This window comes from Astatotilapia calliptera, chromosome 16 (assembly GCF_900246225.1).
Source record: "Astatotilapia calliptera chromosome 16, fAstCal1.2, whole genome shotgun sequence".
NCBI lineage: Eukaryota > Metazoa > Chordata > Actinopteri > Cichliformes > Cichlidae > Astatotilapia > Astatotilapia calliptera.
Genome location: NC_039317.1, coordinates 25,115,372 through 25,187,460, shown reverse-complemented (window position 1 = coordinate 25,187,460; position 72,089 = coordinate 25,115,372). Strand labels below are relative to the sequence as shown.

Sequence of the window (72,089 nt, the reverse complement as noted above, 5' to 3'; positions counted from 1 at the left end):
CTTTAAAATAGTAACTTAGTTACATTACTAGTTACTTCTCTCAAAAGTAACTCAGTTACTTCAAGTTACTCGTTACTTTCAAAGTAACTAGTTACCAGGGAAAGTAACTTTGGTTTTACTCAGAATTCTCTTGTTAATGTGTTGCTTCCATAACTTTGCCAGTCTTCTAGCTTGCTTACTTGCCACAAGTGCACTGTGCCACCTACCAATAGAAAGGAAAAGATAATGTGCATATTTCCACGAGAGAAATCCCACGCCTGGACTGTCATTGACTGCTGCCATGATTCTAGCCTACGTCACAGCGTCATGTGCGCCTTTTACATCCAACACAAAAACTGCAGTCGTGGTGCTTTCGATTGTACTCAGAACTCGGAAATTCTGCCTTCTGAATAGGAAGATGTAGGCAACACCAGACTGCAGATGAGCTGCATACATGGCTGGACTGGGACAGAAAATTGGCCCGAGCATTTTAACTAGAGACTGGCCCACCATTATAGGAAAAATCATAAAGCCTTTGAATGAAAATAAACACTGTTGTGACAGTGATGTACACTGTTTTGATGGTATATATGCATCAATCTATCAATTGTTTGTTGTAAGATTCAGATAATTATTTTTTAAAAGCTAGACATTTTAAATGAGAATAAGAAAGAAAAGTATTTCTTTGTGCCCCCCTCTCCCTGTTAATGCCCTACCTGGCCCCCTGGCAAAACTTTGCTAGATCCGCACCTGCACAGTTACCAGCTGTCAGCTACCTAAAAAAGGATCCTGGGGTTATTTGTCTCTCAGAAACAGTTCATAACTTCCCTTCAACTCATTCATGTCACCTAAAAGGTAAACCTGTTTCTCCATCACCTGTTCAGCTCTGATGATTCAGTAAGGACATCTCCTGGTTTCATCTTCATGTTTCCCTCTCACCAGATAACCAAACCGATATAATGACCAGCAGCTTTTTTGCAGCTGTGGCTCCAGCAAACATCAGCTGATACTAGAAATTAATATTAAATAAATTCTAACAACAGCTGATCAAGCTTAAACGTGCTGCTGTTGTTTAGCGCAACATCCGCTGGTTTCCTCTTTCGGCGCAAAGTGGGCGATAAACAAACAAGAGAGCCGATCAGCTGATCATTGATCAGTTTTCATGATTGAAGTAGAAATGGGAGAGGGAGGGGGGAGAATGAAAAAAGAAGAGGCAGCTGTGCAGCAAAGACACAGAATAACTCCAGCTTTGTGCCTTTTTCATTGTAGCTGAATTACGGGACAAACTGTTCCTTTTCACCTCAATAAGAAACACGTAATATTTTCTCTGAATACCAGACGGGACGGTTGGCAACTCTAATAACTTATGAACAAAATAAAGTTCAGCATCATTAACTTCATAGCACCCACCCAGCTGTATAGAAACTCTGTCATGCTAGCTAGCACGCAGTACGGAAAAAGTCAGAATAACGAAAATAAACTCCACCTAAACTTGGTTCATATCTGACCCAGAGAGACTGCAGGTCATAACTTCTTACCTGAAGTTCAGTTCACACTTGGACCGGCAGCCGCCTCGGGTCTCTTTTCCTTCTGCGTCCCTTTTCCTTCATCCACCTGCTGGCCTCCACCACTTTGTAATGTTACTGAATCTGTGGAAGCTCCGCGATAGCCACCACACGAAGTAACGAGTAACGACCCTATCTAAATCCCAGTAACGACTAACGCGTTCCTGATTTTGGCATAATAACTAGTTACCGTGCTCGTTACCACAATAATAACGTAGTTACTGTAACGCGTTACTTAATAACGCGTTAGTCCCAACACTGGTCATTATGCAAATTTACTGTTTATAAGATTTGGGGAAACCTGCAGTCAACTGAGACTGAAGAAGTCACTTGGATGAGTGACGAAATGTTTCTCCCACAAAACGTTACGTCCAGATGAACAGAATCAACTTTTGGAGATATGGGGCAATTACTTTTTCCACGTAGGGCCAGGAAGGTTTTGAAAGCTTTATTATCAATATTAAATTAAGGAAAAAATTTGTCATTTCAAAACGTTGGGTTACTTAATGTAATCCCTGGTTCTTTGATAACAGAGTAAGGTGTTTCACTATGGGAATCGTCTCGGCGTGACCAACTACGGAAGCTCCAATGACACCACGTCTGTCTATGACAGACCTGTCGAGCCGTGCTCAGGGCTCCGCCCCCTCATACTAACACAGCCGACCAGCTCCTCCTAACTCATTCCAAGCAGATTTCTTTCCGTGCCTAAGCAAGGAGGGATGTGTTGGTGAAACACCTCACTCTGTTATCAAAGAACCAGGGATTACGTTAAGTAACCCAACGTTCTTTTCCTAACTTCGCTCGGTGTTTCACTATGGGAGATATGGCCCACTCCCGGATTGCGCCAGCTCCCGAAGCTACATTCCAGTGCTACTCCAGGATCTCAGGTCGAACCTGAGGCACCCAAATTCAGCACCGTCTGAGCCAGGGATGACTGTCATGGTCCTGAGTCTGAGGACTCAGTGTTTTGTGTTTCCTTATGCTTTTGTTCATTCCGAGTGTGTATTCTGTTGTGATTTTGCCATTTGTTAGGTTTCTGTTCTTTGCCTGCCTGCTCCCACTTCTCTGTGTTCCCTCTGTCTGTCCATGGTGTTATTGTGTCTGCTCATGAGTCTGCCTGTCAAGTTCAGTGTCCTGTCTGGTTCTCTGTGTCTGTTAGTTTCCTGTTTTATTCTGAAAGTTCATGTCTCATGTCAGTGTGTTCAGTTTTACCTCTCCCCTGTCTCGTTAGCCTTATTGCTCCCAGCTGTGTCTCCCTCCTGTGGCCCATTCCCTGATTACTCCCCGTGTATTTAAGCCCTGTGTTTTCCTGTGCTCTCTGTCGCGTCGTCTGTTTAGTTCCATGTCAGTCTGCATTATTCTGTTACCTGGTATTCATTCTGCATCTCTCTGCCATCTCTCTTTGTGCATTTCGCTCCTCCTCCCGTGAGTGTCTGGTTTAAGTTTTGTTCTTTAGTTTTCCCAGTTTAGGTTTGTTTACTCCCCGCTCTGCTCTTCCTGTTTTGTCACCTTCTCACCGCTGTAAATAAACACTCACTCGCACCCCAGCCGGTACCTGCATTTTGGATCCTTTTTTTCAATACACCACACGACTGCTGTGCAGCCGTAACAATGACTGTGCAACATCCAGCCGATAAAACCGGACAAACGTGTGCGGCGTAGCCCAGCTTGCTGCCGCACAAATATCCTGGACTGATACTCCTCTGAACAACGCCCAGGATGTGGCCACACCCCTAGTGGAGTGTGCTCGGAGTCCCGGGGGGGGCCTGCAAGCCCTTACAGCTATAAGCCAGAGCTAAGGCCTCTACAATCCAATGAGCTAGCCTCTGGCGTGATACGGGCCTGCCCTTGTTCTGTCAACATAAGTCCCCAAGGCCCGGACAGGGCACAAAGTGTTCAGCCTCTGCTCCCTCTCTGAAGAGAATGGAGGGGGTGAAAAGCTAGGAGCTCTACTGTAGAGCACCTGTATGACGTTTCCAACACTTTAGGGACAAAGGCTGGGTTAGGCCTCAGGAGTGCTTTAGTGAGTCCCGGGGCCAACTGTAGACCAGAGGGGTGAATAGACAGAGCCTGTAATTCACTAACTCGCTTGGCTGTGGTTAGAGCCAACAGCAGAGTGGTTTTAAGAGAGAGAAACTTCAACCCCACTGCCCCAATAGGCTCAAAGGGGTGGTGGGAGAGGGCGTCTAAAACGACTGACAGATCCCATAAAGGGACCAGTGGTCCACCTTTCACGGGCCAGGCCCAGAGAGCAACCTGGTCTGGATGGGGATGGTATATCTCCCCCCTGCGCCTGAGACAGAAGGTCCCTGCGGATGGGGAGTGGCCATGGCTCGTTCACCAGAAGCTGCTATCCAGTGTTTGGATGGCCACCGTGGAGCTATTAAAATCAGAGACAGCCCCTAATCCCTCACTCTGATCAGTGTTGGGGAGATCAGGCTGAGGGGAGGGAAAGCATACAGCAGAGTTTTCGGCCATGGATGGGCCAGCGCATTCACACCCAGTGGCGCGTGTGTGTCTGGCAGGGAGAAAAACAGAGGGCACTGTGTGTTTTCTCGCGAGGCGAAGAGATCTACGGCAGCCCGGCCGTATCTCTGCCAAATCTGCTCCACCCCCTGTGGGTGAAGCCTCCATTCTCTGAACAGTGGATTTCCTCTGGACAGGAGGTCTGCCCCCCTGTTCAGAATTCCTGGCACGTGAGTTGCCCGAAGGGAGAGGAGCCGAGTGCTGCTCCACATAATTATTTCCCTGGCTAACCTGTGTAGCTGCCGGGAACGGGTGCCGCCCTGGCGGTTGATATAAGCAACTACAGTGGAGTTGTCTGTTTTTACTAAAACATGTTGACCCCGGAGATACGGCAGAAAATGCCGTAAGGCTAGGAGCACCGCGTGGAGCTCCAGCACATTTATGTGATTCAGAGCGAGTCTCTGTGACCAAACGCCATTCACTGCTCTGCCCATCATAGTTGCACCCCAACCTGACAGGAATGCATCTGTTGTCAGCATCACTCTGGATGATACTGCCCCGAGCGGTACCCCCGCCGCGAGAGCTGTCGGGCTCCTCCAAGGCCAGAGAGCCGCGATACACGGCTGCGTTATTTTTACACCACAACTGAGATGTCGGTGAGGGCACAGCTGCAGAGAAGCGACCCACCGCTGAAAATCTCTCATCATAAGCAGCCCCAAATGTACCACCGATATCACCGAGGCCATGAGGCCAAGGAGGCGGAGACAGAGTCGGAACTGCACGACTTTCCCCAGCTGAAAACGGGAAAGACAGTGAGTGAAGGATGCGATCCTCCGCTCTGAAAGTGCGATACGATAAGAGATGGAGTCTATTCTGAGCCCCAGATACTCTGTAAACTGTGCGGGTTCCAAGTGGCTCTTTTCCAGGTTGATTGTGAACCCAAGCTCCGTGAGGTGATTCACTACCACCTCGGAGTCTTTGATCGCCTGCTCGCGCGATCGTGAGCATATTACATTACATATTACATATTCTATGTAAGAGAATATTCTGATGCCGCTGTTCCTTAACGGAGACAGCGCTGCCTCCACACATTTGCTGAACACCCTTGGAGCTAAGGATAGCCTGAATGGGATAGTTTGAAACTCGTATGCTACGCTCTGATAAGCGAACCTGAGATATTTCCTGATAAATGGCGATGTGAAAATATGCGTCTGATAGGTCGATTGTAACAAACCAATCGCCTGTGTGAATTGAGCGGCAAAGCGTCTTGTGTGTGAGCATTCTGAACGTGTACTTTCTCAAATGCTTGTTTAACACACGCAGATCCAGAATAGGACGGAGCGACGTTCCGTCCTTTTTCGGGATGAGGAAATAGCGGGAGTAAAAGCCCTGCTGAGCTTCTTCGCTCGGAACCGCTCCAATCGCCTGTTTGTGTAACAGGGAGGATATTTCCTCCTCCAGCACATTGGCTGAATCACGACTGGCCACAGAAGCCAACACTCCACCAAATCTCGGTGGTTTTGCCGCAAACTGTAGTCTGTAACCATGGGAAATGGTTGACAAGACTCAGGGATGAACTGCGCATGCGCGCCACCGCTCCAGCCGCGCTGCGAGTGGGCCTCTGAAGACGCGGTAGCGTGACGTCACCCCTGTCTCCCGGAAGGAGTTGGGGCTCTCCCCCTCGGGAAGAGCGTGAGCTCCCCCCGCTGGGAACAAAGACAAATTGCAGTGATTTTCTTTTGTTTTTATTTCAAGGTTCAAGGTTCAAGGTTCTTTATTTGTCACATGCATAGTTATACAAGTATAACACACAGTGAAATGTAGCCTGACACGCTCCTCGACATGTGCAAAAATTGGGGGGGGGGGGGTGTAGAGGAAGAACATTATATATATATATATATATATATATATATATATATATATATACATACATATATATATATATATATATATATATATATATATATATACATACATACATACATACACATACATATAGTATATACACTGGGTGAATAATGTGCAGTAGTAGCAGCAAGCAGGTGAATTCTGTACATTAATATGAATAGACATCTGACTATTTTACAGGATAGACAATATAAACATATTTAAAATTAAAGGAATTGAAATGTACATTGTGCCTTGGTTTAGAGTGTCTGGAAGAGAGTCCTGTCTCAGTCAATTATAGATGATGTGAGAGGGCGGGTGTGTGTGTTTAGGGCACGGATGGCTTGGGGATAGAAGCTCCTCTTGAGTCTCTCTGTCCTTGCCCGGAAGATGCGGAACCTTCTACCAGATTGCAGAAGTTGGAACAGTTTGTTGCCTGGATGGGACGGGTCCTTCAGTATCTGCACTGCTCTAGTCTGGCATCTCCTGGTGTAGGTGTCCTGAAGCGGGGGGAGAGCAATCCTGCAGCAGCGTTCTGCTGTATGGATCACTCTCTGGAGAGCTTTTTGGTCCTTCACACAGCTGTTCCCAAACCACGATGTCATGTTCTGTGTGAGGATGCTCTCCACAGCGCCTGTATAGAAAATCCTGAGGATCTTTGGAGAGACCCTGAACTTCCTCAGTTGTCGTAGGTGATACAGGCGCTGCCTAGCCTTTTTGGTCTGGACCTGAATGTGGGCAGCCCATGTCAGGTCTGAGGAGATGTGGACACCAAGATACTTGAAGGACTGCACCCTCTCCACTGGAGCTCCATTGATGATGATGGGCTTGTAGTCTCTGTGCTGACCCCTTCTGAAGTCTACCACCAGCTCCTTGGTCTTGCTGACGTTCAGCTGGAGGTGGTTGTCCTGGCACCACGATGCCAGATTCTTCACTTCATCCATGTAGGCCGCCTCATCGTTGTTGGAGATGGCACCCAACACCACTGTGTCGTCAGCAAACTTCACAATGGTGTTGGAGCCATGGGTGGCCACACAGTCTGAAGTGTAGAGGGAGTAGAGCAGTGGCGAGAGGACACATCCCTGAGGTGCTCCTGTGTTGATGGTGATGCTGTTGGAGAAGCACCTGCCCACCCTCACCACCTGAGTTCTGCCAGTGAGGAAGTCCAACACCCATGCACACAGACGGCTGTTACAGTTTTTCTCGATTGCTTAAACACTATAACCAGGCCTCTAAACTAAAATTTCAAAACCGTAACGCTACTGTTCAAAAAGCTCACCCATTTCCCTGAACTATAAACACTATTCCCTGCTTTGACACATGACTCAAATTTGGTGAACTGTTACTGCAAAACTCTACACACAAATCCCTACATTTTACAGTGCTTACACCATGTAGTCATTTAGAAAGCACTAGCATGCAATAATGTTAACTTAAGTCAGCATAGCTTGAGCTCAATTAGCACACAATTAACCAGGTGGAAACACTAGGAGTCAAAATTTAGCACACACCAATCAGAACCTGCGATGGATAGATAAAAGGGCCAAAGTCAGCTCATTCAGGTTTGAAACAATGGATCCAAAGAGATGCAAAGGAAGAGGACGTGGTGGAGAAAGAGGACGTGGTGAAGGAGGAGGACGTGGTGGAGGAAGAGGACATGGTGAAAGAGGAGGACGTGGTGAAGGAGGAGGACATGGTGGAGGAAGAGGACATGGTGAAAGAGGAGGACGTGGTGGAAGAGGAGGAGGAGGTGGTCTAGGACAACAGGAAGGTGGTGAAGGAGGAGGACGTGGTGGAGGAAGAGGACATGGTGAAAGAGGAGGACATGGTGAAAGAGGAGGACGTGGTGGAAGAGGAGGAGGAGGTGGTCTAGGACAACAGGAAGGTGGTGGAGGAGGAGGGAGAGGTGGAGGAGGAGGAGGACGTGGTGAAGGAGGTGGAGGTGGAGAACGACGGCAACAAGGAAGGGGAAGAGCAAGGGCACGAAGACAGTCAGTCTCGGATGAAATTCGAGCCACTTTAGTTGACCATGTCCTTGTCCATGGGATGACTATGAGGGAGGCTGGGCAACGAGTACAACCAAATTTGAGTCTCTTCACTGTTGCCTCCATCATCAGAACCTTCAGGGAGGAAAACAGGTAGGTGTACTTGCAGTAAGACTGCTTTGTACAGTAACTTGTAAGTTACTGAACTTATGTGTCTTGAGTTTCAGTATGTTTCCATTATTTTCCTGTAAAATGAATGTGTGACAGTTACAGTAATGAGTGCTTCTATTTTTGTAGGACACAGAGACGACCACCTGGTGGAGGCAGGTTAAGGCTTTTGTCGGAGGAGCAAGAGAGGGAACTTGTAAACATGGTAATTGCAAATAATGTAATCCGCCTGCGAGAGATTCAAAGGAGAGTGATTGAGGATGATCATCTTTTTCGAGGCATAAATGCCATCAGCCTCTCCACAATTGACCGCATCCTCCGAAAGAATCAATTCCGGATGAAACAGGCATACCGAGTCCCTTTCGAACGAAACTCTGACAGAGTGAAGAACCAACGTGTGGAATATGTTCAGGTATGAGTTTTGATACTGTATAAAGTATTGTGTACCATCACAGCATGGCAGTTTATGCTGCCATTTCAGCACTCTTGAACTGTGGTTCAGGGTACCGATTGACTCTACTGTGTTATGTGTTTTGCAGAGAATCTTTGAGATTGAAGGACGGCCTGTTCCCCATGAAATAATCTTTGTGGATGAGGCAGGTTTTAACCTGACCAAAATAAGGAAAAGGGGGAGGAACATAATTGGCCATCGGGCTATTGTAAATGTCCCTGGTCAGCGTGGGGGGAATGTCACTATGTGCGCAGCCATCAGCCAACGAGGGGTACTCCACCGCCATGCCGTACTAGGACCCTATAACACTATGCTTCTCCTTGCTTTTCTTGATGGTTTAAGACAACATATGTTCCAGCTGGACTACAGGGAATCAGCACAGCCAGAGCAGCCTCACTACGTTGTTGTGTGGGATAACGTCAGCTTCCATCGCGCTGCTCTGGTTCGTGACTGGTTTACCAATAACCCAAGGTTTTCTAATATCTTTCTGCCTGCATACTCTCCCTTTCTAAACCCGATAGAGGAGTTATTTTCGGCATGGCGGTGGAAAGTGTATGACCGAGAACCTTATGTCCGTGTTCACCTCCTTCAGGCCATGGAAGAGGCCTGCCTAGACATATCAGTAGATGCATGCCAGGGGTGGATCAGGCATGCAAGAGGATTTTACCCCCGCTGCCTGGCTGGGGCCAATATAGCCTGTGATGTGGATGAGATTCTCTGGCCTGACCCAGACCAAAGACAAGATGCTGAGGTGGGATAATGTTTCTGGTGTGTGTTGTACTGTATAGTACATGAATGACAATGTGCCACTGTACATACATTGGTTGCGTCTTTTGTGTTTATCATGTGACAAGGGTTTTGAAGGGGAGAACCATAAGCAACCTAATTGTTTTGGAACTATTGTTTTGAATTAATTGTACCAGTGTGCAAAACTCTGTTGTAGTGTGTGTGTTTTTGAGGGCTTGTGTTTGATGTCTGAGGGCAAAGTTTGGTTTTTCAGCAGGAGTGAATAGTTTTGGGTGTAGAGCTTCATTTTGACCTGGAAATAGGATGTTTGGGGAATTGAGTGAGAGGTTATGGATTTGTGTTTACTGTTGTGAGGATATGAGGCGTAGTTTCAAGAAATGTGTTTTAGCAATCGAGAAAAACTGTAAGTCCCAGATCCCTCAGCTTTGTGAACAGTCTGCAGGGCACTATTGTGTTAAACGCTGAACTGTAATCAACAAACAGAATTCGCACATAGTTACCCTGTTTCTTGTCCACGTGGCTGAGAGTGGTGTGTAGGACGTGGGCGATGGCATCCTCTGTGGATCTGTTGGATCTGTAGGTGAACTGCAGCAGATCTGTGGTGTCTGGGATGGAGGAGGAGATGATGTTCTTCAGCAGCCTCTCAAACACCTTCATTACTACCGAGGTCAGTGCAACTGGCCGGTAATCGTTCAGGGATGAGGGTTTGCTGTTCTTGGGCACAGGGATGATGGTGGATCTTTTGAAGCATGTGGGGACCACAGACTTCGCCAGGGACTCGTTGAAGATGTAAGTGAACACACCTGCTAGCTGGTCAGCACAGCAGCGCAGCAGACGGCCGGTGATGCCGTCTGGCCCCGCCGCTTTCCTTGTGTTCACTCTCCTCAGTGCCGCTCGGACGTCATGCTCCGCGATGCTGGTCACCGGTTTCTCGCTGATGACGTCACTGTCCCTTATTTTGAAACTTGGGGGACATTCTGCCCTTGGCAAACTGCCTGGCTGCAGAAATGCACGTTTTATTTCTTTTGTTACCCCCAAACCACAGTGAAGTGTCTGATGACTCTGGGCAGTGCTTGGTGACACAGACAGAGTGCTTAGAAGTGTTTGGTGACACTGCGCCATTTGTCCACAAGTCTGTCCTCCCTGAACTGCAGGAGGAGACTGAGAGGGTGCTCCTGGTGAACTGGAAACTTCCGGAGACCCTGAACTTTGGAGTGATTTGGTTACTCCTTCTAAAACCTTCCTTCTCTTTGGGGAAGAAAAGAGGGGTGACACAGAATGCTGCAGGTGTGCTAGGCTGACCGCTTCTTTTCCCCCTCTCCGGGGTGTGACGGCTTGTTCTTTGCAGCAGTTGCTGCAAAGGAATGCTTGCCCCAAGGTTCTCTACCTTGGCCTGGTGGGCACCCTGCTGGCCTCCTGCTCCTCTCTGCATTCTGACCCCACTCTGTCTCCCTCTCACAGTTGCTGCTGTTGCTGCAAAGCCAGCTCTTGGCACCTGCTGGGGCTGAGAGTTAGGTTTTCTGGGTAAGCAGAGGTTGAATACTTCTCCCTCCTGCTTTCTGCGGGTGCTTGTTTCTCTCATTCTCTCCAGGGCTGGGCCAAAGAGACCCTTGGTTGGGTCATAGGCTGCATCCATGACCTCAGCCTTCTGAGCATCACCTAGGCCTGACAGGTTTAGCCACAAGGCTCTCTCACCCGAGACTGCAAGGCCCATAACGCGGCCACACCCTTGGACTGCTCCCCTGGAGGAGCGAAGAATGAGATCATTAACCATGCAGATTTCATCCTAGAGGGCTGGGTTCGGGGAACCCGAGTCAAGGCCCATGTCTTCCAGAATTTCTGCCTGATATGCTGATAGCAGTGTGACTGCATTAAGCGAGCATACTGACTGTGCAACATATTTGTACGTCCTTTGATAAATAGATGCCGTGAGGCGATCTATCTTGTTGGGCAAAGAAATGCTAGAAGAAGCTGAAATTGCCCTGCGGTTAGGGTGAAGGTGATACGCCACTGAAGGCTCCACTGCTGGGGGTTCGGTCAGCCCCAGTTCACCCATCCAGCTGAAAGTAAAGACTGGTTCCATCAGTACCATCATTTGTAATAAAATGTTTTCAGAAGTGTGTTTTGGGTGTCTTAAGGGAAATGTAAATAGAAGACAAGATTCATTATACACTGAATAAAAATATAAATGCAACACTTTTGTTTTTGCTCCCATTTCTTATGAGCTGAACTCAAAGATCTGAAACATTTTCTACATGCACAGAAGACCAATTACTCTCAAATATTGTTCACAAATCTGTCTAAATCTTTGTGAGCAATATTTGTAGTTTGCAAGGATAAGGTTCAGTTGATACTATAAATAGTATAATGTTTGGTTTTAATTAGAGATGGCACGATACCACTTTATGTCTGATACCGATATCATAAATTTGGATATCTGCCGATACCGATATGAATCCGATATAGTGTGTTTTTTAATCAATAAAACTGTTTATTAATATCTTGCTGCATTTTGTATGAGTTCATACTCACGTTTAAATAAACAACAACACTAAATCTATTCTGTTATACCTGTATGTAAAAAATACACTGCACCCAAAATATTTCATAGTTCAGCAATATCAATCTAATAAACTTAAACCTACTCCATCCTTCCTATTCTGGTATTTTACAGAGTACTTAGCAGAAATATTAAGCAACCTAACTAATAGGGTTGCAAACTCCCAGCAAAAAAAAAAAAAGGGGCCCACCCTCATGATGCTTAATCGACGTAATCAACTTTAATTTGATGCAGTGTGAAAAAAAATGCACAGAATTAAATTACTTTTCAAGAATAATTAAATAGATTCAACATCTTTGCAGACTTGCAGACTGCACAGATGGTGTCTTCCCAAAGGAAAAAGTACTAGCTCACTAGGGTATATTAGACTTAACAGTTACTATATACAGTAATGGACTTCTATATATTTTACATCAGATTAAAACTTTGGTTTAAGATTCAGATAATTATTTATTAAAAGCTAGACATTTTAAATGAGAATAAGAAAGAAAAATATGTCTTTGTGTCCCCCTTTTCCCTGTTCATGCCGTATTGGCCCCCCTGGCTAAACTTTGCTAGATCCGCCCCTGCGCAGTTACCAGCCGTCAGCTATGTAGAAAAGGATCTTGGTATAGAAAGTAATATTAAATAAATTCTAACAACAGCTTATCAAGCTTAAACGTGCTGCTGTTATTCAGCCGCTGGTTTCCTCTTTCTGGTGCAAAGTGGGCCAAAAACAAAGACAGACGGACTCGCGACAGAAAAGCCGATCAGCTGATCATTAATCAGTTTCGTGATTGAAGTAGCAGCAGGAGAGGGAGGGAGAGAGAAGAGGCAGTCGCTCCATATATCGGTTGTTAAGCTTAACGTGGGAATGCTTTACAAACATTCAGAGACGAACTTACACACTTGCTTTACTTCTCTCTGGGATAACTTCCTCGGAGATGAAATGCTGGTTTGGTAGGGCAGCTACAAATACACACAGCTGCTCTATCATGTGAGCACACTGCTCCAACGTGCTACAGTTATGAGCCGAGTTACGGTGTGTCGCAAGTTTTGTGAGGTGCTTTTTTGATATTTAATGGATCGGATTATATTTTTTATTTCCCTCCAATATCCGATCCAGTCATTTATGTCAGTATCTGACCGATACCGATACGTAATATCAGGGGCGGAGCGTGGGGGTGGCTTACTGGGCTTAAGCCCCGGTTGTTTTGTCAGAAGCCCGGGGTCTTTTGGAGTGTAATTTTTTCATAGTTAGATGCCTGGCTGACAACTGTATAAAACAAAAAGTACACACAATATTCGAAGCACATAGTGCACACTATGGGAATTTACGACTGTGCGTGAATCCCCCCTGATATTGGTATGATCCGAGCTCAGGCACTAAGCAACTGAGCGAGGGGGCGGGGCAGCTGCTGCCTGTGAGTGCGCTGTTGGAGAAACGGAGCCAGCCATACTAAGGAGAGCTAAAGTTTGACCAGGTACCAAAGCAAATCATTCGTAGCGTACAAATAATGTAAATATGACGGTGCATCACGAAAGATTGATATCAAACTGATCACTTGACCAATATTACGTTACTTGCTCTTCAAGTGAATCAACAAATGGCGAAATGAAAAGCCGAACAAATGCTATTTTTTTTAGAGAGTCTTAGCTTATGTGTGTTTATTTCATATTTTCAGTTCGTACCCTCCCCGACTAAATCGGTTTCAGTTATGTAGCCTACTGAAATATAAGAATGGACATTAGAGGCTTCTTTCAAAGAAAAAACTCAGGTAAATGTTATTTTATATATTGTGGCGGACCACCAGGTGGCTCCACTCACACACAAGTTGAAAGGAAGTGTGGGGGTGGAGATTTTGGCGCTGACTATATGTGAAGTTCTGTCAGTTAATAAAGTGGTTGGAGTGAGACACTAAGACCTCTCCTGTCGTTGTTACATACCTCCACATTGGTGACCCCTGTAGTGAACATGCTAAGGCTCGACGACGAAGCCAGCTCTGGCCTGGAAGCATCGGCGGCCGCCGGACCTTCACCTCCGCCGATGGCTGCGTTTGCTGTGGCGCTTAAATTGCCGGATTTTTGGCTTCACGATCCTCCTTCATGGTTCATGCACGTAGAAGCTCAGTTTGCTCTTCGTGGAGTTTCAGCCGACGACACTAAATACCACCATGTGGTGGCCTCACTTGACCCGCTGTCAACCCGCCGTGTGATGACTCTCCTCCGGGATCCCCCAGCCCAGGGCAAGTACGCCGCCCTCAAGGGGCTGCTGCTGCGGCGTTACTCCCTCTCTGATGCTGAGCGGGCCGAGAAACTCCTTTCCATCGCGGGCCTGGGCGACGGCACCGCCCTCGAGCTCATGGAGAGCATGCTGTCCTTGCTGGGCGCGGAGGACGGAGGATTTCTCTTCACCCACCTCTTTCTTCGACAGCTGCCGGCTCCAGTGCGCGCTGGCCTTGCCAACTCCCCGCTATTGGCCACGAAGGATTACCGCTCCCTTGCGGAAGAGGCGGATCGCATCCTCCTGGCTACCAGGACTTTCGGCGTCCAGACGGTTATTCAGGACCCACCAGCGTTTTCCCCCTCCCCCTCACCGATGCTCCACGGGCCCTCCGACTCGTCCACTGTGGCCGGAATCGCTGCACGGCGGCACCGCGGAAAGGGGCTTTGTTTTTATCACCAGCGTTTTGGAGCGAAGGCACGGCGCTGCCTCCCGCCTTGCAGTTTCCAGACCCAGGGAAACGGGCATGTCAGCGCTCTGTAGCAGCCGCGACCGCTGGCAACAAGGAAAGGCTGCTTTTCTTAGAGGACTCACGCTCGGGGAGGCGTTTCCTGGTGGACTCCGGCTCACAGAAGAGCCTTCTTCCCCCGGCTGGCTCGGACAGGCTAGCTGAGGGTTGCGGGCCATTGCTAACAGCGGCTAATGGTTCTCCCATCAAAACCTTCGGTGAAAGGTTGGTGACTGTTTGCTTTCACGACCGTGACTTTCAGTGGAACTTTGTTGTTGCTGCTAGCTCTGTGCCTATAATAGGCGCTGATTTTCTTTGTGCTCACGGACTACTGGTTGATGTGGCTAACAGACGTTTAATTGATGCTGTGTCCTTTTCCTCATTACCCTGTTTGACTCGGGGTGCTCAGCCCGTGGTGCATGCTAACTCAGTAGATTCGGGTGACGTTTTTCAGTGTTTGCTTTCTGAGTTTCCCTCACTCACTGTCCCCACTTTCTCGAGCACGGTGACGAAGCATGGGGTGGAGCATTACATAACTACAGTAGGGCCCCCGGTGTTCGCGCGCGCGCGCCGCCTCGACCCCGCCAAACTGGCTGTCGCTAGGGAAGAATTTGCCACCATGGAGCGTCTGGGCATCGTGCAGCGTTCGAACAGTGCCTGGGCTTCTCCGTTACACATGGTGCCTAAATCTGATGGTCGGTGGCGACCTTGTGGGGATTTCCGCCGTCTTAATAATGTCACGGAGAACGATCGTTATCCCATTCCCCACATCCAAGATTTTTCCGCCCATCTTGCGGGGACCTCGGTTTTTTCTAAGATCGATTTGGTACGGGGATATCACCAGGTTCCCGTGCGCGCGGAGGATGTCCCCAAAACCGCCGTAATTACACCTTTCGGCCTTTTCGAGTTTCTGCGCATGCCGTTTGGCCTGAAAGGTGCCGCCCAAACCTTCCAGCGGTTGATGGACTCGGTCTTGCGCGGGCTGCCCTTTGTTTTTGTATATCTTGATGATATACTGGTGGCCAGCAGCTCGAAGGAGCAGCACATGTTCCATCTGCGTCAGGTTTTTCAGCGTTTGGCGGAGCATGGACTGATTATTAATCCGTCTAAATGCCAGTTTGGGTTGCCCGTTCTCGATTTCCTTGGGCACCGTGTTTCCGCCGAGGGCGCGGTTCCGTTGCCTGACAAAGTCCGAGCTGTTTCGGAATTTCCGCGTCCCACGACTGTTAAGGCACTGCAGGAATTTTTGGGGATGGTGAATTTTTACAACCGTTTTCTCCCCAGAGCGGCACATCTGCTGAAGCCCCTTTATGGGGCGTTAAAGGGTAAAAAAGCTAATGACCCCGTTGACTGGTTTCCGGACAGCATCCAAGCGTTTTCTGATGCTAAGTCAGCGTTAGCTAATGCTGCCCTTCTGGCCCACCCATCCCCCTCAGCGCCGATTGCGTTGACCACTGATGCGTCGGACATAGCGGTGGGTGCGGTGCTGGAACAGCGAATCTCGGGTGTCTGGCAACCGCTCGCCTTTTTCAGCCGTACGCTACGTGACAGCGAACGCAATTACAGCGTTTTTGACAGGGAGCTACTGGCGCTCCACCTGGCGTCTCGTCATTTCCGTTTTTTTCTCGAGGGTCGTCACTTTACCGCATACGTGGACCACAAACCCTTGACGTTTGCCATGTCCAAGGTTTCCGATCCATGGAGTGCACGCCAGCAGCGCCAGTTGGCAGCCATTTCTGAGTTTACCACGGACATTCGGCACGTGGCTGGTAAATCCAATCATGTGGCTGACTGTTTGTCCCGTGCGCTGGTTTCTCCCGTCTTTCTCGGCATAGACTACTCCGCCATGGCTGCCGATCAGAGCGGTGACCCTGACATCCTCGCGCTTAAATCCACCCAGACGGGCCTCATACTGGAGGACAGACCCGTGCAGGACGGTGGTCCCCTCCTCGTCTGTGACGTTTCCACCGGCCGCCCTCGCCCTGTGGTTCCCGCTTCCTGGCGTCGTCAAGTTTTTGACTCGGTACATGCTCTCTCTCATCCAGGGGTCCGGGCCTCTGTTAAACTGGTCAGCTCTAAATTCGTTTGGCCAGGCCTTCACAAAGCTGTTAAGGAATGGGCGTCGGCGTGCATTCCCTGCCAGCGCGCGAAGGTTCATAAACACACCAAGGCGCCCCTGGAGCCGTTCTTCATACCCGGCAAACGTTTCGATCATGTGCATGTCGATCTGGTGGGTCCCTTGCCGCAGTCACAAGGTTTTACGCACCTTTTGACTGTTGTTGACCGGACCACCAGGTGGCCGGAGGCGGTCCCCCTGGCGTCCACTACCGCAGCAGTGGTGGCCAAGGCGTTTTTGTCGACCTGGGTCTCGCGTTTCGGCCCACCCGCGGACATTACGTCAGACAGAGGCCCCCAGTTCATTTCCGAGCTTTGGTCGGCCATGGCTGATGGACTGGGGGCTAAAGTCCACCGCACAACCGCATACAACCCGCAGGCTACTGGGATGTGTGAACGGTTCCACCGGTCGCTGAAGGCTGCCTTTCGCGCCTCCTTAAAGGATGGCAATTGGGTTGACCGCCTTCCGTGGGTTTTGCTTGGGCTGCGCTCTGCGGTTAAGGAGGATCTCGGCGCTTCCCCAGCTGAGCTAGTGTTTGGTCAGCCCCTCCGCGTGCCTGGAGAATTCTTGCCTGAAAATCCTCCTCCCTGCTTCGATCCATCGGTGCTCTCTCTCACCCCGCTTTTGCACTCGCTTCGGGTTCCTGGTCCGGTGCACCATTGCGTGCCTGACACCTTTGTTCCAAAGACTTTAGAGACTGCTAAGTTTGTTTTTGTCAGGCACGATGCCCACAGGACACCGCTGCGGCCGCTGTATGACGGCCCGTTCAGGGTTATTGAACCGGGCCAGAAACATTTTGTTTTGGATTTTGGGGGTCGAAGGGAAACTGTGTGTGTTGACAGACTTAAACCAGCACATGTTCTTCCGGACAGTGATGTAGTGCCGGCCCAGGCCCCTCGCCGTGGCCGACCTCCTGCGCTGGGGTTGACAGTCTCTGGTTTTCCCCCCAGGACTACCCCCGGACCACCAACGTTTGAGCCTCCTCCTGCCTTTCCTGCTCGCCTTCACCAGCCTCGTTCACAGGATGGACCTTCCTCTGCCTGTTCTCTCCCTCCCAGGTTCAGTCGTGCGGGTCGTTTGCTTAGACCCAGGGTCCTGGACTGAATGGAGACCTGACTGTGTGTTCAAGGGGGGGTATGTGTGGCGGACCACCAGGTGGCTCCACTCACACACAAGTTGAAAGGAAGTGTGGGGGTGGAGATTTTGGCGCTGACTATATGTGAAGTTCTGTCAGTTAATAAAGTGGTTGGAGTGAGACACTGAGACCTCTCCTGTCGTTGTTACATACCTCCACAATATTATGCTTTGTATGTTGTTCAGTATATTTCTATGCAAAACAAGAGGAATTTCAGTACACAGCAGGATATTCACATTTGTAACCAGATATTTACATACACTTTAGGGAGAAAACATAAAACATTTTTACTGTACAACATCAATTTAGAGTAAACTGTTTGTTTTAGATAAATATTGAAATATCTTTTGAATTAGTTAAATGTCAGAATAAAGAGAGAGGGATCTGTCTATTCTTATCACTTTCATCAAATTTAGGAGTACATGTACACTAAGTTTATTGTTAATTAATAAGAAAACTCCAGACGATTCCATTCTGAGCTGAAGAAGCTTCTGATAGGTTAGTAGAGTGAATGTGAGTAAATTGGTAGCACAGCTGTGGATGCATATAAGGCAAAACACAGAGCCTGTTTCTGTGACATGGGAACATCAAGAGATGTCAACCAAAACACCAGGAAAAGAACTATGGACCTCCATAAGTGTGGCTCAGTTTGAATACAATTTGGTGCCATTTGCAATTAAGAAATACAGATAGTTCTCTCTTTACTCTTAAAGTTAACAAATATGTTTTTTATATTTATTAATCTAAAAAAAAAAATTAGTCTGATTTGATGTTACAATTAAAAAAGTGTTTGTGTTTTGATCTGAAGAGTACATAAATATGTGGTTTCAACTGTATATTTGATGATTGTCAGCACAGAGAGGGAGGTGGAACAAGAGCAGGTGAGACACACATGTTAGTCAAATGGTTGTTTACCAAAAGTATCATGGTATCATAGGTACTTATGTATCTCGTACCTAGTGTTTCTTTTTAGGTTTGCTATTTTTCAAATACTACATTTATTAAGTTCTGCAGGCTTGTTTGCACAACAAGGCTAAATAATTATATAAACTTTTCTCAATCTAAATATTGTACTTTGGTAGAATTAAAAAAAACAAGTGTAGTGCAGGTCTATGATGATTTTTAGTGCTACTATCATCTAGTTCTGATTCTGGTTCTGTCTTGGTTAAGCCCTCAGTAGTCCTGATATTGAACTGTTGTAGTCCTGTTTTAATTCAGGATCAGTTCTGGGTCTGGTTGAATTGGGGTTTAGTCCTCGTGTCTTGATACAGCCCCGACTTTGTTCTGCCTCGCTGCTTAATTAAAAAACTAGTTTAAGGTGTCCTGCACATGTGATATATATTTTTCCCTATATGAAGTCATTCTTTTTTGAACAAAACTCAAAACAGAGCCAATTAATCTTTCAGTCATTTCTACCCCCCCCCCCCCCCCCCCCAAAGAAAAAATAAAAAAAATCCCACATTCATACTACCCTTTAGGGCTAAGCCCCGGGTGTTTCAAATGTCTGCCTCCGCCTCTACGTAATATCGGATCGGTCCATCTCTAGTTTTAATACCCCCACAATGTATGCTTAGCTGCTTTATATTGATTTTTATCTCTGTGTTTAATACTATTTAGCCTTTTTATTTTAATTCAAAAGCTAAAGCAAGTCTGTACACTCCTCGAATAAAGTGTGTCATTCTGTTTTAATAAAGACAACTCACTGGGTTAAAAATCAATACATACAATACAAGTTTTTTAACTTGACAGAGCTTCAGCAGCATCACAAGTGTGGCTGGGGTCATTAAGCCTGAATGGATTGTGTTTCTCACCTCTGTTGCTGAGGTAAGGAACATGTACTGATCTGTGGCCTGTACAGTTGTAAGGGCCTGTTGTGGGGGCAACCCTGAACAGTGAACCCCAGGTGTGAAGTGAACCATCAAGCTCAAAAAGAGACTGAAAGAAAAAAACAACACTATTATTTTAGTAAATAAATTAGTGGCTGAGATTTTCAGTAATTACCCGACAATGCAATTCTGGACCAAAGGTAGGTATGTATAACTATAGGTGAAAGAAAACATCTCAGTCAACCAGAAAAAGAAGCTGGACTTCAAAGTAAGATGTAACTAAATAAAACTCATTATTTTATTAGAAAAGAAAAAAGTGTAAATAAATGAATGTACAGGAAATATGTTTAGTTTATATGTTCAAACCCAAAGGGAGGTCTGATGCTTATATTTCAATTAATGAAGACAACCTAGAAATAATATGCATATGTCACAGTGTCTATTAATTAACAATGTAGTTCACATTTCTCTTGAATTAAATATGTACAAATATAAACAGACACACTCATGACTTTAATATAAAAGCTGAACTTTTACCACATATAAAATTCAAAACTCTGTTTCTAATTTGTGTCAGTTTGAATCCATACATGAGGGGATTAATAATTGGTGGAATGAAGAGAATCTCCATTGCCATGAAATTCTCAAAACTTTGTGGTATTTCCTTTGAGCCAAATCGCATGTATAACATATCAAAAAGAAAAGACACAACAACGACTGCTAAAGAGAATAAATGTGGTACACATGTCTGCATGAATTTGTTCCAGTTTTCTTTGGATGACTGACACGTTTTGATCAAATGTACATAAGACCAGAAAACAAAAACGGCATGACCAAAATAAAAGGTGTAATTAAAAGCAGGAATAATAATTGTAGCTACAGAGGCAGAGCAAGCTAGATTAGAAATTAACCAGTTTATACAGTAAATTCTTGGTATGTGTGAGCCACATAACCTCGATGTTGCTGTTGTTATTGTACTCATTAATATCAGGTAAAAGGGAGTAATCCAAGCAAAAAATACAAAGATACAAACTCTTTGTGTAGTCATCAGAGAGTGGTACACAAGAGGTCGACATATAGCCACGTATCTGTCATATGCCATGAGAGCTAGAAGAGAGAAGTCCGTACAAATTGAAGAGTGCACCATTAAACCCTGTAAAAGGCATCCTGCATAAGAGATGACATGAGTGGTGGACAGAAGATCGTAGAGAAACTTGGGATAAAATGCAGCTGTCCCATAGAGTCCATTGAAGCACAGATTGCAGAGGAAGATGTACATGGGTTCATGAAGGCTTTTATCCACAATGACTGTCACAATTATCGTCAAATTTACCAGCCAAATCACACAGTAACACAGTAAAGTAAAAATAAAGATAGTGATCTTGTAGTTTGCTATACCACTTAAACCTGAGAGAGTAAAAACAGTAACCACTGACACATTATCCATAATAAAATAGTTTACCTTTTTAAGGTGTCATTTCACACTTCCAACAAGAGAATATTACATTTGTAGAAATTAGTGTCACAGTAAAAAGAAGACTGTCTGTCGACTGTCTCCCTCAAAGAGTATGTCACCAGAGGTTTATATACGCTTTGGGTTAACGGCATTACGCAGTTAGCTTGAAGTGGTGCATCAAGCTAGGGATGCTTTCATTTCTTGGTTTTTTTTCTTGTTTTTTTTTTTTCATTTACTTTTGAAAATACAATTTCTGCACTTTTTTTCACACATACAACAGAAATTGTTTTGCCATATGTGTTTCATTTTATAATATGAATGAATGGATGAGAATTTTTTTGAGGGGGCGTTTTTGCATCTTTTGCGGATTTGCACGTGCAACGACTAGCGTTCAGCATTGGGTTACGCCGCCAAACCCCGTTAGTATGTACTGTGGTTACATTTCTTTACAGAAAACAAATGTAGCCTAAACAGCAACAAGTTATCTTTAAGGTTCTTATGTTTGGCTCTCACAATTTCTAAAAGGAAGTCAGCCGGTACATCAGCCCCCTCATCAGTAACATCAAGTCACTGTTGTCACGTCTGCTTTATTTATAGCTTAGAGCACATCTGAACAACAGAATTTGCCCCAAAGTGCTATCGAGACAGGCACATTTAGATGCCAGCTCTCCATAACATACAGTTTCAAAATACACGAAAAGCTGAAAGGTGTGTTTTGTGATTTAGTGATCACAGAGATTTAGTCATCATTGAAATTTGTTCAGAACTTGCATGTTGACGATAATTCTCATAAATCATTAAACACTCCTTTTCACTATATAAGCTTATTTATAGGTTAAAAGGATTGGTATCTCTATTGGTATTGCCAATGCCCTCCCTGTATTTACTTGATATTGGATCAATATCAAAATTTGCAGTATAGAACACCACTGGTCACATGTTGGTGCAGAACACACCACCAAGAATCAAACCACGACTCAAATATTACACCTGTTGTTGCATCCCTTCACTGGCTCCCAGTGAAATTCAGAATCCACTTTAAACCCTGTTAGTAACATATAAAGCTTTCACAGCAAATTCAAAAGTGTTAAATGTTTTGGTGTTAATAGTCTTCTTGCAAAAGTAGAGTTAATTTTACTCTAAGTAGAGTCACATTCTTTCAATGTAACTCTGAGGTGTAAAATGATAGTAGTTAAAATCGAGTGTTAAAAATGAGTGTTTCTCTGTCAAATCTGGAGGTGTTACAATGGAAACATTAACTCCTGACCTCTTAACTCTGAACTCCTACAGGGGCTATGACACCAACAGAGTAAATTCACAGACTCCGCCCCCAGCACCATAGCCTCCAATCGAAGCTGAAGTGAAGCTGTTTCAGAACATTTTGCTCTACATATTTGAGTTGTTTGCCATGCTTGGTAAGTCACTTTTTCAAAGATTGTTTCAATTATTTCTATTAGCTTTTACTTCTGTTGCTCTTTGGAGTTGAGACAAAGCTGTGTGAAAGGTATTAGCCATGTTGCTCGGTGATAGCATAATATTCTGTTTTAGCTAGCTGAAAGGTATTGTTTGCGGGCAAATACCACAGCCTTGAAAAAAAGCTTGCATGTGAATTTTCAGTCAAACTTTTGGTCAAATACACCTAAAACAATGTCTAGAATGTGAAACTTTGGTATAATGGTGCTACTTGAAGCCTGAAAACGATCGCCCATAAAAAAAAAAAATAAAAAAATAAAAAATAAAAAAAAAACCACACACGAGCAAACAGCAGTAGCTGACGTCCTGACTGGGTTCTACGTTAGCATAGATCCCTCCAGAGTTTTGTGCACACGGTTTAGGTAAAAATTAAAAAGATTGAGGTTTTACATTTAGTTCAGTATTACCTGTTGCCTGTGTCTTTGTCTTTTGGGAAAATACTTTACACAAGTAATGGCTCAAAGAGGATTTTTTTTTTTTTTTTTTTTTTTTTTTTTTTTTTTTTAAACTGTGCTGCAATTGTTTACTGGATTATTTGTGCCATTAATTAATGTTAAAACTAATTTTTATTCAATCTCCGCACAGGATATGCTTGTGAAGATGGAATATGGGGGAGAGCAGAAGTGCGTTGAAGTTCCACAAAGGGATGAATGAAGGACATGCATATTGTATTGAAGAACTAAGTGATGAGAATGCTGTTATTTGCATTTACCAGCTCACCTATGTCAGACCTTTTGATAAAAAAAAATTCTAATGAAAGTGAGAACATGTGTACACAGCAAATCCAGCATGTCCAAATTAACACTGTCGGATTTGATTTCAACACTATTAAAGTGTCTATATGGGTCCACACCAGAGAGTGTTAATTTAACTCTTTTTGGAGGGTTGGTACGTTAACTCTGATTTAGTGTTAAACACCAAATCTGTCTGGAGTTGATAATTTAACACTTGGTGTTAAGAGAGTTTATATATTAACTCTCAAGAGTATTTTAGTTTAACTACGTAAGAGTTATCTTCTAATTAATTCTAAAAAGCGGGAATTTTACTGTTCTGAACTTCTAGAAATTTCTTTTGGAAATAAACATTTACTAAAAAGACGCAATGGTTTTTGAAAAACATTTATTCTGAACTGTGCACCACAATTTCAAAACATTTTCTGAAAGATGTAACAGTGTACATGTTCTCACTTTCATTAGAATTGTGTTTATCAAAAGGTCTGACATAGGTGAGCTGGTAAATGCAAATAACAGCAGTCTCAACACTTATTTCTTCAATACAACATGCATGTCCTTCATTCATCACTTTGTGGAACTTCAACGCACTTCTGCTCTCCCCCATATTCCATCTTCACAAGCATATCCTGTGCGGAGATTGAATAAAAATTAGTTGACACTAATGGCACAAATAATCCAGTAAACAATTGCAGCACAGTTTAAAAAAAAAAAAAAAAAAAAAAGGAATCCTTTTTGAGCCATTACTAGTGTAAAGTATTTTCCCAAAAGACAAGGACGCAGGCGACAGGTAATACTGAACTAAATGTAAAACCTCAATCTTTTTAATTTTTACCTAAACCGTGTGCACAAAACTCTGGAGGGATCTATGCTAACGTAGAATCCAGTCAGGACGTCAGCTACTGCCGTTTGCTCGTGTGTTGTTTTTTTTTTTTTTTTAATGGGCGATCGTTTTCAGGCTTCAAGTAGCACCATTATACCAACATTTCACATTCTAGACATTGTTTTAGGTGTATTTGACCAAAAGTTTGACTGAAAATTCACATGCAAGCTTTTTTTCAAGGCTGTGGTATTTGCCCGCAAACAATACCTTTCAGCTAGCTAAAACAGAATATTATGCTATCACCGAGCAACATGGCTAATACCTTTCACACAGCTTTGTCTCAACTCCAAAGAGCAACAGAAGTAAAAGCTAATAGAAATAATTGAAACAATCTTTGAAAAAATGACTTACCAAGCATGGCAAACAACTCAAATATGTAGAGCAAAATGTTCTGAAACAGCTTCACTTCAGCTTCGATTGGAGGCTATGGTGCTGGGGGCGGAGTCTGTGAATTTACTCTGTTGGTGTCATAGCCCCTGTAGGAGTTCAGAGTTAAGAGGTCAGGAGTTAATGTTTCCATTGTAACACCTCCAGATTTGACAGAGAAACACTCATTTTTAACACTCGATTTTAACTACTATCATTTTACACCTCAGAGTTACATTGAAAGAATGTGACTCTACTTGGAGTAAAATTAACTCTACTTTTGCAAGAAGACTATTAACACCAAAACATTTAACACTTGAATTTGCTGTATACTGTTACATCTTTCAGAAAATGTTTTGAAATTGTGGTGCACAGTTCAGAATAAATGTTTTTCAAAAACCAGTCTTTTTAGTAAATGTTTATTTCCAAAAGAAATTTCTAGAAGTTCAGAACAGTAAAATTCCTGCTTTTTAGAATTAATTAGAAGATAACTCTTACGTAGTTAAACTAAAATACTCTTGAGAGTTAATATATAAACTCTTAACACCAAGTGTTAAATTATCAACTCCAGACAGATTTGGTGTTTAACACTAAATCAGAGTTAACGTACCAACTCTCCAAAAAGAGTTAAATTACCACTCTCTGGTGTGGACTCATATAGACACTTTAATAGTGTTGAAATCAAATCCGACAGTGTTAATTTGGACATGCTGGATTTGCTGTGTGCATGAACAGGCCCATACTTATAAGCTCATCTATATAAGACCTTATCACTGCAGCAGGGCTCTCCGATCCACTAACCAGAGTCTCCTAACTGTCCCACACTCTAATTTTAAACCCCGAGCTGACCGTGCTTTTTAATCTTTGGCATTTAAAAAAAAAAAAAAAAAAAAAAAAACCCTGGAACAGCATTCCTTAGCTTTATTTGGGAATGTCTGACCGCATGGTTGATTATGTGTCTTTATATCTGTATGCTAAAACATGTCAAGGTTCTTTATTTGTCACATGCATAGTTATACAAGTATAACACACAGTGAAATGTAGCCTGACACGCTCCTCGACATGTGCAAAGAAATTGTCAGATTAAGGCTGTGTGCAGGTAGGAGTGGAAGTAGAAGGACCCAAAGTGCAGACACTCGGAGGCGGAAAGTAACTCAAACTCAGCTTTTTATTGCTGGATGGCAAAAAGTGGCAAAACATTCCAAAAATCCAAATAAACTTACATGACCAGGCAGATGGACCACACAGCATAAATGAGAGTAGCTCACGACACAGACACAAAGAAACACAGGGCTTAAATACATAGAGGGAGCAATCAGGGAATGGGTAACAGGAGGGAAACACAGGTGGGGCAAATCAGGCCTAACGAGACAAGGGGAAGCAAAACCAGACACATTAACATCAGACATGGACTTTCAAAGTAAAACCGGAAACACATAACACAGACTCACAGGCAGGCACTATAACAAAGGGAACAGAGACGTGGGACCAGGGCAGACACAGACACTGACTGGACATGGGGATACAGCAGACAGGGGAGACAGCAACTATGGAACACAGACAGAAAACCAGAACACTAAAACTCTAACCAAACCCCACCCAGAGAATCTTAACTAAGAATAATCCTAAAACCCGTAAAACAAAGCTAGAATATAATGAAATAACAAAATCAAAGAACCAAAAACACAAAACACTGGGTCAACGACCCAGGGACCCTAACACATGTATCTGTGGCTTTTATTCAAAATGTGAAGCACTTTGTAATTCTGTTTTGAAAATTGCTGTATAAGTAAATTCACTATTATTAATAGTTACTTACTTAACCTCTGGTTTTATTGTTGCATGTTTATATAGAATGAGTATCTAGTTGGATACCCAATTTCTAACATTTTATGGCCAAGTATAATAAGCTCAGTTTCATATCAATTTAGAATCACTAAAATATGGTATGTGGCATTCATTGATAGATAGAGCTAGTTATAATTTTCATAGCACTGATAATGTATGATATGCTTAAGAGAAACGTGGAATATAAAAAGAATTTGTCCTACCACAGAACCATGTGGAACTCTATCATTACCCTTAGAGTGTGAATAGGACTCCACATTTTCATGAACAAATTCCAGTCTGGTAGATAGATATGATTTAAGGCACTGCAGCCTAGTACTTGTAATACCTATGGTACTCTCAAATTGCTGTGATAAAATATTATGGTCAACATTATCAAACACTGCACTGACATCTAAAAAAACGAGCACAGAGATGATTCCGCTGTCAGAGGCCATAAGAACATAATTTTCAATCTTTACTAATGCTGTTTTTTGTACTGTGATGTTCTGAAGCAACCCGTTCTCACTCCCAAAGCGTAACATTTTACGCTAGGTGACAAATCGTCACCATATTACGTTTTCGGCTACCCACCACGTTCCTAAATGACGACCTCGGAAAAAGAGGAAATATGAGAACCGTCTGGACTGAACCTACACATGTTCGCTCTTTTTCTTCAAATCGCTTAGAAACACGCTATTTAACATCATTAAAGTCCTGGTTAAGGTCAGGAATAAGGTTATGGTCAGGGCTAGGGATAAGGTTAGGTTTAGGGCTGGAATACAGGGCTGGAACGTCTACTACCGCGGGAGCGTCATTGCACTGGATTCCAGCAATAACCCGCCGCGTACCATAAGAACGCCGAAGGTCTCCTTTCGCGTTCCTCAGGAACGCCGCGGGACGTGACAAAACGTCGACATGTTACGCCTCGGGAGTGAGAACGCTCTGTCTGAAGCTTGATTGAAACTCTTCACAAACCAGTACTCTGCAGATGATCAGTTAGCTTTCATCATCATTTACTACTACTAAACTACTATTTCAAGAATTTTTCCACTAAAAGAAAGGTTGAAGGTTAAAATTAGCTATTACCTATAATTAGCTAAGACAGGTGGGTCAAGTTTAACTACTGCTAACCTGTGGTAAGCAGCCCACTAACAGAGACAGACTGATCATATTTCAGGTTGTTTCATATATAAAGAAAAAGGTGTAGGCATCATAAACACAAGATTTGCCACAAAAAAAAGTCTTTCTGTTTCAAAATATAATGGGGTCATAAATCATTTATGTATGTAGAATCATAGTCTTCCAAATGATCATCATTCATACTAGAACAACCTTAAAATATGTTTTCTAATTTCTGGTAATTTAAGGCCATACACAAGAGGATTTAAAGCTGGGGGAATCACAACAAACACCAGTGATAAAATGACAGCTATAAATGGATTAGTCACTTCAAGATTATTCCGGCTCAAGGCAACATCACAAAATCCAGCAATAGAATAAATCACAAATGAAATTGTGTGTGGCAGACAGCTCTCTAATACCTTACCCTTAAATTCTGCTGAGCTTCTCCAGCAAATAGACACAATTCGTAAATAGGTGTAGAGGATATAAAAGAGGGGAAGGAAAATTGTGGCTACAGTCAAAAGCATACCTACAACATTGTTGACAGCAGTGTTAACACAAGACAATTTGACTACATTCCAGTTAGCACAGAACACTTTGTGGATCTCATTACCACATAAAGGAAGTGTGGCAGACAAACAAAGACATGCTGCAAGAGAAAATGCAGGAAAAATCCAAGCCAGTGCTGTCAACTTCACAACAGTTTCAAGAGTCATCTTTGTGTGATAGTGTAAAGGAAGGCAAACAGCTATGTATCTGTCATAAGCCATAATACTGAGAACAGTCAGTTCACAGGATGCATATGAGTAAATTACATAGATCTGAGTGAAACAAGCAGGACGTGAGATCAAATGAGTGTCAGACAGAAGGTCCATGAGAAATCTGGGGAAGAAACCTGAAGACCCATACAAAGCATTAACAGATAAACATGCAATGAAAATATACATGGGCTCATGTAATGTTGTTTGTTGGGATATTACCACTATCATGAGAAGATTAGTAAAGATGGTAAAGATGAAGAGCAGAAGACAAAAAATAAAGGCTATAAAGCGGTAATGTCCAATGTTTGCAAACATGGTGAAGCGAAAGTAAAATGACAGAGTGCTGTTTTCCATTTCACTTCATAGAGTCAGTGACACGGAAATCATTTCTTAGTTTGGTATGGTCTGAGAAACAATGGTCTTAATGACAGCATCTGTGGAAAAGGAACATGGAAACAGCTGTGTTATAAAATACGGTCAATACATTAATCATAACTGGTATCTCCATACCTACCAGACTATGGTTCATTCACTACTTCAGTCACTACACTACTTTTAGCTTTGTTTTGCTCATAAAATAGGTTGTTGGTCACATTTGTAGACACCACACAACAACATTAGGTGATAGGAGGAGTTTTGTAATGTTGTTGACTCCATACATCATCGTTGACTCCATAAATCAATATCATCTGGAGATTTCTGACACAAAAACATAGCAACCCTGTTAATGCTGATGGTGCTGAGCTAAAAAACAAAACAATTATAGTTATATGGCATTGTTCTCTTGAGTATGCTAAAATTTAGCATACATTTCTGTAGAGAAAGTGTAATTTGAATCTTCTTGGATTCCACAATTGTGTTGAAGTCGCTTCCTGAAGTCTCTGTTGACAGCCAGAGAGGTGTTACTGTGAAGTCTAGGCCCTCACATAACTAAATGTGAAAAAGTCACAAAATCTGTTTTTGTTCACAAACTGTCACATAAATTGTGACCTTGTTCATGACAGTCAGCAGATTTGTAAGTTATGTATTTTAATAGGGAGTATATTTGTGCCTGAAACATGTATGTCGTCCAGACAAAATGAGGAAACATCAACATGGCAACCAAGAAAACAGAACTTAAAAAAAACTGTTGCACTTTAACCTAAATTGTGATTATTTTCTATGTACTGTACCAGTAGCAGCCCAGCATAGTACAATACTGAAATTTTCACCACAGTACTGCAAACTAACATTTCCTAACACAAAGTCAGCAAAGATGCACAGAAAAGAAGATCAGACACCAGCGAGGGAGGATAAGAAAGACAGACGCAACAACATTGTCATCCCCTATGTAGCCGGTGTATCAGAGAAACTCAGAAGAGTTTTCTCCAAACACGACATCCCAGTACATTTCAGACACAGCAACACACTCAGACAAAAACTTGTTCACCCGAAAGACAAAACTCCAAAACACAGTCTTAACAATGTGGTGTATGCTGTACAGTGCAGCGAGGAATGCCCAGACCTCTACATTGGAGAGACCAAACAGCCACTTCACAAGCGCATGGCACAACATAGAAGAGCCACCACCACAGGACAAGACTCAGCAGTTCATCTGCATCTTAAGGATAAAGGACACTCTTTCGAGGATGCCAATGTTCACATTTTGGACAGAGAGGACAGATGGTTTGAAAGAGGAGTGAAAGAAGCCGTCTATGTCCACTGTGAGCGACCATCTTTGAACAGAGGCGGGGGTTTACGGCACCAACTCTCTGCCATCTACAGTGGGGCAAAAAAGTATTTAGTCAGCCACCGATTGTGCAAGTTCCCCCACTTAAAATGATGACAGAAGTCAGTAATTTGCACCAGAGGTACACTTCAACTGTGAGAGACAGAATGTGAAAAAAAATCCATGAATTCACATGGTAGGATTTGTAAAGAATTTATTCGTAAATTAGGGTGGAAAATAAGTATTTGGTCACCTCAAACAAGGAAAATCTCTGGCTCTCACAGACCTGTAACGTCTTCTGTAAGAAGCTTTTCTGTCCCCCACTCGTTACCTGTATGAATGGCACCTGTTTGAACTCATCATCTGCATAAAATCTAGGACTGAGTAGCTCCCTCTGCAGCTGGATCCTTAGCTTCCTGTCTGACAGACGCCAAGTGGTCAGACTGGGCAGCATCACCTCATCCCCCATCACACTGAACACTGGTGCTCCACAGGGGTGTGTACTGAGCCCTCTCCTATATTCACTCTACACCTACGACTGCACAGCCACTAACAACTCCAACATCATTGTGAAGTTTGCGGACGACACTACACTGGTGGGTCTTATCACCAATGGTGATGAGATGGCTTACAGGGAGGAGGTCAGCGCCCTGACCCACTGGTGTCAAGACAACCATCTCACCCTCAACGTCGCAAAGACAAAGGAGTTGATAGTGGACTTCCGGAGGTGCAGAGAAGTACACACCCCCATCACCATCAACGGCGCTGCTGTGGAGAGAGTGAGCAGCTTTCCGGTTCCTTGGTGTACATCTGGCTGAGGATCTTACGTGGTCAGTACACACAAACAAAACAGTGAAGAAGGCGCAGCAGCGCCTCTTCTTTCTCAGGAGACTGAAAAGATTCGGCATGAGCCCCCGCATCCTCAGGACCTTCTATCACTGTGCCATTGAGAGCATCCTCACTGGATGCATCACCACCTGGTATGGCAACAGCACCACCTACAACTGCAAAGCTCTCCAGCGAGTAGTGCGGTGCTCTGAAAGGATAATTGGAGGTGAGCTTCCTTCCCTCCAAGACATCTACAGGAAGCGGTGCCTGAGGAAAGCGGGGAGGATCATCAAGGACTCCAGTCACCCCAGCCATAAACTGTTCAGACTACTTCCATCAGGAAGGAGGTTCAGCAGCATCCGGTCCCGTACCAGCAGACTGAGAGACAGCTTCTTCCACCAGGCCATCAGACTGCTGAACACGTCATAGACACCTCACCTTCACTACTGGAACTTTAACATTATGCACTCCATACTGTACAGTAATGCCACTGTTTTGCACATGTCTCAACTCTGTATATTTTTATATATTTTATTTATTGTTTACTCTATTTAATTTGTAAAATATGTGTACACACACACACACACACACACACACACACGTAGAAAAATATTTAGTATACACATCCAGAAATGCATATACTATTATATATTGTACATATATTTATTAGTTTCAGATGTAGCCATTCTTGTATTTTGCTTGTTTACATTATTGTATTTTGCACAACTCTGTTGCTTGTGAAGCTCGCACACAAGAATTTCACTCACATGTGCTGTACCAATGTACCTGCACATGTGACGTGACAATAAAAGTGATTTGATTTGATTTGATTTAAAAGACACCTGTCCACAGCCTCAAACAGTCAGACTCCAAACGCCGCCATGGCCAAGACCAAAGAGCTTTCGAAGGACACCAGGAAAAGTATTGTAGACCTGCACCAGACTGGGAAGAGTGAATCTACAATAGGCAAGCAGCTTGGTGTGAAAAAATCAACTGTGGGAGCAATCATCAGAAAATGGAAGACATACAAGACCACTGATAATCTCCCTCGATCTGGGGCTCCACGCAAGATCTCATCCCGTGGGGTCAAAATGATCATGAGAACGGTGAGCAAAGATCCCAGAACCACACGGGGGGACCTGGTGAATGACCTGCAGAGAGCTGGGACCAAAGTAACAAAGGTCACCATCAGTAACACACTACAACGGCAGGGAATCAAATCCCGCAGTGCCAGACGTGTTCCGCTGCTGAAGCCAGTGCATGTCCAGGCCCGTCTGAAGTTTGCCAGAGAGCACATGGATGATACAGCAGAGGATTGGGAGAATGTCATGTGGTCAGATGAAACCAAAGTAGAACTTTTTGGTATAAACTCAACTCATCATGTTTGGAGGAAGAAGAATACTGAGTTGCATCCCAAGAACACCATACCTACTGTGAAGCATGGGGGTGGAAACATCATGCTATGGGGCTGTTTTTCTGCCAAGGGGACAGGACGACTGATCCGTGTTAAGGACAGAATGAATGGGGCCATGTATCGTGAGATTTTGAGCCAAAACCTCCTTCCATCAGTGAGAACTTTGAAGATGAAACGAGGCTGGGTCTTCCAACATGACAATGATCCAAAACACACCGCCCGGGCAACAAAGGAGTGGCTCCGTAAGAAGCATTTGAAAGTCCTGGAGTGGCCTAGCCAGTCTCCAGACCTCAACCCCATAGAAAATCTGTGGCGGGAGTTGAAAGTCCGTGTTGCTCGGCGACAGCCCCAAAACATCACTGCTCTCGAGAAGATCTGCATGGAGGAATGGGCCAAAATACCAGCTACTGTGTGTGCAAACCTGGTAAAGACCTATAGTAAACGTTTGACCTCTGTTATTGCCAACAAAGGTTATGTTACAAAGTATTGAGTTGTATTTTTGTTATTGACCAAATACTTATTTTCCACCCTGATTTACGAATAAATTCTTTACAAATCCTACCATGTGGATTCATGGATTTTTTTTTCACATTCTGTCTCTCACAGTTGAAGTGTACCTCTGGTGCAAATTACTGACCTCTGTCATCATTTTAAGTGGGGGAACTTGCACAATCGGTGGCTGACTAAATACTTTTTTGCCCCACTGTATAATCCAGTTTTGAGTTCCCTCCCCAGACGCCTTAACGCCCACTAACATCCTGGGCCATCTGACCTCAGGAAATCACATGATAAGTTGGGGTCAGGTTTCACAATGAGCTCACCCGAAATTCTGGCTGATTGGGACCCACACCCGTTTTCACACCTTGGCTCATGTGATTAGAGCAGGGGTAGGCAACTCCAGGCCTCGAGTGCCGGTGTCCTGGAGGTTTTAGATGTGTCCATGATCCATCACAGCTGATTTAAAGGGCTAAATGACTCCTCAGCATTTCTTGAAGTTCTCCAGAGGCCTGGTAAGGAACTAATCATTTGATTCAGGTGTGTTAACCCATTGTGCGATCTAAAACCTGCAGGACACCGGCACTTGAGGCCTGGAGTTGCCTACCCCTGGATTAGAGGATAGGGGTCCTTTTGAATAGAATAGAATAGAATAGAATAGAATATCTCTTTGGGGGGAAACTCCCACTGGGTTTAAATCTGGGACTCTCCCCCATTTGACCTTAGAACTGAAGAAGCTTCTCAGATGAGAGGTAAGACGTCATCTAGCAACTTAAAGAAGTCCAGACGCTTTTCTTTGCAAGCTCCTTAGACTACGATGACCTGGATGACTGAGAACCTTCACAGACATACAATGCATAAACTCAAGCTGTATTCCACAGATGTAAGACATACATTCTAGGTTAACTAGTGACTTTAAATTTGCTCTAGGTGCAAATTTGGATGTGTCTGTGTGTTTTCTGTATTTGAACAGAAAAGACTACTGCTCCCACCCAGACCCTGAGCTAGATAAGCAGAAAGAGCTGAATGGACGGACAAATTATGTGTGAAAATCTGTGACACGTATGACTCAAACTTGGGTCTCTGGTGTGAGCAGTAAAATATCAATTTCATTCCATGAAACAACTTCCACAAGTTTTGCTTTTTAAAATTCAATTCACTTCTATTTATGCAGCGTCAAATAACAACAGTCACCTCAAGGCACTTTATATTGTAAGGTAGACCCTACAATGATACAATAGAGATAACCCCAACAATTATATGACCCCCTATGAGCAAGCGCTTTGGCAACAGTGGAAAGGAAAAATTCCCCTTTAACATGAAGGAACCAGGCTCAGGGAGGGACAACCATCTACTGCAACCAGTTGGGGTGAGGGTAGGAAAATACTGATATGTGCACGTGGACGTGAATCCATAGTTATATGACTGGACAGATTAAGAATTGTTTTCAGGAACATGAAGAAATCGTTAAATTTACATCCAAAAAGACAAATCAACAGATGAAAAGGCCATGACTACTTCACAAACTGATGTGAGAGTGCATTGCACCATGGTAACACAGGCTCATTTTAAATGACCAAATAATTACTACCAAGTTCAAATAATATATTTTCCTTAGCACAGTCAAACCTTATGTTTAAAGACTACTGACGGGCTATTAAATTCTTCATTTAAAATACATGATTAATTATTTAAAACAAATTGGTTTGGTTTGGGGAAAGTCAGGGTTCAAATACAATAGTTGTCACTTTTTTCAAAAACTGTGGATAACATATATGGCACTGACATGAAATAGAAAATACCTTATTGAAAAGTTTAAGGTTTCAGTTGATGCTGTGGTATAGTGGCTAAAGGGCTTGTTTGTGTGGCTCTCCAGAGTGGTGTTGCTCTCTTAATTGCTCTCTAAGGGGAATGAAGTTAATGACCTGTTGACCTCTCATAACATAATTGCTGTTATTCCTTGGGAAGAGCAGCACTAGAATCCTCTGAAGAGCTCATTAATAAAGTTAAACTCTTATCCAACATTGGTCTCAACAGGTAAAAAGTTACTGTTTGTGTTTTGACAGCTATCCCATGAGGCCAACAGACCTTGACCACTGGATCATAATTAGCTGGCTCTAACCATTTTCCCTGAGGCCTACTGTTTTCCAGCAAGGGACCCAATGGAGGTCATGCTGGAAATTTGTAATTATGGCACTTGTATTTCATCATTGTGACTGTAAGTTCCTAAACTTTAATTTCACAAAGATGTCACATACACACAAGCACACACATCTTTGACACATTTACTATGTACTTTCATTTCACAGAAGAACAATAGTTTGCGGTCAGGTGATTTACTTTCAGAATAAAAATATTACTTGTTAAATTATTTGACCTAAATAAATTATCTCATAATTACCAGTTAAAATATAAAACTTGGGTTAAATGCCCGCACATTCAAGGTGTGTACACTGTGTGTACAGACTGTAAGCAATCACTTCCAGTACATAGGGTTAAAGCTGAAAACTGGTTCAAAAAGCACTCCACTGAAAAATGAAAATGAAACAGGTGCAGATTGAAATGAATACTACAAGTCTGACCCCTTATCACTGATTTCTGTTACCTGCTGAAAATAAAGCTCAGGCTGGACTGAGGTCAGCATACATTCATTTTTTTACATCATGCTGCCGTTGTGTTAGCATGTGTTAGGATGCCTGGGTCGTTGACCCAGGGTTATGAGTTTATATATTATTTATCATTTCTATGCTTTGGTTTCTTTGTTAGAGTTATTTCTTATGGTTTGACTCTGTGTAATCCTTAGTTGCTGTCTCCCCTGTCCGCTATATCCCCGTGTCCAGTCAGTGTCTGTGTCTGCCCTGGTCCCACGTCTCTGGTCCCTCTGTTGTAGTGCCTGCATGTGAGTCTGTGTCTTTTGTTCAGTCTGTGTTATGTGTTTCCTGTTTTACTTTGAAGGTCTCTGTCTTATCTCAGTGTGTTCATTTTACGCTCCCTTGTCTCGTCAGTTGTGATTTCCCCCAGCTGTGCTCTCCTTCTGTGTCTCATTCCCCTCGTTACTTCCCAGTGTATTTAAACCCTGTGTTTCTCTGAGTCAGTGTTATGTCGTCCCTCATGCTGTGTGGATCTCCCTGTGAGTTTTGTTTATGAGTTTCCAGTTTAATTTAGTTTGCTTTTTATGACTTTCCCCTGCCAGAAAATAAAGCTGAGGTTTTTTTGTGTTTAAACCTCATGCCTGAGTGCCTGCATTTTGGGTCCAACTCCTGCCTGCCACACAGCGACTCATGACAGCATGTTGTCTTTGCAGATACTTAGTAAAGTGCAAATTGACCAAAATAACTACTGACTACATAAAAATCAATCCACATACGACTCTTAGGCCTATCTCTAGTGACCCCGAGGGACTTTGACAAAAAAAAAAACAACTAGAAGAATGTGAATACTCTTCTTCTACTGGAACAAGAAGGCATAAGAGATGAGAACAGGCTGCTGTTGAAATGCTACTACGCAAGTAACCCCAGTGCAAAGGGTTACATGAAGAGGATGTAGAACCTATGAAATCTTCAATACCCAAAGGAGCACTACAGACAATCCCTAAGCTGACCATCACTGAACCCAACCAGCTGATCTACAGCATGAGAAGACTAGATCAAGGTGGCACAGAGGGAAGTTAGCCAATTATCAGAGTTGCAGAAAGCTGTGATGAAAAAGGTGCCTAAGAAGTACAGAAAGCTGCCCATACCTAAGGTTTTGGAAACTGCAAAGCAAAAACTCACAGCCAGCCTTGGCCAGTATATATGTATGTGTGTGTGTGTATATATATGTGTGTGTGTGTGTGTGTGTGTGTGTGTGTGTGTGTGTGTGTGTATACACACACACACACACACACACACACACACACACACACACACACACACACACACACACACACACACACACACACACACAGGGGCAAAAAAGTATTTAGTCAGCCACCTAAAATGATGACAGAGGTCAGTAATTTGCACCAGAGGTACACTTCAACTGTGAGAGACAGAATGTGAAAAAAAATCCATGAATTCACATGGTAGGATTTATAAAGAATTTATTCGTAAATTAGGGTGGAAAATAAGTATTTGGTCACCTCAAACAAGGAAAATTTCTGGCTCTCACAGACCTGTAACGTCTTCTGTAAGAAGCTTTTCTGTCCCCCACTCGTTACCTGTATGAATGGCACCTGTTTGAACTCATCATCTGTATAAAAGACACCTGTCCACAGCCTCAAACAGTCAGACTCCAAACTCACCAAAGAGCTTTCGAAGGACACCAGGAAAAGTATTGTAGACCTGCACCAGACTGGGAAGAGTGAATCTACAATAGGCAAGCAGCTTGGTGTGAAAAAATCAACTGTGGGAGCAATCATCAGAAAATGGAAGACATACAAGACCACTGATAATCTCCCTCGATCTGGGGCTCCACGCAAGATCTCATCCCGTGGGGTCAAAATGATCATGAGAACGGTGAGCAAAGATCCCAGAACCACACGGGGGGGACCTGGTGAATGACCTGCAGAGAGCTGGGACCAAAGTAACAAAGGTCACCATCAGTAACACACTACAACGGCAGGGAATCAAATCCCGCAGTGCCAGACGTGTTCCGCTGCTGAAGCCAGTGCATGTCCAGGCCCGTCTGAAGTTTGCCAGAGAGCACATGGATGATACAGCAGAGGATTGGGAGAATGTCATGTGGTCAGATGAAACCAAAGTAGAACTTTTTGGTATAAACTCAACTCGTCGTGTTTGGAGGAAGAAGAATACTGAGTTGCATCCCAAGAACACCATACCTACTGTGAAGCATGGGGGTGGAAACATCATGCTATGGGGCTGTTTTTCTGCCAAGGGGACAGGACGACTGATCCGTGTTAAGGACAGAATGAATGGGGCCATGTATCGTGAGATTTTGAGCCAAAACCTCCTTCCATCAGTGAGAACTTTGAAGATGAAACGAGGCTGGGTCTTCCAACATGACAATGATCCAAAACACACCGCCCAGGCAACAAAGGAGTGGCTCCGTAAGAAGCATTTGAAAGTCCTGGAGTGGCCTAGCCAGTCTCCAGACCTCAACCCCATAGAAAATCTGTGGCGGGAGTTGAAAGTCCGTGTTGCTCGGCGACAGCCCCAAAACATCACTGCTCTCGAGAAGATCTGCATGGAGGAATGGGCCAAAATACCAGCTACTGTGTGTGCAAACCTGGTAAAGACCTATAGTAAACGTTTGACCTCTGTTATTGCCAACAAAGGTTATGTTACAAAGTATTGAGTTGTATTTTTGTTATTGACCAAATACTTATTTTCCACCCTGATTTACGAATAAATTCTTTACAAATCCTACCATGTGGATTCATGGATTTTTTTTTTTTTTTCACATTCTGTCTCTCACAGTTGAAGTGTACCTCTGGTGCAAATTACTGACCTCTGTCATCATTTTAGGTGGGGGAACTTGCACAATCGGTGGCTGACTAAATACTTTTTTGCCCCACTGTACGTGCTGTTCGGCGTCCTGCATTTGAGTCCTGTCACATTTTGAAGCGGCCTCGGCCGTGACAGGGGCTGCATTTCAGTCAGTGGTGATGGGGCTCTTGCCCATTCCCTCTTGGAATTAGGAATCTAGAAAAGTATCAGAGGATTTTGATCCCAAATACACGGTCAATGTAGTAAAAGCATACATGGATAGAAAAACAAACAAACAATGAAATCAGTCATGGACTGGGCCTAATAATTATTGAAGTGTTGTGGGATCATCTTCACAGAAAACAGAACAAAAGGCAGCTAACATCCAAAGAAGAGCTTTGAATGTCTATCAAGAAGCCTGGAGAAGTATTCCTGCTACTACTTTGAATACTTTAAAAAATACTTAGCTCGAGACTGTGTTGAAGAATAAATGTGATCATAAAACAGAGCTCGTTAGAATTTTCTGAACAAAATCTAAAGAAATGAGGGGGTTACTCTAGACTAGTACTGCAACTGGTCCTTAATCATTTGTCATAGGAACACTTTTCAAACAACAATGCGACAACTTTGTTTAAAAATTAATGTATCTAATTTATCAAACTGTTGTTTGGTTTCCTTGTGCAATAAGGTTACAGTAATAATAAAATGACACAAAAAATTTTTCTAAAAGAGACTTTTTTCTCAATAAATGTTCATTTTCTTTCTTAGAGAAAATCGTTAAGTTGGGCCCTGCAAAAATATTGTGGACTAAAAACATGATGAGCTTGTTTTTTATTTCATCATGGTAGAAAAGATAGATATAGAAATATAGAATTCCTAAAATATATTAAATTCAAACATTTGAACTGTCAGCAAATCACACGGCAGCAATGTAGAAGGAGGAGTCTTCTCCAACATCCTGCCTTAAATTTTGTAGCTTTCTAAAGCAAGTGCACTTACAGTAAAGGTGCCAATATTATAGTTAATGATGTTTTTACATATCAAGATAGCAAAATGAATACGTCTAGTATAGTTGTGTTTTCTCTGACTGGTTTCAGTGCAACTGTGAACTACAGAGTCACACTTTTCTCTCTCACTTTGCTGTGTTATTTTCTCATTTTGATGGTAAACATATCTCTTATTTTAACTATAATATCAGATCAAAACCTACATGAACCCATGTATATATTTTTGTGTTCCTTGTGTATTAATGGACTTTATGGGACTGCTGGGTTTTTTCCCAGATTTGCCTTTGATCTGTTGTCTGACACACATCTAATCTCATATGTTGGATGCCTTTTGCAAGTGTTTGTTATATATTCAAATGCAAAGGTTGACTACTCTACTTTAGTCCTAATGGCTTATGACAGATATTTGGCCATATGTAGACCACTGGAGTATCACTCTGTAATGTCTGTACGAAGGACTGTGGTGTTAGTCACTCTGTCCTGGCTTGTTCCTCTCTGCTTTGAGACTCTCGTCATAAGCTTAACGTCAACACTTAAATTATGTGGCTCCAACATAAACAAGCTTTACTGTGAGAACTGGTCAATTGTCAAACTTGCTTGTGGTTCAACAAAAGTGAATGACATTGTCGGGCTGATTTTCATCACCTTTTATTGTTGTCATGTTGTCTGCATTGCATGTTCATATGTGCAGCTTGTTAATGTAGCTTTAAAATCTCGAGCAGGTAGGAAAAAGTTCACACAGACTTGTGCGCCACATTTATTTTGTCTGCTGAATGTCACGACTGCTTTGCTTTTTGATCTCATGTTCTCGAGGTATGGATCAGCATCTCTGCCACAGCATTTAAAGAACTTCATGGCCATTGAATTCCTCATCATCCCTCCTATTTTAAATCCAGTTTGTTACGGTTGGGTCCTGACTAAAATTCGAAGGCGAATGATATTTTTGTGTAGGCTAGCATATCAAAGATTCAGTGTAAAAAGCCAATAGTATTAAAAGATTGACACTGATATTCAGATAAAAAAGGAAAGTATGATACATGTTACTAGTATGATAACATTTAACGATGGATGAATGATTGATTTGATTAATGGCCACATAATGTCTCATGTTTCCATTTCATTATAATTAGAGTTCTAAAAGTTCAGTATGGAGTTATGTGATGTAAAAGTATCAAATGTAAATTTATGTAAAGCCATGTCTTATTTTTAGCTATGATTTGAGCATTGTGATGAGAGACAGATGCTTAATTTCTTGGATTCTGGTGAATTCTTAAGCACTACTTTATTATGTGTCAATGTAAAGTACAATATGCACATAATTATTCTTATTTTTATCTAAAAGTAAAGCAATTATTCTCAACTTTTCTCATTTAATATAATTCCTGCAGAGTCAGAACACATACACACATTCTGTTTGGACACGAAAGGTGTGACAAGTTGATTCCGTTTGATATCGGGGGGAGGATAACCTGCCTAAATGTGCATGTGTCATCTATTCATGAATTCATTTATTAAATGCTGGACATTAGCTCACATGTGCATCAGCAACATTTGTTCAAAAGATATCTGTCTGTGTACAAAGAATCAAGCACATCTCAGCTACCGTACTTTCTCAGCTACAGTCACACTGTAAAAAACTGTGGCTGGAGACAGTGACACAACCAAAACAATGTACAAATAGTTTGTAATGTCTCCACTTTTTAAGTGGTCGGCTTGAACAGTCGTAACAATAGGGACCAGGTCCGAAACCAATACCGGTCAGTTTCCGTCTTTAAAGCACTTTGATGAATAAAGGCGGTGATAAAATGAGGATTAAACAGCAAAAACAGAGAGTCTGCTATTGGTTTCACATTTAACATATCAAGATGGCATTTGTGATAAAGATATAATATGTTGCCTTTCTTGAAAATCCGTTGCTAACTGCATCAGATATGTAGTACTATAGGGCCGGACTCACAATGTTGGACAACACAGAATTCACACATCACACAACTCTTTTGGACACAACAGGGTCAAATCTAAACAAGGACCATTTATAATTTGTAGATTTATAACCAAACAGATGCAAATAGTTTATTTTAGCTTTCTACTGACAACAGCATGAATCTGTCACTGAAAGGGCATGGGTAATGTAGTCACAAAAAAGGCAGATTACAGTACTTTTGCTTTTTCTCAGTCTCTCTGAATCTCAGGTGGAGGTTTGCAGGAGAAAAATTGCCGAGTAATAATCAAGCTCCCTCGTGCTCCTGAAAACGGCTCATGTGCTCCTTCTGCTAATGTTGCTTTTCTCTCTGCCTTGAAGTCACCTTGGTAGTTATCTGAAGACTTCCTAACATGTTCAGTACCTTAAGAATCTCCTGGATTCATGGAACATTCCTAACATTGCAACCTCCCCACTGCTGCCTTCATGTAAAATTTGGATGCAGCTTCTGGGTCTGAATAGTTAAGTGCTTTAAATCTGCATTATTTTTAATAATGGCCACCAGGGGGTGATACCTGTGGTTGCAAAAAGACATTTACATGCATGTGGGGAAAAAAGCTCCTCAGACTTGACTCTAAACACTTCCCTGCTTAGCTTAGAGTCTTAGTCATTGATTTTTGGGTCATGTTGAATAAAATTAAATAAACTTTGTATATCCCCTGTTTCAGAAAGAAGGGATATTTGGGCTATTCTCAGTCAGAGTCAGGCCTGTTCCTATCTTATCACATCTGGTTTCAAAACCAAGGTAGTGATTGGACTGGTGATGGGGGAAATGTTAATCCCAAGGCTTTAAAATGGGACTGACGAATGGTAAATGTTAGCTGTATCCATCTTTTATTCTGCTTGTTGACACTGGTATTTTAAAATTTTAAAATTTTTAAATTTTCTTCATAACTAAAAAATGTTTTCATGTAGCCATTTTGTCACATCTCATTAGTGCTTTCTAAGTAAATTGCAGCCAGTTTTAGTTAGAGATGGCATGATACCACTTTTTTATGTCCGATACCGATACCGATATCATGAATTTGGATATCTGCCGATACCGATATGAATCCGATATAGTGTTTTTTAATCAACAAAACTGTTTTTTTTTAAATATCTTGCTGCATTTTGTATAAGTTCATACTCAAGTTTAAAACAACAACTACACTAAAGCTATTCTGTTATACCTGTATGCAAAAAAAAAAAAAAAATTTCATAGTTCAGCAATACTGATCAATCTAATAAACTTAAACCTACACCATCCTCCCTATTCTGGTATTTTAAAGAGTACTTAGCGTAAATATTAAGCAACCTAACTAATAGGGCTCCAACTCCCAGCAACAACAAAAATAAATAAATAAAAAATAGGGAACCACCCCTCACGCTCCACCTCATGATGCTTAATCAACGTAATCAACCTTAATTTGATGCAGTGTGAAAAAAAAAAAGCACAGAAATCAATTATTTTTCAAGAAATATTAAATAGATTCAACATCTTTCTTCAACAAAATTGCAGACTGCACAGATGGTACCTTCCCAAAGGAAAAAGTACTATAGCTTACTAGGGTATATATATTAGACTTAATAGTCACTATATACAGTAATTGACTTCTATTCATTTTACATCAAATTAAAACTTTGGGTGTAAGATTCGGATAATTATTTATTAAAAGCTAGACATTTTAAATGAGAATAAGAAAGAAAAGTATGTCTTTGTGCCCCCTTTTCCCTGTTCATGCCCTATCGGCCCCCCTGGCTAAACTTTGCTAGATCCACCCCTGCACAGTTACCAGCCGTCAGCTACGTAGAAAAAGATCCTCGAGTAGAAAGTAATAATAAATAAATTCTAACAACAGCTGATCAAGCTTAAACGTGCTGCTGTTGTTCAGCCGCTGGTTTCCTCTTTCTGGTGCAAAGTGGGCCAAAAACAAACCAGAGAGACGGACTCGCGACAGAAAAGCCGATCAGCTGATCATTAAGCAGTTTCATGATTGAAGTAGCAGCCAGAAGAGGCAGTCGCTCCATATATCGTTTGGTAAGCTTAACGCAGGAATGCTTTACAAACATTCAGAGATGGACTTACACACTTGCTTTACTTCTCTCGGGGATAACTTTGTCGGAGATGAAATGCCGGGTTGCTAGCGAAGCTCCACATGCTATCCAGACCACCGACAGGTCCCGCATGCCACAGCCGCTCTATCACGTGATGCATACTGCTCCGACGTGCTAACGTTCTGAGGTGAGTTACGGCGTGTTGCAAGTTTTGTGAGGTGCTTTCGTGATATTTAATGGATCGGATTACATTTTTTATTTTTCTCCGATATCCGATCCAGTAATTTAGGTCAGTATCGGACCGATACCGATACGTAATATCGGATCGGTCCATCTCTAGTTTTAGTACAGTGGGAGTGAACGCTGGTCTGTAGGTAGGCCCTAGTGTGGCGGTAGCTGGTGAAATGAAACTGTACTCCTAAGGTTGTCTATTTAATGTTTTTTCTCTTTGCTGGTCTCAACGTTTCGCTCATATAATACACAAAACCTATTTAAAAGATTAATTTGTTATATTGTATTCAGTGGTAACGACTAGGTTATGTATTTGAGGCCATTATTCTTTGACAATGGGACTGTGTGTGCAGTCTAAGTCCATTGCAACTAACATGGTGGTAAGTAGACAAGTAGAGGCTGCCCACCTAGTCAGAAGTTGTTTTTTGTGTTAATTTCGCAATAACTCAATAAAATCCTAAATATCTACATTTTTGTTGCTCTTTAGTTTCTTTATCAGGGAAACCTCACCTGTCCTTTCTTTGATTTTTGGCCCAGTTTATTCTGTACTAGAGAAAGGTTACATGAGACTGGGATGCATTTTTTTCATTCCTCCATTAAGGAGATATTTCTCCATTAAATACTATTACCTCTCTCTTGCTTCCTCAAAGGAAAACACTTTAAGGTCTTGTAATTAGTCAGTGACAAATGTTTGTCACTGACTATTTCAGTGTTACTGGCTGTTTACAAGCTGAGAATATTTTCATTTATGAAATAAACTCTAGTAAACATTATTTTTGACTGTTATTTTCAGTAGAGATGATTCTTGTACACACTGTCCTGAGGTTTATTTCAATAAAAATAAATTTACAAATAAGAAAATATTTTTATTTGTTCCTTGGTGTTAATATTACTGGACTTGTAGCAGAGAGTTTGGCCCACAGCTACATCAGCCTGGAGACTGCTGCTCCCTAAGCATCACACACACTTAATGTCCTGGGGATAAAAGAGTGCCCTGGACTAATGGTCATTAGTCCAGTAATCATCATGTTTACTTGATAATCTTTTATTATATTATTATTGTCTGTTAGTAATAGCATGCTAATCACGTTTGCAGGGAGTTGTCTCAAAAGAAAGGTCTCCAGAGAAGATTTTTTTCTTTCAACAAAAACACACAACTCAGTCATGCATGATGTTTGCTTTACTTTTATTACATACTTGCATTACATACCATTTTAATAGTACAATCATTTAAAATAATTCACCAAAACAAAGAATATTGTAACCATAAATATACATTAATTAGTGTGAAAATGTATCTTTCAACATATTCATAAACGCTTATAAGCTCTGAATTGATACATTAAAAATATACAGGAGTGAGCACTGTTTTGTGGAGGCCACAAATCGACCAGATGGAGTTTGCCATTTTGCAAAATAACATTTTATGTATATGGCTAAAAACCGGCCGCATATGTAGTAGACTAAAGATGGAGCAGATGTCATAGGTTCCTGAGGTGTGATTTTATTTCATGCTTGCACCTTCAGACCTAAGATGTGGAGGATCATACCTATGTTTGAGAAGGGTTCCCTTTCACCAAAGAAGCAAAAACATGCAGGAAACATGCCACACTACAGTCATCTTAATAAAATGTCATCTTCGTCTTCTTCACCTCATTCGTCATCTCATGAATGGAATCAAGGCTCTGACACACAAAAATGTGAATAAATGTGCTACTTTATTTCTGATATTGTCATTATTATTGATTCTTAGCCAATTAAACATGCGACCCTTCAGAATTCTGGCAACAAGCCAGATAAACAAAAATAACTGGGCTTTACTTGAGTGAGCAAAAGGTGTCCCACAGGGTTCTATTTTGGGATCTGCTTTATTTTCTGTTTTATACATGATTTGAGTAAAAGCTTTCTAGAAAAAATAAATCTTTATGCTGATGACACTGTCATATAAACATTTGCACCTTCTGTAGAGCAGGCAGTGAATGCATTTCACTTATTACAATCCATTTTTCTGCATTTAAAATTGGTTTTAAATGTTCATAAAACAGAATTTATCGTGTTCTCGAAAGCTCACCCACGGATGTTTGATGATCTTAGCGTTGGTACAGATGTTGGCAAAACCATTGAAATGGTACATGCCTACAAATATTTGGGTATAAAGTTTGATGACAAGTTTCTCTCTAATGTACACATTGCTAGTCTTATTATGAAAATTAAAGGGAAAAATGTTTTTTACTTTAGAAATAAATCTTTTTACCCTTTTGCCTGTAATTGATTATGGTGACACACTGTATGTTTCCTCTTCAGTTCTCAGTAGTCTTCATGTAGTCTATAATGCATCACTATGTTTTATCATAAAGTCTCTGTCATGGTCCCTGTGCCTGCCCAGCCGGCCTCACAAGTGTAGCCTTGTGAGGCCGGCTGGGCAGGCACAGGGACCATAACAGTCTCTGACTTACCACTGTGTTCTTTATAATTTGGTGGGTTAGCCATCACTGACCATTCGAAGAAAACAGCACTGGTATTTTTCTTCATAAAGCTGTTTTAGGTAATCTTACAGTCTCCCTGTCCCACTACCAAAAGTTACCAGCTATACTCTTCGAAAGGGTTGCTTCCTGATGTACCTAGAGTTCTGACAGATATGTCAAACATTCTATGCACCTTAGACAAGGAATATAGAGAAAAATCTAAATTTACTTTAATTATTATGCTTTAAAAAATGTAAAAGCATAATAAGGAATAAAGTGAAGGAGACTTATTGATGTTTACTTTAAGAAGCCACTCTGTGTTCTAATGTTTTACATCAGCAGGCCCAACCCCGTACCGGTCCATGAGTTTGGTACCGTGTCGCAAGAGTTCAGGCTCGAGTGTGTTAGGATGCCTGGGTCGTTGACCCAGGGTTTTGAGTTTATATATTATCTATCATTTCTATGCTTTGGTTTCTTTGTTAGAGTTATGTTTTGTCTCTGTGTAATCCTTAGTTGCTGTCTCCCCTGTCCGCTATATCCCCGTGTCCAGTCAGTGTCTGTGTCTGCCCTGGTCCCACGTCTCTGTTCCCTCTGTTGTAGTGCCTGCATGTGAGTCTGTGTCTTTTGTTCAGTCTGTGTTATGTGTTTCCCGTTTTACTTTGAAATATCGTCACCTATTTTTGATGAGCCAGTTTTCAGTGAGCCTGCTCCTTTGCCTTCCTGTGCTCCTCCACCCAGGGAAGCTGCAGTCCAGCCATCTCCTGCACCTGTATCAGTTCCTCGGGTGAGGGGGGCTAGGGCCCAGTTTGTCCCTGCTCCGGTTTCCAGGTCAGCTGACCCTCCGCTCCTGCTGGAGGGTCCTGCAGCGCCGTCGCCTGCAGCGCCACCACCTGCGGCTCCCACGCCATCGCCTGCAGCGCCACCCTCGTCTGGTCTAGCCTCCGAGTCTGCGCCCTCGTCTGGTCTAGCCTCCGAGTCTTCAGCTTCGTCTGGTCCAACCTCCGTGTCTTCGCCTTCGGCGTCGCCTGGTCCTGCCTCACTCCGTCTAGCTTCGTCTGCGCCTGAGGTCTCTATGCCGTCTGGTCCTGCACGTCCTGTCCGGCCACTTTCCAGGCCGATGACACAGGAAACACCAGTGTGAATTTCATAGTTTTCAGGGTTTTTAAATCTGTTTTTAGTGTTATTTTTTCTATCGTTTTTATCATTAACTCGGTGTCCCTGGGTCTTTTCCCATGTGTTATGAATAAATCTTCTCGTTTTGGTACCTGTACTGGTTTTATTTTGTTGTATTTATCCGTGACACCTTAAAGGCCAGTCCGTGAAAATAACGTTGTGGATAAACTTGTCTGCTGGGAATAAAAAAAGTTGGGGACCGCTGTTTTATATTGTTTTTTGTTTTGTTTTTTAAAACTGTTTGTTGTGGTTTTATACTTATACTTGTAGTATTTTTTAGATGTTTTGTATGGCTGCTAACTTGACCACGTCTGGCTTATAAAAGAGAAGTTGGGCAATAAAGTCTCATGATCAGTACTATTCCAAGTAATCCAAGTGTTTGGAGTGGAACTGGGGTGAGCTTAGTGCAGGCTTTTTGATAACAAAATTTGCTAGCACCACAGTGCTTTTTATTTAAACCAGGAGTCATTTTACATTATTGACCACATACAACATAATTCCATCTTAAGTGAGCAGAATCAGTTCTTATTTCTCAATAACCTATAAAAACCACAAAATTGTTCCTCTTTTATAAAGCTATAAAACATAAATTACACATTTACACAAACTACACTAGGACTTCCTCTTAACACAATTAAGCAGCTTGTCTGCTCCCTTTTTCATAAGGGAGATAAGAAAAGGTGTCCTGCCCACAGTTGTAGGTCCACATATTTGATTTAGCAGATGTTTATGCTGGATGTCTTTTCTGATGAAAACTCTACACAACAGAACCACTAAACAAAGGGCCCAAATCATTTTGCATATTATTGCATTTTTTTAATTTACAATTTGGACTGGATCCCAACTTTATTTTTAAACACAGTATAGATTATACCATTCAAAAGATTCTGCAGAAAACCAACCAATCCATCCATCCATTTTCTGCTGCTTAACCTGTTAAAGCTGTACTGTGTTGTGTTGATTTTATGAATTTAGAATGCATGATTTTAAAAAAAGTCAGATATATCTGTTAAAGAAGAATGCCATTTTCTATTGCCATTATTGTCATTGGCCCTCAAGTACACTCCCACTTTATTGCTCCTCCTCTGTGCTGCAGCTATAAATGTTAGCAGATTCTTTGGTCTCATTCAGTTGGGATGAAAGGAGCTAATTTCTGAGCTTTGGTCTTGTAAAGTATAAAACTACTCTTTGTTCTTCGCTTACTGATGCGCGCATTGTGTAACAGGTATAACAGCTGTTGAGAAGGAACATATCATAATGAGGTAGCATGCATGTCTAAAACAGATTTGAACAGAATAATAGAAACTTTGCTAAACCATCGGGATTGGGTACTCTTATTCATATCGAAAAGAATCAGAATCAAAATACTTTCATAATTCCTAAGGAAATTGGACCATTCATATCATTATTACTGATCAAACTTGTTCACTGTGCAAATTATGCAGAAAATGGGAAACTCAAGTGAGACTGTATCATTTGTGCTGGCTGCTTATGGAAATGTTGGAGCTTTAAAATACATGTATTTTAGTATAATATTGTTCTGGTATGTCTCTATATGTGTGGCCAACACAGTCCTTATTGTGGTCATACATGTGGACAGAAGACTGCATGAGCCAATGTATATACTGCTTAGCAATTTATGTATGAACGAAATAAATGGCAGCACATCGATGTATCCTCTTTTGCTCTCACAGATGTTTTCAGACAGCCATGAAGTGACCGTGCCGTGGTGTTTTCTCCAGATGTGTTGTATGTACACAACTGCTTCTGCTGAGTTTTGCAGTTTAGCAGCAATGGCCTATGACAGATATATCTCAATCTGTCATCCATTACGCTATAATGTGATTATGAACACAGAGAGAGTGTTTATTCTAATTCTACTTGTATGGGTTTATTCATTTCTTATTTTTATATTCTCATTTTCATTCATCTTCAGTTTGACGTTCTGTGGAAATGTTGTTAATAATGTGTATTGTGACCACAAATTAATAATTCGACTTTCATGTTCAGTTTCAGTCCACAGCTTTATATCTGACATATTCTTTCTGATACTGAGTATTTTCATACCATTCAGTCTCATTTCAGTCTCTTACATGAAGATTTTGGCAGTTTGTCGAAAAACATCCACAGAAAACAAGCAGAAAGCCGTGACTACTTGCACCCCTCAGATCGTCTCTGTGTCAAACCTGTTTGTCGGGTGTATTTTTCACGCTATCGATTCCAGTGTTTTAGCTGCTCATGTGCCAGGTGAAGTCCGTATAATTTTATCTATATATCTCCTTATTTGTCAACCAATGCTCACCCCATTTATGTATGGATTTAATTTGCCAAAGATAAGGCAATCATGTACAATGCTTGTGTTTAAGAGAAAATCAATGTCTTTGTTTAAAAAGAGACTGTTTTAGAGCATCTGTGGTGGAATAGCATTCATCAAACATATTATGGTTTGTACACATGAAGAAAATAAAATCTGATTATGTCATGTATTTACCTTTATAAAAGGCCCATTTCATTAATTCAGTTCATTTTGTTTTGTTTTGTAAAAGCTACTGTGCAACCTCTAATTTCCACTGAATTCCTGACATAATCTGCAATGGTTGATGTTACCCTCAGACAGGAAACCAAAATTTTGTTTATTACATTGTCCTTAGAATAGTTTTAGGTGCTTCTCTGCTTCAACAAAAATTATTCAAGCAATCATATAGTTATCAGGAAGTTTCAGCAGTAAATGCTGAGTTGCTCATTTGAATCAGTGAATCTGTGTTGACCCCATGCGCTACCATAAAATTATACCAACTTACAGGAAATGAGTACAAGAATTTCTTACTGGAGGAAAGAATGTGATTGTACTGTTTGGGTCATCCCCTCAGAAATGTAACCAGAGAGAAGAAGATCAAATCAGGAATAAAATAACTACATCATTTTAAACTCACTCATCAAATAGGAATTAAGAAGTGTTAATCTGAGTATTGTTAAATCTGAGTATTAATGAGTGACACATTTAGTGGATTCATTTGTATCTGATTGCTGATGGGGTCTGTATACAGAAATCATTACACTGGTTCAGTTAATCAGAATCAGAACACTTTCTTAATCCCAGGAGAATTTATGCGGTCACAGTTGCTCCAAGACAATACGAACAGTAACTAACTAAACTAAATGAAATGATACGATATAATACAAGTTACAAAATAACAAAGTCACAAAATAGCTCAATAAATACAAATAGCTCTAATTATAAATATCCTGGTATAGTAGACAAAATTACATATATGTGGCGGACACTGAGTTGCCCCTATTACTATATTGACTTTGCAATTTTCTCTGTAAACGATGTGATATTAAGGGTGTGCGACTATCGTAGTGTGTAGTGTGTTGCAGATCAGTTTGAGTCTGTTATATCTGCAACCCTCAACCTTCTGCCCCATCATGCAACAGCATAGAGAATTGTTCTGAAATATTCAGTGTAAACATAAGTGTACTTCCATGTCTGTGCTTCCTTGCCCTCCCTAACACTAAGGCAAAGAATGGCTCCACCTGGGGAGAGCAATTGGCACAAATCCATAGTCTCCTTCTCTCTGGATATTCTTTTTATAATGAAACGAGTAAAAATGAAATGAAAGCAGGGAAGCTGCTGCTGTGTGTGGATGAACAGCAACCCTGAGTATAAATAAAAGATGCTGAAATGCAGAAAAATGTCATCAGGTCTGCCATGGTCATTTACAAATACCAATTAGTGTCTCCGATAGGACATGAATTGTCTGGCATTTTGGCTAAACTAAACTCCTACTGGGAGAGTTCATTGCTGAAATTGGCACAATCAGTGACAGCTTCTTGGGGTACGATTATGAAGAAAAGTCTGGCTGATCTGAACCCGAGGGGTATTCTGTTCTTGGACTCCTTTGCAAACTACAGCTTGTCTATAACAAACATAATGCTTAAAAATAAGGGTATTCATAGATGAGCATGGCACCAGGACACATTAGGCCATAGGTTGATGATCGATTTTGTAATAGTTTCACCAAATTTGCAGCTGGATGTTCTACACTCTGGAGAACAACATGATACAAGATAATTAACAAGACCGATGAGTGTCAACCACCTCCTCTACATGGATGACATCAAGCTGTATGGCAGGAATTATCCATACCACTAGGATCAACATGAACGATATCAGAATGTTGTTTCGACTTGGAAAGTGTAGTTGATTTTTTTTATATGAAAAGTTGAGAATGTGGAAAATTCAAATCCAATTTTGGACCACTTAAGAAACATTTGAATTTCCCTTGAGAAGAATAAAAAGGTTATTATCCTCTACAATTCTGAAAACCTGTGGAATTTATGGTAGTTAAAACAAACAAAAAACTCTGCCAAAGAGGAAGAATGCCATTGTCTCTAACTCTGTCTGGACCTCAAATTTAGCCGCGCCCACCTCATTCTCCTCCTCAGTGCTGCAGCCATAAATACTAGCAAAAGAGGTTGTCTTGTTTAGTTGGGAGAAGAAGCTGAACTTATTGTTATGTATTCTTAGCATGTGAAGAATCTCTGGAATTGAATCTTGTAAAAGTATAAACCTGTTTGCTTTTTGTTTTGTGATTCCTGATGTTTGATTATTATTAGTTTGTCTTGTTCATTGTGTGACATTATGCAGAAAATAGGAAACTCAAGTGAGAGTGTATCATTTGTGCTGGCTGCTTATGGAAATGTTGGAGCTTTCAAATACCCATATTTTATCATAATATTGTTTTGGTATGTCTCTATATGTGTGGCCAACGCAGTCCTTATTGTGGTTATACATGTGGACAGAAGACTGCATGAGCCAATGTATATTCTGCTCAGCAACTTATGTGTGAACGAAATAAATGCCAGCACATCACTGTATCCTCTTTTGCTCTCACAGATGTTTTCAGACAGTCATGAAGTGACCTTGCCGTGGTGTTTTCTCCAGATGTGTTGTATGTACACAACTGCTTCTGCTGAGTTTTGCAGTTTAGCAGCCATGGCCTATGACAGATATATCTCAATCTGTCATCCATTACGTTATAATGTTATTATGAACACAGAGAGAGTGTTTATGTTAATTCTGGTTGTGTGGATGTATTCATTTCTTAGTTTTATATTCTCATTTTCATTCATCTTCAGGTTGATGTTTTGTGGAAATATTGTAAACAATGTGTATTGTGACCACAAATTAATAATTCGACTTTCATGTTCAGTTTCAGTCCACAGCTTTATATCTGACATATTCTTTGTGTTATTGAGTATTTTCATACCATTCAGTCTCATTTCAGTTTCTTACATGAAGATTTTGGCAGTTTGTCGAAAAACATCCACAGAAAACAAGCAGAAAGCCGTGACTACTTGCACCCCTCAGATCGTCTCTGTGTCAAACCTGTTTGTCGGGTGTATTTTTCACTCTACTGATTTCAGCCTTTTAGCTGCTCATGTGCCAGGTGAAGTCAATATCATTTTATCTATATATCTCCTCATTTGCCAGCCAATGCTCACCCCATTTATGTATGGATTTAATTTGCCAAAGATAAGGCAATCACGTACAATGCTTCTGTTTAAGAGAAAATCAATATCTTTGTTCAGCAAGAGAGTGCTTTAGAGCATCTGTGCTCTGTTGCAGAATAAAAGTCAGCAATCTTCTTCTGTTTTGTAGACATAAAGAAAGTGTCATGTCATGTATTTATGTTTATAAAATGCTCATTAATCCTTTTTTATAAAAAATGTATATATTTTAATTTGTTTTGCAAAAGCTACTCTGGAACCTCATATTTTCTTTTGTCTCCTGAGCTCTAAGTGAAAGGTTAATGGTAATAGCTCAGGAAAAAAAAAATTAAATATTTGAGTATGATGACAATGATCGTTTTAAAATAAAAATGCAGTTTGAATAAACCTTCAGGTTCATGGCAGCTTAATCATCTATTGCAGGGTGTTGCCCTCAGACAGGGAACAACATCACTGTCCCTAGAATTGTTGTTGTATGTTTTTAGGTGCTTCTCTGCTACAGCAAAACTTTAAGTGATCATAACTAATTATGATCAGACAGGTGAAAGGTGATGATCAAGGTGACTAGATCATTTAAATAAGGCAGTTAAAGGTCATATATATTTGACACATTTGGGTAAGCAATAGTATGTGTATATAAATGATGATGACTGTACATGTGTGGGTCTGGGTGTCAGGAAGTCGGAGAGGACTTTATGAAGGGAGAAGTAAGGCACAAGGACAAAATGGTTCTTTAAATCTTAAATGACAGAAATGTAACGAGAGAAAAGGTTAAATCAGAAAGAAAAGAATTACAATATTTTAATCTCCCTTACCAGATGGTAAATAAAAAGCCTTTATAACTGATTTGACTATTGCTGAATTTGACTATTAATGACTGAGGCATTTACTTGACTATCTGATTTATGGTGGTGGCTACATATACATCAATCATTACACTGGGTCAGTTAAACATAGCTCTTTCGCGGAGCAGGTTGACCTACTGTGATTGGACCTACCTGCGGAGGGCAATTGGCACAAACATAACAATCTCCTGCTCTCTGGATTTTCTTTTTCTGATGAAATCCTATAAAATTTCACACCGAATTAAACAACAGTTAGTGCGTCTGAAAGCACAGGAATTGTCTGGCAATTTGGCTAAACTAAAATATAATAAAATTCAAAGGATGGCCGGAGGGCAGAGGGACCCTGTACTGTTTTGCCCTCCAACTTCTTCTTCTTCAACTTAATGTATATTGTAGGTGTAGCTCGGATGGGGATTTGGGAGTAGATACTCGTAATTCCCATGGGCGTAAACGCCACAGTAACATAAGGTGTTCACAGTTAATATTATGTGATGTAACTGTACCCTGAATGTAATTTGCCTTGTAATATGTCACAAGGTAAATATAGGTAATTAGCGCAATGAAACTGTTATGTTAATCATAAAGTATTATTTTATGGTATGTAACTCTGAAGAGAGTTAAAGTATTGTTCAGAGTTTTAACCCTTTAGAGCCGATCGGAGCGGGAACGCTCTGTTATGCGTAACTATTTTTAAATCCCGGTAGCACTGCAACCACGTAAGCTAGCGCAAAATTTTTTTTTGCATATGAAACCGGAGGAGTTGTACTTACATATTGTGCCATCAGCTTGTCCTAGGTCATGGTTTCCTTCCACATAAAGCTTTGCAAAAACTGCATAAAAAGCGCTTGCAGGAACAAAAACATAATATTCCAGAAACACGCTTTGCCGGTCCGATCAGCTGTTCAAAACACTTCCTACGTTGGAATAGACGTCAGCGCGAACTTTTGCATTTCCGCCATTACCTGGCCGAAACCGGAAGTGACGTCATTTTCGCGGAAATGTAGTCTTTTTTGCGATCAGGGCCTCGGGCCTATACTGCTCTTTTTAAAAGTTATCTGTGACTTTATGACTTTCTGTGTCGTTTCTGGGATGCTTAGGACTCATATTGCACTGCTGGAAATAGTTTATTTTGATGCATATGCTGCTTTTTTGCAAATTTGCAGTATAATATTTATTTTCGTTTTTCCTGCAGTGTATAAAAATTGGTGTATTTCAAAAATAAAACTATGAAGACACTCAAAATAAATTTCCTGTGGTGGGAAACTATTTTGTGCAACTTTTTTGTTTTTACAGTTTTGAGGGATAAGCCTCTTAAATTTCTCTAACTACAAACATATGTTAAAAAATCAAAAACGATTTTCAATTTTTTTGTAGTTTATTGCACTTTTTTGCAATTTATGTAATTACTATGCACTTAATGAATACATATTATTAAAATCTGGGCTATAATGGTTGTATTGATGTATAGCAACTTGAAATGCTCCCAAAAATGGCTCCACAGCATGTAAAAATATAATATAAGCTCTGGCGGACTTGGTTCTATGGTAGGTCTTAAAGGGTTAATTTTCTGGAGGCCCGTGAAGGTGGCAAAAAACGGGACCTGTGTATCTGTTGTAATGGAGGAAGAGAGGAGAACGGCATGGAGAGATGCACGAGGTTAGCTGAACCAAAGTGAGAGACTCAGCTAGTTTTACTGAGGTTACCTAGCACAAAAGAGTGTATGACTAGAAAGCTAACTGTGTGAGAGCTTCGCAACAGAGTGTGGGTGAAGTGACTTTTTGTTTCAACGGTCGCACCACCGTGTAAAACTGTGTTTCCAGCTACGACTGCCGAGGCTAAAGGCTAGCCCGGACTGCTTGGCTGCGCCACGGAGGCAGCCGCTATGGACTGTCGGAGAGTTGGACAGTGACTGGCTAACGCGCTGTAGCAGAGACAGCAACCGGTCCGCAGGGAGAGCGGAGAGTGGATTTAGTTTGGGACTGGTGAACAGAAACCTACCGAGCAACTGAACTGTAAGTTGGACTTTCGTGCTCTTATTGGGGAGAAGAGGATTTTTCTCCCATCGTTCGCCGTGAGCAGCAAACAGGCCTGCAACAAGTGTGAATGTGAGTGTGTGTGGGGCCCATGTGTGAACATTGTGTATTTAGTGGATTTATGTAGCATATTTTTGAGTGTATATTGGTGAGTCACTTACCAAGAGGTGATAACATAATTTGTGTTGTTTAACATAATTTCAAAGGTATGTCTGTGAAGGTTCTCAGTCATCCAGGTCATCGTAGTCAAAGGAGCTTGCAAAGAAAGGCGTCTGGACTTCTTTAAGTTACTTGAAGACGTTTCACCTCTCATCCGAGTAGCTTCTTCAGTTCTAAGGTCAAATGGTGGAGAGTCCCAGATATAAACCTAGTGGGAGTAACCCCCCACAGAGGGACAAAAGTACCCCCTGATTATCCTCTAATCGCCTGAGACAAGGTGTGAAACTGGGTGTGGGCCCCATGCTGTACAGTGCAGCGAGGAATGCCCAGACCTCTACATTGGAGAGAGCAAACAGCCACTTCACAAGCGCATGGCACAACATAGAAGAGCCACCTCCACAGGACAAGACTCAGCAGTCCATCTGCATCTTGAGGATAAAGGACACTCTTTCGAGGATACCAATGTTCACAATTTGGACAGAGAGGACAGATGGTTTGAAAGAGGAGTGAAAGAATGTCCACTATGTCCACTGTGAGCGACCATCTTTGAACAGAGGCAGGGGTTTACGACACCAACTCTCTGCCATCTATAATCCAGTTTTGAGATCCCTTCCCAGACGCCTTAACGCCCACTCACATCCTGGGCCATCTGATCTCAGGAATTCGCATGATAAGGTGGGGCCAGGTTTCACAATGAACTCACCCGAAACTCTGGCTGATTGGGGCCCACACCCAGTTTCACACCTTGTCTCAGGCGATTAGAGGATCATCAGGGGGTCCTTTTGTCCCTCTGTGGGGGGTTACTCCCACTAGGTTTATATCTGGGACTCTCCACCATTTGACCTTAGAACTGAAGAAGCTTCTCGGATGAGAGGTGAAACGTCTTCAAGTAACTTAAAGAAGTCCAGACGCCTTTCTTTGCAAGCTCCTTTGACAATAATTTTAAAGGGAAATATTTCATTTACACAGCATGTTTCATTTGTTTATGGAGCTGGATATCATTTGAGTTGAGTTAAGAAAAGGGTGTGTTGTACATTACTTTTACTGCCCTTACATTCAGTAAACTGTTGGTTTGTGTTAAAGAGTTGTCTGGGGTTGATTCTTTTACTACTGGTTAAGTCTAACTTGCAGGCAAAGGTTTACTGATAGTTTCCCTGATTCCTGTCTATACCAGAACCATTTGTTGGTATCTAGGCTGTAACGAACCTAACACCCCACCTAGGGGGTCCAAACTGAGGTAAGTGGATTTAGACTCAGTATCACGGGTGGGGAGCTACATATATTTAAAATAAATATAGTTGACCAAAGCGCTTTACACATTCAGCCAACAATAAAGCAATGTTAAGGAACAATAGAAACAATCAAATACACTAAAATAAAATATCGATAATCGATACACGGCCACAGCAACCCGTCCTTTTTCCCCCACACAGAAGAAGCCCGCAGCAATGGGGGAGGAAGACGGTCTGACTATTCCTGCTGCCAGCCATTCCTGGATGTAGTTTGCCATGGATTCTCTCGGGATGGGACAGGTTATACAGTCTACTAGAGGGCAGTGGGGCTCCTGGAAGTAAGTCAAGGGCGCAATCGTATGGTCGGTGAGCAAGCCTTATCTTTATTAAACACTTGCTGTAAATCATGATACTCTAGAGCAGACCTTTCCAAAGTGTGGGGCCCGCCCCATTGCTGGGGGGGGCGCGGTATGAAAAGGGGGGAAAAACCCCACCCCAAAAAAACGCTTGGACACTGCTAGCACGGGGCGGCCACAGAAACGCAAAGCAGGAGATGAAGCATAGCTGAATATGTTTCCAAACCAACTTCATTCTAAGCCAAGGCTAGAAAATATGGTGAAACATATCTTCCCTTTGGTTTCACCTGCACAAGTGCCAAGGTAGGTCTCCTCAGCAGAATTGGATTTCCCTGCGTCGGGAGCACGCGCTGGGATGTTCAAATCACGGGGTCCGTGGAAACTGTGCACAGGAGAAAGTGGGGTTACACAGAGATCACAGCTAGTTCACAGAGCTTAAAGATACAAGGCTGAGGATCACTGATGTGTCTAGCACAATCATCCAGCGATGAGGCTGTCTGCGTCCCGGTCTTATGAGTCCAACCCATAATTAGAGTCTGATGAGATGCAGGTGTGTGTGTGCCAAGGGCGGGAGCCTGCAGTGAGCCCCGCCCTGGTCGGGAGGAGAGAGGAGAATGTACACAAAAACACATGTGGCCTTGTGGAGCCGGCTGGGTAGACATGGGGACCATGACACTTTACTGGCGCGGTTTGATGAGTAATGAAAGCAAACACTTGATTATTCAAAGTAGATGCGGTGATGGGTGGTTCAAGCGGTGTAAGCGATAACTCTTACTCTCCTGACAGTTTCTCATCCATTAGATTCTGTTCAGCTACAGAGTCCACCAGCACGCAGCATGTAAAAGTCTTGTTGTTTGTCACCAGGGATACGGGTGGGCAGCACGGGTGGGCCGGGCAAGCAGCAATGCGGTGACCAGGCTTCCCACAGTATAAGCAGTCCCCAGCCCGAAAACGGCATTCCCTTTCTTCCGGTGAGAGCCAGGAGCGACCGATTTGTATATGTTCTGGCAGGGGAGGCGATGGAGAACGAGTGCTTGCAGCCGCGGGTTGAGCCGATGAAACGTGAAACTCCGGCCATAATACGGGCCTCGATGGCTTGAGCCGCCGCTCGGCATCCCTCTCCCGCAGGCGTCTATCAATCCTGCGGGCGAGGGATGCCAGCTCCTCAAAGGTTTTTGTTTCCTCGTGGAATGCAAGCTGGTCTCTCATCTGATCGTTCAGCAAGAGTAAAAAAATTCTGCAGAGGGCCAAATCGGGCCAACCCACGGCAACCTCCATGGTCCGAACCTCTACTATATACTCAGCTACACTGCCCTGCCCCTGACCGAATGCCAATAATTTCTGTGCCGCATCATCCTCAGAGATCAGAGGAGAGAAGGTCGCCTTGAACTCCTCCAGAAAGTCATTGTAATGGCAAAGATGAATTGGATGAGAAGTTAAATAAGCCTCAGCCCATGGTAATGCCTGTCCCCGCAGCAGCCCAACAAAATGGGAAATCTTAGCAGCATCTGTGGGGAAGGCATTCGCCGCACAGCTAAAAAAATAGGGAGCATTGCAAAAGAACCCCCCACACAGGTCCAGCTCCCCGTGGAAGGGTTCCAGCAGCGGAGAAGATATGCCGCGGTACGTAGGTTCGGGTTGTTTGGCACGCAGTTCTTCCTGAGTGTGTATTGGTCCTGGAGTGACTGGAGCAGCTGATCATGCCGACCAAGTATAGCGCCCTGCTTGTTAATAGTGGAGCGTATTGGATCTGCTGGGTCCATCCTGGCCAGTCTGTACTGTCAAAAACCATACAGTGGGGCAAAAAAGTATTTAGTCAGCCACCGATTGTGCAAGTTCCCCCACCTAAAATGATGACAGAGGTCAGTAATTTGCACCAGAGGTACACTTCAACTGTGAGAGACAGAATGTGAAAAAAAAAATCCATGAATCCACATGGTAGGATTTGTAAAGAATTTATTCGTAAATCAGGGTGGCAAATAAGTATTTGGTCAATAACAAAAATACAACTCAATACTTTGTAACATAACCTTTGTTGGCAATAACAGAGGTCAAACGTTTACTATAGGTCTTTACCAGGTTTGCACACACAGTAGCTGGTATTTTGGCCCATTCCTCCATGCAGATCTTCTCGAGAGCAGTGATGTTTTGGGGCTGTCGCCGAGCAACACGGACTTTCAACTCCCGCCACAGATTTTCTATGGGGTTGAGGTCTGGAGACTGGCTAGGCCACTCCAGGACTTTCAAATGCTTCTTACGGAGCCACTCCTTTGTTGCCCGGTGTGTTTTGGATCATTGTCATGTTGGAAGACCCAGCCTTGTTTCATCTTCAAAGTTCTCACTGATGGAAGGAGGTTTTGGCTCAAAATCTCACGATACATGGCCCCATTCATTCTGTCCTTAACACGGATCAGTCGTCCTGTCCCCTTGGCAGAAAAACAGCCCCATAGCATGATGTTTCCACCCCCATGCTTCACAGTAGGTATGGTGTTCGTGGGATGCAACTCAGTATTCTTCGTCCTCCAAACACGACGAGTTGAGTTTATATCAAAAAGTTCTACTTTGGTTTCATCTGACCACATGACATTCTCCCAATCCTCTGCTGTATCATCCATGTGCTCTCTGGCAAACTTCAGACGGGCCTGGACATGCACTGGCTTCAGCAGCGGAACACGTCTGGCACTGCGGGATTTGATTCCCTGCCGTTGTAGTGTGTTACTGATGGTGACCTTTGTTACTTTGGTGCCAGGTCTCTGCAGGTCACCAGGTCCCCCCGTGTGGTTCTGGGATCTTTGCTCACCGTTCTCATGATCATTTTGACCCCACGGGATGAGATCTTGCGTGGAGCCCCAGATCGTGGGAGATTATCAGTGGTCTTGTATGTCTTCCATTTTCTGATGATTGCTCCCACAGTTGGTTTTTTCACACCAAGCTGCTTGCCTATTGTAGATTCACTCTTCCCAGTCTGGTGCAGGTCTACAATACTTTTCCTGGTGTCCTTCGAAAGCTCTTTGGTCTTGGCCATGGCGGAGTTTGGAGTCTGACTGTTTGAGGCTGTGGACAGGTGTCTTTTATACAGATGATGAGTTCAAACAGGTGCCATTCATACAGGTAACGAGTGGGAGACAGAAAAGCGTCTTACAGAAGACGTTGCAGGTCTGTGAGAGCCAGAGATTTTCCATGTTTGAGGTGACCAAATACTTATTTTCCACCCTAATTTACGAATAAATTCTTTACAAATCCTACCATGTGAATTCATGGATTTTTTCTTTTCACATTCTGTCTCTCACAGTTGAAGTGTACCTCTGGTGCAAATTACTGACCTCTGTCATCATTTTAAGTGGGGGAACTTGCACAATCGGTGGCTGACTAAATACTTTTTTGCCCCACTGTAGTTCTAGCATGCAAGCTGGACCCAGAAGCAAACACAATATGCCGGGATGCATGCTGAATAACTTTATTTCTCAAACTAACGGTGACCCGGAATGATCAAAGGAAAACATCCAGTGTTAATATTAGAACCAAGGGACCGAGAGATAACAACTCGGGAACGCCGTGATTGGGACCGTGGGAGGATGCAAAAGAGAAGGGAAGAGAGTTACTGGGGAGCAGGGAGATAACAGCATACAACGGGGTAGAGCTATTTATCTTACAATCAGGGCTGGGCCGTGGGAACCGGAGGGGTGAGGGTCCGCGGGAGAGGGCTCCAGGAAGGCGGAGGAGATGATGACCGGTGGCTAATCTGAACTCCAGGCGAGCAGGAGGACGGGCAGGTGTAGGCTCAAACACGCCGAACAATAACCTTGGCACACGGTAGAAGGATTAACATAGTTCAAAAGAAACCTGAGATTCCACATCCACCTTCATGTGAGGGCCAAGTTGACTGGTGATTAACGGACTGGCGTGAAGCAGCCGGCCGTGCGGGGTTAAATGGTCCTCCTGATGATTGCCTGGAATGGGATGCAGGTGTGGAGACAACAGCCACACCCGTAGGCGTGGGCATCCCATCCGCTCCTCAGGCACCAGGCCGTGGACCATGACACTCTTACTGTATTGACTTTGCAATTTTCTCTGAAAACGATGTGATATTTGCAAACTACAGCTTGTTTATAACAAACATAATGCTTAAAAATAAGGGTATTCATAGATGAGCATGGCACCAGGACACATTAGGCCATAGGTTGATGATCGATTTTGTAATAGTTTCACCAAATTTGCAGCTGGATGTTCTACACTCTGGAGAACAAGATGATAAAAGATAATTAACAAGACCGACGACGGAATGGAGCAAGTGTCAACCACCTCCTCTACATGGATGACATCAAGCTGTATGGCAGGAATTATCCATACCACTAGGATCAACATGAACGATATCAGAATGTTGTTTCGACTTGGAAAGTGTAGTTGATTTTTTTTATATGAAAAGTTGAGAATGTGGAAATTCAAATCCAATTTTGGACCACTTAAGAAACATTTGAATTTCCCTTGAGAAGAATAAAAAGGTTATTATCCTCTACAATTCTGAAAACCTGTGGAATTTATGGTAGTTAAAACAAACAAAAAACTCTGCCAAAGAGGAAGAATGCCATTGTCTCTAACTCTGTCTGGACCTCAAATTTAGCCGCGCCCACCTCATTCTCCTCCTCAGTGCTGCAGCCATAAATACTAGCAAAAGAGGTTGTCTTGTTTAGTTGGGAGATGAAGCTGAACTTATTGTTATGTATTCTTAGCATGTGAAGAATCTCTGGAATTGAATCTTGTAAAAGTATAAACCTGTTTGCTTTTTGTTTTGTGATTCCTGATGTTTGATTATTATTAGTTTGTCTTGTTCATTGTGTGACATTATGCAGAAAATAGGAAACTCAAGTGAGAGTGTATCATTTGTGCTGGCTGCTTATGGAAATGTTGGAGCTTTCAAATACCCATATTTTATCATAATATTGTTTTGGTATGTCTCTATATGTGTGGCCAACACAGTCCTTATTGTGGTTATACATGTGGACAGAAGACTGCATGAGCCAATGTATATTCTGCTCAGCAACTTATGTGTGAACGAAATAAACGCCAGCACAGCACTTTATCCTCTTTTGCTCTCACAGATGTTCTCAGATAGCCATGAAGTGACCCTGCCGTGGTGTTTTCTGCAGATGTGTTGTATGTACATAAGTGCTTCTGCTGAGTTTTGCAGTTTAACAGCTATGGCATATGACAGATATATTGCAATCTGCCATCCATTTAGCTATAATGTTATTATGAACACAGAAAGAGTGGGTATGTTGATTCTGCTTGTGTGGATTTTTTCATTTGTTAGTTTTCTACTCTCATTTTCATTCATCTTTGGTTTAAGGTTTTGTGGAAATATTATTGATAATGTATATTGTGACCACCAATTAATAATTAGACTTTCATGTTCAGTTCCAATCCAAAGCTCTATATCTATGATATTCTTTACGTTATTGAGTATTTTCATGCCATTCAATCTTATTTCAATTTCTTACCTGAAGATTTTACGAGTTTGCCGTAAAACATCCACAGAAAACAAGCAGAAAGCCGTGACTACTTGCACCCCTCAGATCGTCTCTGTGTCAAACCTATTTGTCGGGTGCATTTTTCACTCTATTGATTTCAGCCTTCTAGCTCCTCAGATACCAGATGAAGTCCGTATAATTTTGCCTATGTATCTCCTCATTTGTCAACCAATGCTCACCCCATTTATGTATGGATTTAATTTGCCAAAGATAAGGCAAGCCTGTAAGATGCTTCTGTTTAAGAGAAAATAAATCTTTGTTCAGTAAGAGACTATCTCTCTATCGACAGCATCTCTGCCGTGTAGGAAAGTAACATTCAGCAATCTTCCTATAATTTGGAGATAAGCTGGTTTTATTTTCTTAATGTATTTGAATTTACAAAAGACCTATGATATTCAAATTATTTTCTTTATTTTGCTAAAGCTACTTTGCAACATCTAATTTCCTCTAAACTCCAGGGCTCCAGAGTCTCAGCTTTTTATTAAATATACAAAGTTATATCTACATTATTTTCAAGCTGGAAACCACAGTTGACCTAACCTGTCAACTGATTCGCAATTGGTGGCATGCACAATCTCGTGGCAAAGCAAGATTCTTGGGCTCATGTCATAGCCATTTCAGTCAGTTAAAATCTAAAATTTTTATCTTTGAGACATTAGTTAATTTAATCAGACTGACCTAAGATACAATGACTTTCCCCTCAAAGAAGATTTTCCCACAGTCATCAACACCATCAGAAAAATGGCAGTTAGGCTCTTTGATACATATTTAATCACTACACTGGTGAGGAGGAGAGAGGCCAGGAAACTACATTTACAATTTACATCACATACCACCTCTTACCTGATTCAGGGTTATAAGAAATAATTTTATTTAATTTTATTCTTTTTTATTTATTTTTTTGCTGTTGTTTAATATTTCATTTGTCCATTCTGAACTAACAACTGAACCGGAACAATTTAGAAATGTACAATGAAATTCGATAAACTACCTAGAAATAAAACTTAGTTAGCACACTTATTCATCAAAACATACACTTGCGTAAACAGTAAAAAAAACTGTCAAATTAGTTCTTTCAAAAATAAAGCACTTATATAAGAAAATTGTGTAAGAAGTACTTTGTAATATATCTTGCACTGAAACCTTTGTCTAATAAAAAAGACTTTTAAAAGAAAGAAAATTGTGCAGAAAAAGAAACACTAAGTTGTCTTGCACTAGATTTGTTATTAATGTATAGAATGTCTGAGTTCAGAGGAGAGTTCAGTGTGAATCTGGGATAAAAGCACTTTTCTTCTACATCATGTAGTGGTTGCTTCAATGGACCTTTAACATGTGTTGGCATTCATACAGCTGATGGGCAAGGTGAGGTGGGTCCTTTAGCATGTGGCATACTTTCTGCAGACCGTGGTCATAAGGTCAACACAGATGTAGCAAACTTGTCCACTTAAACTACGAGTTTCCTTCTTTGACAGTAACTTGTTAGATTTATTCTAAAACCAGAGTAAAACGCTAAACATCAAAATTGGTCAAATGAAATTACAAATATTAGACTTTGATATTTTTGTGTAGGCTGGCATATGAAATATTACAAACCATTCATCTTTGAATTTTAGTCAGGATCAAACCATAACAAACTGGATTCAAAATAGGAGGGATGATGAGGAATTTAATGGCCATGAAGTTCTTTAAATGCTGTGGTAGAGATGCTGAGCCAAACCTCGAGTACATGAGATCAAAAAGCAAAGCAGTCGAGATATTAAGAAGACAAAATAAATGTGACACAAAAGTCTGTGTGAACTTTTTCCTGCTTGCTATGAACATGCAATGCATTCACTTTTGTTGAACCACAAGCAAGTTTGACAATTGACAAGTTCACACAGTAAAGCTTGTTTATGTTGGATACAAATAATTTAAGTGATGCTAAGCTTATAATGAGAATCTCAAAGCAGAGAGGAAGGACAGGACAGAGTGACTAACACAGCAGTCCTTTGTACAAAGATTAGAGAGTGATACTCCAGTGGTCTACATATGGTCACATATCTTTCATAAGACATTAGGAGTAAAATAGTCTGCTTTTGTGTTTAAATATAAAACAAAATCTAGAAAAAGGCATCACACATATGAGATTAGATGATTGTCAAAAGCAAATCTGGGGGGGAACCCAGCAGTTGCATAGAGTTAATACACCAAGAACACAAAAATATATACATGGGTTCATGTAGGGTTTGACCTTATAGTTAAAATAAGAGTGTTTACCATCAAAATGAAATAATAACACAATAATGTGAGAGAGAAAAGTTTGACTCTGTAGTTCACTGATGTACTGAAACCAGTCAGAGAAAACACAACTATACTAGACGTATTCATTTTGTTATCTTGATATGTAAAAACATCATTAACTATAATATTGGCACCTTTACTGTAAGTTCACTTGTTTTAGAGAGATGCAAAATTTAAGGCAGGATGTTGGAGAAAACTCCTCCTTCTACAGGGTGGGCCATTTATATGGATACACCGTAATAAAATGGGAATGGTTGGTGATATTAAAGTCCTGTTTGTGGCACATTAGTATATGTGAGGGGGCAAACTCCTCAAGATGGGTGGTGACCATGGTGGCTATTTAGAAGTCGGACATCTTGGATACAACTTTTGTTTTTTCAATAGGAAGAGGGCAAAACTTGCTACAGTGTAGCACTCGCCGCATGTCACTGGAGAGTGGCATTAGTCGAACATCCCTTCGGCGGATATTAGCTACTCACAAATGGCACCCTTACAAACTCCAGCTACTGCAGCATCTCAACGAGGATGACCCAGATCGGCGAACAGAATTTGCAGAATGGGCAAAACAAAAATTGGAGCAGGACCCTCAGTTCACACAGAAGATTTTGTTCAGTGATGAGGCAAACTTTTATGTGAATGGTGAAGTTAACAAACAAAACCACCGCTATTGGTCTGACACTAACCCACATTGGATGGATCCCTTCAAGACTGTTGGAACAACAAAAGCGATGGTTTGGTGTGGTATATGGTGTACAACGATAGTGGGTCCATTCTTCATCAATGGAAACCTCAAGGCCACTGGATATTTGAAATTGCTACATGATGATGTGTTTCCTTCTTTATGCACTGAAGCTGGCACGTTCCCTGAGTTTTTCCAGCAAGATGGTGGACCACCACATTATGGGTGAAAGGTCCGAGCATTCCTAGATGAACAGTTTCCTGGAAAGTGGATTGGTCGTCATGGGCCAGTTGAATGGCCCCCAAGGTCTCCCGATCTGACCCCCTTAGACTTTTATCTTTGGGGTCATCTGAAGGCAATTGTCCACGGTGTGAAGATACGAGATGTGCACCACCTGAAACTATGGATACTGCATGCCTGTGCTGGCATTTCTCCTGGAGTGTTGGTATCAGTGTGTGAAGAGTGGGAGAAGAGGGTTGCATTGACAATCCAACACAATGGGCAACACATTGAACACATTTTATAAGTGGTGAGAAACTTGTAAATAACTCATGAAAGAATAAAGTTAGGTTGAAACCAAGCACACCGTTGTTTTTCTTGTGACATTACCAATACGTTTGATGTGTCACATGGCCCTGGTTGTTATCGGATTACGTCGTTGAAGAGAAATTGTTCAGCCATGTTTCCGAAGTAACAAAGACGCGACGGATGGCCTGGATTGCAGCCATTCAAAGATCAAATATAACGTCCCAGAACACTCCAGCTCACAGGTTAGTCTGCTCCAAGCATTTACACGAAGGTCAGTGTTTTTTAGTAGTTAATACGTCATTTTCATAACATAATTGGTGATATAGGTTACAAGCAAGTCTGGCGCTGAACAGAAATTGTCGCGCTATGCTCCTTTATTTATTGTGCATAAATAGTGAATTGTCCTGACACAATATTGCGTTTCGCTTCTGTTATTATGGTACATTGACAAAAACATATACTTTTATTCACAGGATAAAACAGGTTTTTTGTATCACTAATTGCCCAGTACGATTACAGCATACAGTATTATTGTCACTGCTACATTTCTGTGATGGGTACCAGAAATTATTTCCACTACTAATTAATTACCGTTGAGCTCAAAGGTCCTATTAATAAACGGTTAAGGAATGTATATTTATGACGACGATTTGTGAGACTGGTAAACTTATGATACGTACGATGGTCTTTCGTTCGACACGGTGCATTTCAAGGTCCTGCACCCATCCGTCGGTAAACTGTACCTGGGCTTGTTGCAGTGACCGGAAGTTACTAAACTTCATGAGTGTATGCGCTCACTCCAAGAACCGTATGATTATAAATATGCATATAAATATGCTACAATGAGATAGCTGACTTCATCTAACTAGCAAATGTTGTCCAGGCTACGTTGGTGATACAGTTTTTTTTAATGTGTATGATATTTTTGTCATGCGATTTTAAAGCTGGTCCTACAACCGCATCCAAGAATAACATGCAGCTTATCTCAGAACTGTCGGTGAAAATTATTCTTGGAGCTAGGTTTAATTGAGCTGCATTTTAAAGAGGTGCAATTTCACAATTTGTGTATATTTTCTAAGTTCACTATTTTGTCATGTGTTGAGAAAAACACAGATTTTAAAATTACATGGTCTAATATTTACATTTAGCATAACTGCAACATGCTTTTTTTCGTTTTTTTTTTTTTTTTTTAAAGACTCGAAAGGACTTGAAATTCAAAGTTTCAGACTTGTGACTTGACTCGGACTTTTACACCAGTGACTTGAGACTCGACTCTGACTTGCCTGACATTACTTGAGACTTGACTTGAGACTTGAGGATAAAGACTTGAGACTTACTTGAGACTTGCAAAACAATGACTTGGTCCCACCTCTGATAATAATAATAATAATATTAATGGATTACATTTATATAGCGCTTTTCAAGACCCTCAAAGCACTTTACAATTCCACTATTCATTCACGCTCACATTCACACACTGGTGGAGGCCAGCTACAGTTGTAGCCACAGCTGCCCTGGGGCAGACTGACAGAAGACTGGCGAGGCTGCCATATCGCGCCATCGCCAGTCAGAACTTTTTTTGTGTTGATTTGCATTAACTCAAAAAAACTTTTTATAGTAACTATATTTTATGATGCTCTTTAGTTTTGTAGTTGTTTTATCAATGAATTATCAATCATTTCTTTGCTTTTTGGTCTACTTTATTCTGTAAAAGTTACATAAGATTGGGGAACTTTTTTCATTAAATATCTCCGGTAAGGAGATATTTCTCCATTATAGACTATTATCTCTCACTTGGGTCCTCACATGTAAGCATCTTAAGGTTTTCTAATTAGTCAGTGACAAATATTTGTCTATTTCAATGTTACTGGCTGTTTACAAGGTGGGAATAATTTCATGTATGAAATAAGCTCTAGTATACATAGTTTTGACTGTTATTTTCAGTAAAGATGAGTGTTGTACACATTGACCTGAGGTTTATTTGAATACAAATATATTTAAAAATAACAAATGCCCACAGAAAATATTTTTCTTTGTTCCTTAGTGCCTGATGTTAGTGGACTTCGAGCAGAGAGTTTAGCCCACAGTTACATCAGCCTGGAGACTGCTGCTCCCTGAGCATCACAAACACAATTAATGTCCTGGGGATAAAGGAGTGCCCTGGACTAATGACCCTGAGGCCTAATCATCATGTTTACTTGATAATCTTTTAGTATATTTTTATCTTCTGTTAGAAATAACATGCTAATCACATGTGCATGGAGTTGTTGTGAAAGAAAGGTCTCCAGAAAGATTGTTTGTTTTATTTCAACATATACACACAAATCAGTCATGCATGATGTTTACATCTTTAACTGAAGTCAGGGCTCTGACAGACAAAAATTTACATAAATGTGGTCATTTATTCTTGATATTATCATTGTTATTAATACTCAGGGGATTAAACATGCAACATTTCAGATTGGACATGCAACCTCTAATTTCCTCTGACCATGGTTCAGGGGGTTGGGAAGCTCATCTGTAACCGGAAGGTTGCCAGTTTGATCCCCAGCTCCCTCTGTCCTGGTCGTTGTGCCCCTGGGCAAGACACTTTACCCTACCGCCTACTGGTATTGGCCAGAGAGGCTAATGGCGCAAAATGGCAGCCTCTCTTCTGTCAGTCTGCCCCAGGGCAGCTGTGGCCACAACTGTCGTTTGCCTGCACCAGTGTGTGAATGTGAGAGTGAATGAACAGTGGAATTGTACAGCGCTTTCGGTGCCTAGAAAAGTGCTATATAAATGCAATCCATTATTATTATTACTCGTTACTTCAGTAATGAGTAATCTAACTAATTACTATTTCTATTGTTACAACGCTGTTACCTTTACTAACAAGAGACCTGCAGGTATCAGGCTTGGGATGTTCTCCTTTATAGTGGACAGAAATTATTTTTTGGAGTGGCACAAATCATTTGTGTGGCATCTTATTTAATGAAGAACACCTGATTGTTATGTAAATAGTTTGAAATGATTATTTAAAAAAAAAAGGTAGAAGGTAAATGGCTGCAAATAACTTTGTTTGCAAAAATTGTGCATAGGATTTTAAAATTTACAGTTTATATTTACATTTAAAGTTATGAAATATGATTCATTAAACATGTTTGTAGTTGTTAGAGTAAAAAGTATAACTTTTTCTATTCTGAGTTTATGTTTTTTTCTGATTTTAGATCAGTTGTGCTAATACAGTATGTCAAACTGAAAACATAAATTCCATTTATGTTTTCGCGAGGTTGTGCTGAAAAGAATGATACCAAACAAGGGAAAGTAAATAGTTTTTAAAGGTGAAATGTAGAGGGAAAATCAAAAGTAGTCATTGGTGGTTCAGGCCGAGCTGGATCGGATAGCGGTGTAGAGGTGGCAGAGGCTGGACCAGGCGAGGATGGTGCTGGACCAGACGGCGGCGTGGCAGCTGTGGATGGTGACGCTGCAGGTGACTGTGTGAAAGCTGCAGGCGATGGAGCAGGTGTTGGCACTGAAGGCAAGGGTGTTGTAACAGTTGCCGGAAGAACTGCAGGCGACGATGAGGAAACCGTAGGTGATGGAGCAGTTGGTGGCACTGCAGGCAACGCTGATGGCTGGACGGGCTCCTCGGACCCTCCAGCAAAAGCAGGCTGGTGAACGAGCCCCTCGGACCCTCCAGCATAGGCAGACACAGGGCCAGCAGCCATGAGGGCTCTGGCAGACACAAAACAGAACCAGCAGGTTTAGGGGACCCCTGGCAGGGACAGAACAGTACCAACAGGTGCGCAGGTCTCTGGCGGGGACAAAACAGAATCAGCAGGTGCGCAGGGAGCTCTGGCAGGTTTGATGCTGACTGGAGCTGAGTAGCACATTGGTTTGGCTCAGGCAGCGACAGCAGGGTGCAGTCCTCTGCTGGCTGAAACAGTTTTCCAACACACCCAACAGAGGATGAAGGTGGATGAGTGAACTCACTAGAGCTCTCAGCGAGTGCTGACGGCTGAGACTGCTCAGTTGAGTTCCCAGGTGAAGCTGCTAGCGTCTTAACCTCTAGGGGTCCAGAGTTGGCTGGTGGCTGACACCCAGCCCTGGAGGAAGTAACTGTCTCTATGAAGGCCAGCTTTAGAGAACCAGCAGATGTTATTGTATAGAGTGTTCCCTGCTTAGGATGAGATGGTGAGGATGGTGGCTGAATCAATGAATGGGCTGACAGCTGAGCTAGCCGCAACTGAACAGGGGACTGAGGCAGCAGCAGCTGAACAGGGGACTGAGCCAGCGGCAATTGAAGTAATGGTTGAGGTGAAAATGGTGGTGGAGTTAGCGACTGAGCTACAGGTAGCGGGGCTGAAGACTGAGATACAGAGAGCAGAGCTAAGGGCTGACCTACAGGGAGCAGAGAGGATTGTGGTGGAGGTGTAACAGGAGGTGGAGTGGCTGACTGGATGGGTGACAACACTGGAGGCCGAACTGGTGGTAGCTGAGCAGGTGAGACTGCAGACTGAGCTAGTGGCAGCTGAACAGGAGGTTTGGGAGACTGAGCTGAGGGTAGCTGAGCCGGGGATTGATTAGGTGATAAATCAATCCCATGTCTTTTGCTGTACAAAACACAACCCCAATAAGTAATCAGTCCTACAGTTCAAATCAGAAATATTGTCCGTCCTACTCACCACAGCCAGCCGCTCTGAAATCCCGGGATCCGACTGTGGCGAGGGGCGTCTTCCTGTTCGAAAGCTGGGGCGACGGGCCCGGCAGAATATCCTCCGTCGGGCCAAGTAGCAAAACATTAGTTGCTAGACGAAAAGTGGGGGCGGGGAAACAAGGTGAAGCTTGTCCAGAAAGAAACCCTGTGCGAGCGGGTGAAGTAAGTAAGTAAGTAAGTAAAGTTTATTTATTAAGTGCTTTTCACAGACAGGCAGTCACAAACCACTGTACACAAATATTAAAATAAACAATACAATCAATAGACATTATACACCATGTAAAAGGTTAAATGTATGATGCAAAAAAATATAAATAAAGTAGATCAACAAAAGGCTTGTTTGAACAGAAAAGTTTTTAACTTCTTTTTAAAAGAATCAAGAAAACTTAATTGTAGTAGTAAACTGTTCCACAGCCTTGGTGCAACAGGCTGAAAGTGTCATGATCCTTGGTCTTTTGACACAGCGTTTTGTGTTTTCTATTGTTGTGTTGTATTTTGGTTCTGGTTTTCTATTTCTTTAGGTTTTGTTCTTCCTCAGTTTAGTGTTTAGTCTTTTCTGCCTGTGTATTCCTGTGTCAAGTCCGCGTTTCTTAGTCTGTGTTTTTGCATGTGTGAGTTTCTGTTTTATTTTGTAGGTCTGTGTCCCTCGTCAGTGTTTCTAGGTTCACTCCCCTTGTCTCGTTATGTCCAATTACTCCCAGCCGTGCCTCCCTCCTTTTTCCCATTCCCTGATTGCCCTGTGTGTATTTAAGCCCTGTGTTTTCTTGTGTGCGTTGCTGGTTCGTCTGGGTATCTCCCTCCGTCATCGCTGGTTGTCTTTCTATGTCTCCCTGCGTCTCTAAGTTTCAGGTTTGTTTTCTATGCTTAGTTTTTCCCAGTTTAGGTTTTGCTCAGTTCTGTTTTTCCGCCACCCTCACCTTTGTTTGTACATTACTCTCCTTAAATAAACCTAGATCCCACCAGCAAGTGCCTGCATCTTGGGCCCTTCATTAAGCGTGACAGAAAGGCTCTGTCCCCTTTTGTCTTCAGTCGTGTACGGGGAACAACCAACAGACTCTGAGTCTGTGAGCGGAGATGACGAGCATTAGTGTATTTTATAAGAAGCTTTGATAAATAATCTGGGGCCTGGCCATTTAGTGCTCTGTATGTTAAAACAAGAATTTTAAAGTGAATTCTAAACTCTATTGGGAGCCAATGTAAAGACTATAAGATGGGAGTAATGTGAGCACGTTTGGTAGAACGAGTTAGTAGTCTGGCTG

General features: G+C 42.1%; 6 protein-coding genes and 1 pseudogene across 6 annotated transcripts; 4 read left to right on the top strand and 3 right to left on the bottom strand.

Moving 5' to 3' along the window:
• Nucleotides 1–20,101: 20,101 nt before the first annotated feature.
• LOC113007589 (olfactory receptor 6C4-like) lies at nucleotides 20,102–21,043 on the bottom strand. Its single transcript, XM_026144303.1, has one exon. The coding sequence runs from the start codon at nucleotides 21,041–21,043 to the stop codon at nucleotides 20,102–20,104; it is 942 nt and encodes a 313-aa protein (XP_026000088.1).
• A 6,614-nt stretch (nucleotides 21,044–27,657) lies between these two features.
• Nucleotides 27,658–28,572, bottom strand: LOC113008505 (olfactory receptor 51E1-like). Its single transcript, XM_026145969.1, has one exon. The coding sequence runs from the start codon at nucleotides 28,570–28,572 to the stop codon at nucleotides 27,658–27,660; it is 915 nt and encodes a 304-aa protein (XP_026001754.1).
• Nucleotides 28,573–39,142: 10,570 nt separating this feature from the next.
• LOC113007587 (olfactory receptor 6N1-like) lies at nucleotides 39,143–40,084 on the top strand. The gene has a single exon (XM_026144302.1). It carries the CDS (start codon nucleotides 39,143–39,145, stop codon nucleotides 40,082–40,084), a length of 942 nt encoding a protein of 313 aa, XP_026000087.1.
• An 8,335-nt stretch (nucleotides 40,085–48,419) lies between these two features.
• Nucleotides 48,420–49,385, top strand: LOC113007586 (putative gustatory receptor clone PTE01). The gene has a single exon (XM_026144301.1). The coding sequence runs from the start codon at nucleotides 48,420–48,422 to the stop codon at nucleotides 49,383–49,385; it is 966 nt and encodes a 321-aa protein (XP_026000086.1).
• A 2,240-nt stretch (nucleotides 49,386–51,625) lies between these two features.
• Nucleotides 51,626–52,591, top strand: LOC113007585 (putative gustatory receptor clone PTE01). The gene has a single exon (XM_026144300.1). It carries the CDS (start codon nucleotides 51,626–51,628, stop codon nucleotides 52,589–52,591), a length of 966 nt encoding a protein of 321 aa, XP_026000085.1.
• A 9,372-nt stretch (nucleotides 52,592–61,963) lies between these two features.
• LOC113007312 (putative gustatory receptor clone PTE01) lies at nucleotides 61,964–62,899 on the top strand. The gene has a single exon (XM_026143743.1). It carries the CDS (start codon nucleotides 61,964–61,966, stop codon nucleotides 62,897–62,899), a length of 936 nt encoding a protein of 311 aa, XP_025999528.1.
• Nucleotides 62,900–64,243: 1,344 nt separating this feature from the next.
• LOC113007584 (olfactory receptor 52E8-like) lies at nucleotides 64,244–65,014 on the bottom strand (annotated as a pseudogene).
• Nucleotides 65,015–72,089: the final 7,075 nt, after the last annotated feature.

Bases quoted from the DNA above. Each gene is read 5' to 3' on its own strand.
- LOC113007589 (XM_026144303.1), bottom strand. From the start codon at position 21,043: ATGGATAATGTGTCAGTGGTTACTGTTTTTACTCTCTCAGGTTTAAGT.
- LOC113008505 (XM_026145969.1), bottom strand. From the start codon at position 28,572: ATGGAAAACAGCACTCTGTCATTTTACTTTCGCTTCACCATGTTTGCA.
- LOC113007587 (XM_026144302.1), top strand. From the start codon at position 39,143: ATGAATACGTCTAGTATAGTTGTGTTTTCTCTGACTGGTTTCAGTGCA.
- LOC113007586 (XM_026144301.1), top strand. From the start codon at position 48,420: ATGCAGAAAATGGGAAACTCAAGTGAGACTGTATCATTTGTGCTGGCT.
- LOC113007585 (XM_026144300.1), top strand. From the start codon at position 51,626: ATGCAGAAAATAGGAAACTCAAGTGAGAGTGTATCATTTGTGCTGGCT.
- LOC113007312 (XM_026143743.1), top strand. From the start codon at position 61,964: ATGCAGAAAATAGGAAACTCAAGTGAGAGTGTATCATTTGTGCTGGCT.